The sequence below is a fragment of the Schistocerca cancellata genome, unplaced genomic scaffold (genome assembly GCF_023864275.1).
Source record: "Schistocerca cancellata isolate TAMUIC-IGC-003103 unplaced genomic scaffold, iqSchCanc2.1 HiC_scaffold_818, whole genome shotgun sequence".
NCBI classification, from domain to species: domain Eukaryota; kingdom Metazoa; phylum Arthropoda; class Insecta; order Orthoptera; family Acrididae; genus Schistocerca; species Schistocerca cancellata.
Genome location: NW_026046829.1, coordinates 844,814 through 916,902, shown reverse-complemented (window position 1 = coordinate 916,902; position 72,089 = coordinate 844,814). Strand labels below are relative to the sequence as shown.

The window sequence follows — 72,089 nt, the reverse complement described above, 5'->3', positions numbered from 1 at the left end:
CCTTAAATAGAATAAGAAGCGAAATATTGCAGTCAGTTTCGACCTGGAAGGTTGGTAAATAAAATACCCTTATTCTTATTAATTGAAGCCAAAAAGAGGCGTATTACTGTTAATAATATAATTGAACTATAAAGTTCCAATTAAGGAAATGTAAAGTCAATATGAAAGCTGCTAACTTTTTATATTAGCGGTTAAATTCCGTTAACATTTCTAAAATTTATATAGTTTAAATTAAACATTACATTTTCACTGTGAAAATAATATATGTATATTTATAAATACCTAAAAGTAAAAATACTTCCTTAACATCTTCAGTGTTACGCTCTAATCATAAGCTATTTAAGTAAACGAAAAGTAATACCACCAAAATAAACATTCAAAAAATAAAAGTTAAAAGATAAATCTTAAAATTAGAATCATATCAACCTTGTATATAACCAATTAAATAAATAAATAGTCTATATAAACCTTGACCACCAAATAATTCACCTCAACTATAATCAAATGATTTAGATGAATAATAACCCAATTTTAAAGGAATATATCTAATAAACTTAGTTGAAAGAAAAGGTATAAACCACATAGAACCAGCAATTAAACTTTAAACCCAAATAAGAAATAACCTTCATAACACGAAAAACACCATAACCACCTAACTTTAATAAAACACGAGCAAGAATCATTCTACCTGAAATAGGGGCCTCAACATGAGCCTTAGGAAGCCATAAATGAACCAAAAATATCGGCATCTTAACTAAAAAGGCAAGAATTATAAACACATAAAATATAAAATAATAAGAACCAAAATCTACCAATAAAGGAAAATACAAAGTATTAGAAAAATCATAAACCCTAAATAAAACTAATAATAAAGGCAATCTAGCAACCAGAGTAAAAAAATTTAAATAAACACCAGCCTGTAAACATTCAGGTTGATAACCTCAACCTAAAATCAAAAGAAAAGTAGGAACTAATCTAGCCTAAAAAAATATAAAAAGAAAGAAGACTCAATCTAGCAAAAGAACAATCAAGCATAATCATTACAATTAAGACTATAAAGACAAAAAAATTAGAATGATAAGAACTTAAATAAACTGAACTTCTAGCAGTAATTATTAAAGAACAAATTCAAAAACTAAGCAAAATCAAACTAAAAGAAAAATAATCAATACCAAAATAATATCTAATCATATTAAAATCCGCATATGAATAAACACAAACCATAAAAACAAAACTAGACATAAACATTAAAGAATGAACCAATCATCAACAATTATTAACCAAACAAAGAGGGGGTTTTAAAAAAAATAGTTATAAATAAATACTTTAACGTAAAGATAGACCAAAAGAATTAAAAAATCATTCCCATGAGAACGAATTATTGAAACTAAAATAGAAAGACCTAAAGCACCTTCACAAACAGAAAAAACCAAAAAAATAACAGAAAAAAATAATCATATTCAAACTCAATAAGAAAAACAATAATTAATATAAATAAAGAAAGAACAATATATTCTAATCTCAAAAGAACCATTAATAAATGCTTACGCTTAGAGGAAAAAACATAAACACCAGCAAAATAAATCAATAAAGAAGTAAAGACAGAGAATATAAACATTAGTTTTAATAGTTTAAAAAAACGCCGGTCTTGTAAACCGGAAATAAGTTCAGCCCCCACTTTTAAAACTTCAGAGGTGGAAAAGCTTTCCATCATCGGTCCCCAAAACCGATATTTTAATAAACTAACCCCGGAAATGATCAAAATAATAATTATATCACTATCAAACGTAATAAATATTAATTTTATTAAATTAAGACACCCAATATCAATAATGCTTTTCATTATCCTACAAACTTTTTTAGTCGGGCTAATAACAGGAACAATAATGGAAAGATATTGATTATCATATATTTTATTTTTAACGTTTCGTGGTGGTATATTAGTTCTATTTATTTATATTACGAGAATTGCATCAAACGAAATATTTCAACCTAAATCAATTACGATAATTATTACCTTAACTATATGAGTATTTATTATATTAATATTAATTATTCTAGATATAACAATATTTATAGACTTTTTCAAAAATACTGAAACTATAAATATTGATAATTCAATCAATTATCAAGAAATAACAATATCTTTAGAAAAACTATATAATAGATCAACATTTATTATTACAATAATAATAATAATTTATTTATTTTTGGCACTATTAGCAGTTGTTAAAATCACCAATATTAACCAGGGGCCTATTCGTAAAATAAGATAATTTACTAATGAATAAACCCTTACGATTAAGACATCCTTTAATTAAAATCATTAATAACTCTTTAGTTGATTTACCTGCACCAACAAATATTTCATTTTGATGAAATTTTGGGTCCCTACTAGGACTATGTGTAGTAATTCAAATTGTAACCGGACTATTTTTAGCTATACATTATGCATCAAATATTGAAATAGCGTGTAGTAGTGTAGTTCACATCTGCCGAGACGTAAATAATGGTTGAATTATTCGAACCTTACACGCAAATGGAGCTTCTATATTTTTTATTTGTATTTATTTACATGTAGGACGAGGAATTTACTACGGATACTACATATACATGCACACCTGAATAATTGGTACAGTAATTCTATTCTTACTTATAGCAACCGCATTTATAGGATACGTTTTACCTTGAGTTCAAATATCATTCTGAGGTGCGACAGTAATTACTAATTTATTATCAGCAATTCCATATTTAGGAACAGATTTAGTTCAATGGGTAAGAGGAGGGTTTGCTGTTGATAATGCAACATTAAACCGATTCTTTACATTCCATTTTGTACTACCGTTTATTATTGCTGCCATGGCAGCAATTCATTTATTTTTCCTCCACCAAACAGGGTCTAATAACCCTTTAGGACTAAATGGAGATATTGAAAAAATCCTGTTTCACCCATAGTTTACTTTCAAGGACTCCATTACATTTGTATTAATAACATCATTATTAATTATATTATGCTTGATTAATCCTTACCTTCTAGGGGATCCAGATAATTTTGTACCTGCTAACCCATTAATAACTCCTGTCCATATCCAATCAGAATGATATTTCTTATTTGCATATGCAATTCTACGATCAATCCCTAATAAGCTAGGGGATGTTATTGCACTATTCTTATCAATTAGAATCTTAATAATTTTGCCATTTTATAATAAAACACCATTTCGAGGTATTCAATTCTATCCTATTAATCAAATTTTATTCTGAATTATAGTAGTTGTTGTATGCTTATTAACATGAATTGGTAAACGACCTGTTGAAGAACCTTACATTATAACAGGACAAATCTTAACAATTATCTACTTTACATACTTCTTAATTAATGTACATATTGCAAACGCATGAGATAAACTAATTAAGGAATAATAAGTTAATTAGCTTAGGAAAAGCATATGTTTTGAAAACATAAAACTAGAAGTTTAACTCTTCTATTAACTTTTCTTAAAAAATTTCACTAAATAAATGAAATAAATAAAATCTTTAAACCGACAAAGAAAATAAAAAAATTTAAAAATAAAGGCAAAAAACTTTTTCAAGCTAAGTACATTAACTTATCATAACGAAAACGTGGTAATGTTCCCCGAACTCAAGTAAACCCAAAGGACATTACAGCAAGCTTAATTAAAAAATATAAAAGAATAAAAATCACCACCTAAAAAATTAAAGCTAATAATATTCTTATAAAAACAATTCTTGTATACTCAGCTAAAAAAATTAAAGTAAATCCACCTGCATCATATTCAATATTAAAACCTGAAACTAACTGAGATTCACCTTCGTCAAAGTCAAAAGGAGTACGGTTAGTTTCAGCTAAACAAGAAGCAAAACAAGCTAAAGCTAAAGGAAAAGAAATAATAATAAATCAACAATAAAGCTGGTAATTTATAAAATCAAACATGTTAAAACTACCAATTAAAATAATTAAAGATAATAAAATTAAAGCCAAACTAACTTCATATGAAATTGTTTGAGCAACAGAACGAAGAGAACCTAATTAAATTATTAAATTAAAAACAGGAGAAAAATAATAAAGTTAATTATTAGATATAATAGGAATTGGCTGCTCCTTACAAATTAACTTAATAGCATCACTAAAGGGCTGAGGAATTCCTTCAAAACCTACTTTATTTGGGCCCTTTCGAATTTGGATGTAACCTAAATCCTTATGCTCTAATAAAGTTAAAAAAGCAACACTAATTAAAACACAAATAACTAATAAAAGAAAATTCAAAATAAACATAATTAAATCATAAAGTATCAATACTATTTGTAGAAAAAATCTACATAAATGAATTCTAAATTCAACACATTAATCTGTCAAAATAGTAATTTAATTAATATTAATCAATAAAATAAAAAATATTTTAACGATATGGTCCTTTCATACTAATATGAATCAATAATCTTAGGATAGAAACCGACCTGGCTCACGCCGGTCTGAACTCAGATCATGTAAGAATTTAAAGGTCGAACAGACCTAATCACTGGGCTACTGCACCCAAAATTTTTTTTAATCCAACATCGAGGTCGCAATCTGTGTTGTCGATATGAGCTCTCAATAACAATTACGCTGTCATCCCTAAGGTAACTTAATCTTATGATCATAAATTATGGATCAAAACAACAAACATAAATAAATGATATAATAATGAAGAGTTTATTTATTCTTATTGTCACCCCAACATAACATCATCATTAAATATAGAAAGACAAACAAAAAACTATATAAAAATAAAATGTTAAGCTCTATAAGGTCTTCTCGTCCTAAAGAAAAATTTAAGCCTTTTGACTCAAAAGTTAAATTCAAAAAATTATTAAGAGACAGTTGATTTCTCGTCAAGCCATTCATTCCAGCCACTAATTAAGAGACTAATGATTATGCTACCTTTGCACGGTCAAAATACCGCGGCTCTTTAAAAATCTCCTCAGTGAGCAGGCCAGATCTCAAAGTATTTTCAAGAGGACATGTTTTTGATAAACAGGCGGAAATCAATTTTGCCTAGTTCCTTATAATAAATTCACAAGGTAAAAATTATATACAAATAAATATACTAATTCTATCATTATTACAAATATTTTAAAATTAAATAAATAATCTTAATAAAAAACCTAAAATAATTATAAAATCAAAATAAAAAATAATGAACTAAAACGTAATCTTAAAGATAGCTGGTTTAAAGCTTACTATTATATTTTATAAAACAAATTATAGGTTATTAACTTCAAAGCTTATCCCTTAAAGAATAAATAAGTTAATATTTATACTTAAAAAATTAAATAAAAACAATTAACTTCAAAAAATTAAACTTTTTCTTAAGAAACTAGATATCTTGGGAAACTATTAACATCTCATTTCTATAAATAATTTAATAATAATTATGATACATTAACTATAAATTATTTATAAATCAACCCAAATCGAGACAAGTAAAATAAATACTAAAATTTTGATAAACCCTGATACAAAAGGTACAATAAATAAAATCTACTTTTAAAAATTTAAAATAATATTTCATAAAACAATTACATTACCAATAAACTATAATATAAAAAATCAATTCTACAAAATATACTAAGACAAAATTCGACAAAATTATTTTTATTAAATAATTAAATAAACAAAAAATAAATATAATAAAATAAATAATCAAGATATCCTGATTTGCACAGAAAAATTTTCAGTGTAAATGAAACACTTTACTAATATGTTATATCTTGAAACTCTTACTAGATACACTTTCCAGTACATCTACTATGTTATGACTTATCTCATCTAAATTGAAGCTAAATTAAAACAATAAAATAGAATAATCAATAATGAGAGCGACGGGCAATGTGTACACACCTCAGAGCCAATATCAGTTAAATTAAATAAATTAAATTACTATCAAATCCTCCTTCATTAACAGTATTTCACCATCAAATCCGTTATAAACAAAAATCTATTGTAACCCACCTCCTCTTAACTATAAGCTGCACCTTGACCTGAAATATTTTATAATTATAAATCTTGAGAATTATAACTCTAAAAAGATTCTCTGATAACGGAGATATACAGACAATAAATCAAGTAGAGTTAATCGTGTATTATCAATCACGGGGTAGGTTCCTCTGAATGGAATGAGATACCACCAAATTCATTGGGTTTAAAGACCTTTACTAATAGTACCCTGGTAAATATAACTGACATTTAAAATAATAAGGTATCTAATCCTAGTTTATTATTTAAATTTCACAGATTCATAAAAAGAGCTATAAATAAATTTTAACATTTCACCTTACAAATTTATATTTTAACCCTAAAAATATAAACAACTGTATTAACCAATAATATTCACTTGTATCAATCGTATAACCGCGGCTGCTGGCACGAATTATGCCGATAGTAAATCAATTGCTAAATCCAAAATCACTTGATAATTAAATCAAATTACTGCAAAATAGAACATTTAGTTTAACAAAACTTAGATATAATACAAAGAAAAAGTGAATAAATAAGCAAGAATAAAACTTTTGGAAACAAAATAAGGAATTCAAAAATAAAAGATTCAAATATTTAAAGAAAAAAAAACACAAATAGTGACAAAAAAAAAAAGAAACGCGCCCTCGAATGACCACAACAACTTCTCTATTATATATAAATAAAGACTAATATGGAACGTGTATACCAATAAATGTATTATATTCTTTCTTATTTAATCTTTCTTTTCACTAATAATAAAGAAAGATTAAATAATATAATAAATATATTTTATACAATTATATAAATTAATGTAATATGTTATTAATATAAAATTAACTTTATATTAAGTTAACTTAAATATTAATTAATTAAATAATTTAATTATAGAATATATATATAATTATATTATTATAATTAATACAATTATTTATATTAATATAATATTTTATATTTAATAATATAGATTATATTTATTATATCCAATTATAATAATATTTAATATTAATTTACATATCATTGTATAATTTATAATATAATAATTTCTTTTAAGCCAAAAACATAAGTAGCTATAATCCTTGGTAAATAAATGTTTTAAAATAATCACTTAATAATAATAAAATTATATTATAAGTATTTAAATTTAATTAAATGAAATATATCAATATAAATTATTTATTGTATATAATATATAATATATGCTCAAATTATCCGAACCGAGATAAATTAATTAGAAATAACCAAAATAATACATAAACAATTTTTCAAAAAAATTTTTTAATTTATATATTAAATAAAAAAAAATGAAGTGCCTGATTAAAGGGTTACCTTGATAGGGTAAATCAAGTAAATATAAATTACCTTCATTAACAATTACATAAGACAGAAGTAAACTACCTCCTTTAGTATCAAAAACTAACGTGCATCATACACCTTAATGTAAAAAGGTAAGCTAAACAAGCTAATGGGTTCATACCCCATTTATAGAGGTATCAATCCTCTCCTTTTTAATGCCCAACAACTCTACAAAACTTCTCTTCCTATCAACATTAATGATAGGAACGATCCTGTCCATTTCATCAAACTCCTGATTTGGAGTTTGAGTAGGACTTGAGATCAACTTACTTTCATTTATTCCGCTCCTAACAAGAAATAAAAATATATTAATAAATGAATCATCAATTAAATATTTTATTGTCCAAGCAATAGCATCGACAATACTATTATTTTCAATTTTGCTGATTCAAATAAAATATCCAATAGGATGAGAAATAGAATTTATTCCATCAATAATAATCAGATCTAGCTTATTATTAAAGATCGGGGCTGCACCTTTCCATTTCTGATTTCCAGAAGTAATAGGAGCTTCAAGATGAAATAACTGTTTAACACTAATAACATGACAAAAAATTGCCCCAATAATGGTGTTTTCTTATTGTATTCAATTAAGAACTCTCGTTTGAACAATTGTCATTCTAAGAATTGTTATTGGGGCAATAGGTGGTTTAAATCAAACATCTCTACGACAGCTTCTAGCATATTCCTCAATTAGACATTTAGGGTGAATAATTAGATCTCTAACAGTTAGAGAAAACATCTGAGAACTATACTTTATTATTTACTCTCTATTAAGATTAATTATGGTCTTATTATTTAAGCAAATAAATCTATTTTTTATAAACCAAATTTATGCAGCCAAAAATATAAAAACTGAAATTAAATTCATAATATTTTTATCTCTTCTATCCCTAGGTGGTTTGCCACCATTCCTTGGATTTCTACCAAAATCAATTGTAATACAATCATTAATAGAAAATAACATAACAACTATTATAACCATTATGATTGTATTAACTACAATTACACTTTATTATTATATACGTATTAGATTGTCAGCCCTAATTATGTCATACACAGAAAATTCATGATCTATAAAAATAAAGTCTCAAAAATCAAGAATTATTCTCCCTATAACAGTAATAATTTCAACAATAGAAATAATCTCAACATCAACCTTAATCTCATTATACTAAGGACTTAAGTTAACTAAACTAATAACCTTCAAAGTTATAATTAAAAGAATAATCTTTTAGGCCTTAGTAAAATTTCACACCTCTAAAATTGCAGTCTAGAATCATAATTGAATATAAGGCCTAAACATCATGGTAAGAGAGAAACATCTCATAAGTAGATTTACAGTCTACCACCTTAAATTCAGCCATCTTACCGCAAAAATGATTATTCTCAACAAACCATAAGGATATTGGTACTTTATACTTCTTATTTGGAGCGTGAGCAGGAATAGTAGGAACATCAATAAGAATACTTATTCGTGCTGAACTCGGCCAACCAGGATCTCTAATTGGAGATGACCAAATCTATAATGTTATTATTACAGCACACGCATTTGTAATAATTTTTTTATAGTAATACCTATTATTATTGGTGGATTTGGTAATTGGCTCGTACCATTAATAATTGGTGCACCAGATATGGCATTCCCATGAATAAATAATATAAGTTTTTGATTATTACCGCCTTCACTAACCCTTCTTCTTACATCTTCTATGGTAGATAACAGTGCTGGTACAGGGTGAACAGTTTACCCCCCTCTTGCAGGAGCTATCGCACATGGAGGAGCATCTGTAGACCTGGCTATTTTCTCACTTCACTTAGCAGGTGTATCATCTATTCTTGGTGCAGTAAACTTCATTACAACAGCAATTAATATGCGATCAGAAAGTATAACTCTAGATCAAACACCTTTATTTGTACGATCCGTAGCTATTACAGCTCTTCTCCTCCTTTTGTCGCTACCAGTATTAGCAGGAGCGATTACTAAACTACTAACAGATCGAATCTTAAATACATCATTCTTTGACCCTGCGGGAGGAGGTGACCCAATTCTATATCAACACTTATTTTGATTCTTTGGGCACCCAGAAGTTTACATTTTAATTCTTCCAGGATTTGCAATTATCTCTCACATTGTATGTCAAGAAAGAGGAAAAATTGAATCATTTGGAACACTAGGTATAATTTATGCTATATTATCAATTGGACTAATAGGATTTATTGTATGAGCACACCACATATTTACAGTAGGAATAGACGTTGACACACGAGCTTACTTTACATCAGCAACAATAATTATTGCTGTACCTACAGGAATTAAGGTATTCAGATGATTAGCTACACTATATGGAACTAAATTCAAATTCAATCCACCACTATTATGAGCATTAGGATTTATTTTTCTATTCACAATTGGTGGACTAACAGGGTTAGTATTAGCAAACTCATCACTTGACATCGTATTACACGATACATATTATGTAGTAGCCCAGTTCCATTATGTATTATCTATAGGAGCAGTATTTGCAATCATAGGAGGTGTTATTCAATGATACCCATTATTTACAGGATTAACTATAAATAATACATGATTAAAAATCCAATTTACAATTATATTTATTGGGGTAAACTTAACATTCTTCCCTCAACACTTCCTAGGACTAGCAGGAATACCATGACGATATTCAGATTATCCAGATGCATATACATCATGAAATGTAGTGTCAAGAATTGGATCTACAATTTCTATTGTAGGAATCATTATATTTATTGTAATTATATGAGAAAGAATGGTTACAAACCGAGCAATCATATTTAGAGCTAATATAAGAAAATCAACAGAATGATTACAAAATAACCTGCCTGCAGAACACAGCTACTCAGAACTACCATTAATTTCTAGATTCTAATATGGCAGATTAGTGCAGTAGATTTAAGCTCTACAAATAAAGGTTTGACCTTTTATTAGAAAATTTATTAATGGCAACATGATCAAATTTATCCCTTCAAGATGGAGCTTCCCCATAAATGGAGCAACTATCATTCTTCCATGATCATACTATAGTCGTATTATTATTAATTACAGTAATTGTAGGTTATGCTCTAAGTTATATATTATTTATTGCCTATACAAACTGAAACATACTTCACGGACATTTAATTGAAACAATCTGAACAGCACTGCCAGCAATTACACTAATTTTTATTGCACTCCCATCATTATGACTATTATATTTACTTGATGATTCAGTAGATGCAATAATCACAATTAAAACAATTGGACGACAATGATACTGAAGATATGAATATTCAGACTTTATAGATGTAGAATTTGACACTTATATAACACCAGAACAAGACCTAGAAAATGACGGATTTCGTCTCCTAGATGTAGATAACCGAACAATTCTACCAATAAATACGGAAGTACGAGTATTAACAAGAGCATCAGACGTCCTACACTCATGAGCAGTACCTGCATTAGGGGTTAAAATTGACGCAACGCCAGGTCGACTAAACCAAGGAACATTTACAATAAACCGACCTGGATTGTTCTTTGGACAATGCTCAGAAATCTGTGGAGCGAACCACAGATTCATACCAATTGTAATTGAAAGAATTTCAGTAAACTTATTTATCAAGTGATTATCTAAGATAATCTAAGGAGTTAGTTAAAATATATAACATTAGAGTGGCAATCTAAAATAACTAAACAATTAGTACACCTTGAAATACATCAGATGACTGAAAGTAAGTAATGGTCTCTTAAACCAAAAAATAGTAAATTAACGACTACTTCTGATGGGGAAATTTAATCCAAATCCCTCAAATATCCCCTCTCATATGATTCTCCCTATTCATTATATTTTCGGCTACATTAATTTTATTTAATCAAATAAACTTTTTTTCATTTAAACCAAATCTTATTAAAAGAGCAGAAAAAAGAACAATTGATATAAAAAACTTAAATTGAAAATGATAACAAATTTATTTTCAACATTTGACCCATCAACTAATATCTTCAATTTATCATTAAATTGAACTAGAACATTCTTAGGATTATTATTAATCCCATCAATGTTTTGACTTACACCATCACGAATTAATATTATTTGAAATAAACTAAACTTAACTTTACACAATGAATTTAAAACATTACTAGGACCAAAATCATTTAATGGAACAACATTCATCTTCATTTCAATCTTTATTATAATACTATTTAATAATTTCATAGGATTATTCCCTTACATTTTTACTAGAACAAGACATTTAGCATTAACATTTGCAATTGCTCTACCTATATGATTAAGATTTATGTTATTTGGATGAATTAATCATACCAATCATATATTTACACACCTTGTTCCTCAAGGAACACCACCTGCATTAATATCATTTATAGTATTAATTGAAACAATTAGAAATGTCATTCGACCGGGTACATTAGCAGTACAACTAGCAGCAAATATAATTGCAGTACACTTACTATTAACATTACTAGGAAATACAGGACCATCTACAGCAATAAAATTAATTTCTTTATTAATTATTGGACAAATACTTCTATTAATTCTAGAATCAGCAGTAGCAATAATTCAAGCTTATGTTTTCTCAATTTTAAGAACTTTATACTCTAGAGAAGTATACTAAACCTATGTTAACAACTCATTCAAATCACCCATTCCACTTAGTAGATTATAGACCTTGACCATTAACAGGAGCAATTGGAGCAATAGTTTTAGTATCAGGATTAGCAAAATGATTTCACCTATTTAACATTAACTTATTCATAATTGGATTTGGAATTACCTTACTAACTATAATCCAATGATGACGAGATGTAGTACGAGAAGGAACATACCAAGGACTACATACAGGATTTGTATCAATTGGATTACGATGAGGGATAATTTTATTTATTGCATCAGAAGTACTATTCTTTGTTTCATTTTTCTGAGCATTTTTTAGAAGAAGACTAGCACCTACTATTGAACTAGGAATATTATGACCTCCAATAGGAATCCATTACTTAATACAGCTATTCTTTTAGCATCAGGAGTAACAGTAACATGAGCACATCATAGTTTAATAGAATCTAATCATACTCAAGCATTACAAGGACAATTCTTCACAGTATTTCTAGGACTATACTTCACTATACTTCAAGCATATGAGTATTGAGTAGCACCCTTCACCATTGCAGACGCAGTTTATGGATCAACATTCTTTGTTGCAACAGGATTCCATGGGCTACATGTAATTATCGGAACAATCTTCTTATCAACATGTGTACTTCGACATTCAATAAACCAATTCTCACCAAGACACCACTTTGGATTTGAAGCAGCAGCATGATATTGACACTTTGTAGACGTAGTGTGATTATTCTTATACATCTCTATTTATTGATGAGGTAGATAATTGTTTTTCTAGTATAAATAGTACATTTGACTTCCAATCAAAAAGCTTGATATTAATCAAGAAAAACAATCCTAATTTTATCTACAAGAATTTTTATTAGATTTATTATTCCAATAATTGTTATAATCCTTGCAACAACACTATCAAAAAAATTAATTAATGGCCGAGAAAAAAGATCACCATTTGAGTGTGGATTTGACCCAAAAAGATCAGCACGAATACCCTTCTCACTTCTATTCTTCTTAATTGCAGTAATTTTCTTAATTTTTGACGTAGAAATCGCACTAATCCTTCCAATTGTAATTATTTTTAAAACTTCAGATATTATAATCTGAACAATATCAACAATATTTTTCATTATAGTATTACTAGGACTATACCATGAATGAAATCAAGGAGCCTTACAATGAGCAGAATAAAGGGTTGTAGTTAACTATAACATTTGGGTTGCATTCAGAAAGTATTGATATAATCAATCAACCTTAAATAGAATAAGAAGCGAAATATTGCAGTCAGTTTCGACCTGGAAGGTTGGTAAATAAAATACCCTTATTCTTATTAATTGAAGCCAAAAAGAGGCGTATTACTGTTAATAATATAATTGAACTATAAAGTTCCAACTAAGGAAATGTAAAGTCAATATGAAAGCTGCTAACTTTTTATATTAGCGGTTAAATTCCGTTAACATTTCTAAAATTTATATAGTTTAAATAAAACATTACATTTTCACTGTAAAAATAATGTATGTATATTTATAAATATCTAAAAGTAAAAATACTTCCTTAACATCATCAGTGTTACGCTCTAATCATAAGCTAAAAGAAAGTATACTTAAAGAAAATAAATTTTGAGAAAAATCAAAATTAGAAATAAGATAACCTAAATAAGCACCCAAAACAACTACAGTTATAGTTAAAAACTTTACATATTAGGGCAAAGCAATAACATGAGGAATAGGAAAAATTAATCAAGACAAAAGACAAAACGAAAATCAGCAACAAATAATAAACCAATTATACCAAACGAAATATAATAACCCTTATCATCAAAAGAAAATCTAGAATAAAAATTATTATCACCAGACATTGAATAATAAAAAAGACGAAAAGAATAAGATGCAGTTAAGCCAGTAGAAAAGAAATAAAGAAAAAAATTAAACAATTAATTCATCTTAAACAAACCATTTCAAGAATTAAATCCTTTGAGTAAAAACCAGCTAAAAATGGTATACCACACAAAGACAAACTAGAAACATTAAAACAAACTGAAGTTAAAGGCATAAAATTAACAATAGAACCTATAAAACGAATGTCCTGAGAATCCTTTAAATTATGAATTATTGAACCTGCACTCACAAACAATAAAGCCTTAAATAAAGCATGAGCTAATAAATGAAAAAATGCAAGTTTGGGGTAACCCATATCCAAAATTCTTATTATTAAACCAAGTTGTCTTAAAGTAGAAAGAGCAATAATTTTCTTCAAATCAAATTCAAAATTCGCCCCTAAACCAGCCATAAATATAGTTATACAACCAATTAAAAGCAAAAATCAACCACAATTATAAGTATCTAATATTGGTCTGAAACGAATTAATAAATAAACCCCAGCAGTAACAAGAGTAGAAGAATGAACCAAAGCAGAAACAGGAGTAGGAGCAGCTATAGCAGTAGGAAGCCAAGAAGAAAAGGGAATTTGAGCTCTTTTAGTTATAGCTGCTAAAACAATTAATATAGTAATAAGCTTTATTTCAAAAGAATTAGAAATAAATTCATAATAATAAATGTAATTTCAACCACCAAAATTTTATATTCAAGCAATAGAAATTAAAATAGCATCATCACCAATACGATTAGAAAGTGCAGTTAATATACCCGCACTATAAGATTTCACATTTTTGTAATAAATAACTAAACAATAAGAAACTAAACCTAAACCATCCCATCCTAATAAAATTCTAATCAAATTAGGACTAATAATTAAAAAACCTATAGAAAGAATAAATATTAAAACAATAATAATAAAACGATTTATATTTTTTTCTCCCGATATATAGTCCTCTCTATAATAAATAAACAAAGAAGAAATATACATAACAAAAGACATAAAAATAAGAGACATTCAATCCAAAATTAAAGTCATAACAACCATAGAACCATCAAAATTAAAAAGTTCTCATTCAACAAAAACTCTATAATCAATTATTAAATAATAAATACCCAAAACAAAAATTACAGTTCTAGAAAAAAAAAGAAAAAACTCAAAGAACAAATAGAAAACAAATTCACGGCCTAAGATGAAAAAATTCATATCATTGATTCCACAAAACAACATTTTTAATTAAAATACTTAAGCAACCTAAACAAAAAATACTCCCCCTTTAAACAAAGAATATTTAAAGGTAATCAATGTAAAAGTAAAAGATGATATTCACGAAAATAACCAAGAGAACAAGTATAAACACCAGAATAATAATTACCATGTTCAGAATAAGAATACATGTATAAAGTATAAACAGCTCTAAAAAAAGACAAAAAGATTAAAGCAAAAAATCTAAAAGAAGATCAAGACATAATTCTATTTAATAATCTAAGTTCACCTACCAAATTTAAAGAAGGAGGAGCAGCTATATAAGAAGAGCTCAAAAGGAATCATCATACAGCCATTCTTGGTATCAAATTAATTATACCCTTGTTAATTAATTTTCTTCGTCTACCTAAACGCTCATAAATGATATTAGATAAACAAAATAAACCAGAAGAACACAAACCATGACCAACCATTAAAGAAAGAGAACCTATACAACCCCATCAATTCATAGAAATCAATCCTCCAATAACTATTCTTATATGAGCAACAGAAGAATATGCAATTAAAGACTTTAAATCAACCTGACGAAAACAAATAAATCTAACAATAACCCCACCAGATAAGCCTAAAGACAATCAAAAATAATTAAACTTTAAACCCAAATAAGAAATAACCTTCATAACACGAAAAATACCATAACCACCTAACTTTAATAAAACATCAGCAAGAATCATTCTACCTGAAATAGGGGCCTCAACATGAGCCTTACGAAGCCATAAATGAACCAAAAATATCGGCATCTTAACTAAAAAGGCAAGAATTATAAACACATAAAATATAAAATAATAAGAACCAAAATCAACCAATAAAGGAAAATACAAAGTATTAGAACAATCATAAACCCTAAATATAACTAATAATAAATCAATCTAGCAACCAGAGCATAAAAAATTAAATAAACACCAGCCTGAAAACGTTCAGGTTGATAACCTCAACCTAAAATCAAAAGTAAAGTAGGAACTAATCTACCTTTAAAAAAAATATAAAAAGAAAGAAGACTCAATCTAGCAAAAGAACAATAAAGCATAATCATTAAAATTAAGACTATAAAGACAAAAAAATTAGAATGATAAGAACTTAAATAAACTGAACCTCTAGCAGTAATTATTAAAGAACAAATTCAAAAACTACGCAAAATCAAACTAAAAGAAAAATAATCAATACCAAAATAACATCTAATCATATTCAAATCCGCATATGAATACACACAAACCATAAAAACAAAACTAGACATAAACATTAAAGAATGAACCAATCATCAACAATTATTAACCAAACAAACAAGGATCAAAAAAAGTTATAAATAAATACTTTAACATAAAGATAGACCAAAAGAATTAAAAAAATCATTCCCATGAGAACGAATTATTGAAACTAAAATAGAAAGACCTAAAGCACCTTCACAAACAGAAAAAACCAAAAAAATAACAGGAAAAAATAATCATAATCAAACTCAATAAGAAAAACAATTATTAATATAAATAAAGAAAGAACAATATATTCTAATCTCAAAAGAACCATTAATAAATGCTTACGTTTAGAGGAAAAAACATAAACACCAGCAAAATAAATCAATAAAGAAGTAAAGACAGAGAATATAAACATTAGTTTTAATAGTTTAAAAAAAACGCCGGTCTTGTAAACCGGAAATAAGTTCAGCCCCCACTTTTAAAACTTCAGAGGTGGAAAAGCTTTCCATCATCGGTCCCCAAAACCGATATTTTAATAAACTAACTCCTGAAATGATCAAAAAATAATTATATCACTATCAAACGTAATAAATATTAATTTTATTAAATTAAGACACCCAATATCAATAATGCTTTTCATTATCCTAGAAACTTTTTTAGTCAGGCTAATAACAGGAACAATAATGGAAAGATATTGATTATCATATATTTCATTTTTAACGTTTCTTGGTGGTATATTAGTTCTATTTATTTATATTACGAGAATTGCATCAAACGAAATATTTCAACTTGAAGCAATTACGATAATTATTACCTTAACTATATGAGTATTTGTTATATCAATATTAATTATTCTAGATATAACAATATTTATAGACTTTTTCAAAAATACTGAAACTATAAATATTGATAATTCAATCAATTATCAAGAATTAACAATATCTTTAGAAAAACTATATAATAGACCAACATTTATTATTACAATAATAATAATAATTTATTTATTTTTGGCACTATTAGCAGTTGTTAAAATCACCAATATTAACCAGGGGCCTATTCGTAAAATAAGATAATTTACTAATGAATAAACCCTTACGATTAAGACATCCTTTAATTAAAATCATTAATAACTCTTTAGTTGATTTACCTGCACAACAAATATTTCATTTTGATGAAATTTTGGGTCCCTACTAGGACTATGTTTAGTAATTCAAATTGCAACCGGACTATTTTTAGCTATACATTATACATCAAATATTGAAATAGCGTTTAGTAGTGTAGTTCACATCTGCCGAGACGTAAATAATGATTGAATTATTCGAACCTTACACGCAAATGGAGCTTCTATATTTTTTATTTGTATTTATTTACATGTAGGACGAGGAATTTACTACGGATCCTACATATACATGCACACCTGAATAATTGGTACAGTAATTCTATTCTTAGTTATAGCAACCGCATTTATAGGATATGTTTTACCTTGAGGTCAAATATCATTCTGAGGTGCGACAGTAATAACTAATTTATTATCAGCAATTCCATATTTAGGAACAGATTTAGTTCAATAGGTATGAGGAGGGTTTGCTGTTGATAATGCAACATTAAACCGATTCTTTACATTCCATTTTGTACTACCGTTTATTATTGCTGCACATGGCAGCAATTCATTTATTTTTCCTCCACCAAACAGGTTCTAGAAACCCTTTAGGACTAAATGAGGATATTTAAAAAATCTCGTTTCACCCATACTTTACTTTCAAGGACTCTATTACATTTGTATTAATAACATCATTATTAATTATATTATGCTTGATTAATCCTTACCTTCTAGGGGATCCAGATAATTTTGTACCTGCTAATCCATTAGTAACTCCCGTCCATATCCAACCAGAATGATATTTCTTATTTGCATATGCAATTCTACGATCAATCCCTAATAAGCTAGGGGGTGTTATTGCACTATTCTTATCAATTAGAATCTTAATAATTTTACCATTTTATAATAAAACACCATTTCGAGGTATTCAATTCTATCCTATTAATCAAATTTTATTCTGAATTATAGTAGTTGTTGTATGCTTATTAACATGAATTGGTAAACGACCTGTTGAAGAACCTTACATTATAACAGGACAAATCTTAACAATTATCTACTTTACATACTTCTTAATTAATGTACATATTGCAAATGCATGAGATAAACTAATTAAGGAATAATAAGTTAATTAGCTTAGGAAAAGCATATGTTTTGAAAACATAAAACTAGAAGTTTAACTCTTCTATTAACTTTTCTTAAAAAATTTCACTAAATAAATGAAATAAATGAAATCTTTAAACCGACAAAGAAAATAAAAAATTTTAAAGAGAAAGGCAAAAAACTTTTTCAAGCTAAGTACATTAACTTATCATAACGAAAACGTGGTAATGTTCCCCGAACTCAAATAAACCCAAAGGACATTACAGCAAGCTTAATGAAAAATATAAAAGAATAAAAATCACCACCTCAAAAAATTAAAGCTAATAATATTCTTATAAAAACAATTCTTGTATACTCAGCTAAAAAAATTAAAGTAAATCCACCTGCACCATATTCAATATTAAAACCTGAAACTAACTCAGATTCTCCTTCGGCAAAGTCAAAAGGAGTACGGTTAGTTTCAGCTAAACAAGAAGCAAAACAAGCTAAAGCTAAAGGAAAAGAAATAATAATAAATCAACAATAAAGCTGGTAATTTATAAAATCAAACATATTAAAACTACCAATTAAAATAATTAAAGATAATAAAATTAAAGCCAAACTATCTTCATATGAAATTGTTTGAGCAACAGAACGAAGAGAACCTAATAAAGAATAATTTGAATTAGAAGACCAACCAACAATTATAACAGTATAAACACCTAATCTAGTACAACATAAAAAAAACAAAAATCCATAAGAAAAGAACACATATAAGTCAAGTAAGGGAAAAATTCAAACAGCCAAGGAAATTATTAAATTAAAAACAGGAGAAAAATAATAAAGTTAATTATTAGATATAATAGGAATTGGCTGCTCCTTACAAATTAACTTAATAGCATCACTAAAGGGCTGAGGAATTCCTACAAAACCTACTTTATTTGGGCCCTTTCGAATTTGGATGTAACCTAAAACCTTACGCTCTAATAAAGTTAAAAAAGCAACACTAATTAAAACACAAATAACTAATAAAAGAAAATTCAAAATAAACATAATTAAATCTTAAAGTATCAATACTATTTGTAGAAAAAATCTACATAAATGAATTCTAAATTCAACACATTAATCTGTCAAAATAGTAATTTAATTAATATTAATCAATAAAATAAAAAATATTTTAACCATATGGTCCTTTCGTACTAATATGAATCAATAATCTTAGGATAGAAACCGACCTGGCTCACGCCGGTCTGAACTCAGATCATGTAAGAATTTAAAGGTCGAACAGACCTAATCACTGGGCTACTGCACCCAAAATTTTTCTTAATCCAACATCGAGGTCGCAATCTGCTTTGTCGATATGAGCTCTCAAAAACAATTACGCTGTTATCCCTAAGGTAACCAAATCTTATGATCATAAATTATGGATCAAAACAACAAAAAATAAATAAATGATATAATAATGAAGAGTTTATTTATTCTTCATGTCACCCCAACAAAACATCATCATTAAATACAGAAAGACAAACAAAAAACTATATAAAAATAAAATGTTACCTCTATAGGGTCTTCTCGTCCTAAAGAAAAATTTAAGCCTTTTGACTCAAAAGTTAAATTCAAAAATTTATTAAGAGACAGTTGATTTCTCGTCAAGCCGTTCATTCCAGCCACTAATTAAGAGACTAATGATTATGCTACCTTTGCACGGTCAAAATACCGCGGCTCTTTAAAAATCTGCTCAGTGAGCAGGCCAGACCTCAAAGTATTTTCAAGAGGACATGTTTTTGATAAACAGGCGGAAATCAATTTTGCCTAGTTCCTTATAATAAATTCACAAGGTAAAAATTGTATACAAATAAATATACTAATTCTATCATTATTACAAAAATTTTAAAATTAAATAAATAATAATAATAAAAAACCTAAAATAATTATAAAATCAAAATAAAAAATAATGAACTAAAACGTAATCTTAAAGATAGCTGGTTTAAAGCTTACTATTATATTCTATAAAACAAATTATAGGTTATTAACTTCAAAGCTTATCCCTTAAAGAATAAATAAGTTAATATTTATACTTAAAAAATTAAATAAAAACAATTAACTTCAAAAATTAAATTTTTTCTTAAGAAACTTCATATCTTGGGAAACGATTAACATCTCATTTCTATAAATAATTTAATAATAATTATGATAAATTAACTATAAATTATTTATAAATCAACCCAAATCGAGACAAGTAAAATAAATACTAAAATTTTGATAAACCCTGATACAAAAGGTACAATAAATGAAATCTACTTTTAAAAATTTAAAATAATATTTCATAAATAATTACATTACCAATAAACTATAATCTAAAAAATCAATTCTACAAAATATACTAAGACAAAATTCGACAAAATTATTTTTATTAAATAATTAAATAAACAAAAAATAAATATAATAAAATAAATAATCAAGATATCCTGATTTGCACAGAAAAATTTTCATTGTAAATGAAACACTTTACTAATAAGTTATATCTTGAAACTCTTACTAGATACACTTTCCAGTACATCTACTATGTTACGAATTATCTCATCTAAATTGAAGCTAAATTAAAACAATAAAATAGAATAATCAATAATGAGAGCGACGGGCGATGTGTACACACCTCAGAGCCAATATCAGTTAACTTAAATAAATTAAATTACTATCAAATCCTCCTTCATTAACAGTATTTCACCATCAAATCCGTTATAAACAAAAATCTATTGTAACCCACCTCCTCTTAACTATAAGCTGCACCTTGACCTGAAATATTTTATATTATAAATCTTGAGAATTATAACTCTAAAAAGATTCTCTGATAATGGAGATATACAAACAAATAAATCAAGTAGAGTAAATCGTGTATTATCAATCACGGGGTATGTTCCTCTGAATGGAATGAGATACCGCCAAATTCTTTGGGTTTAAAGTCCTTAACTAATAGTACCCTGGTAAATATAATTAACATTTAAAATAATAGGGTACCTAATCTTAGTTTATTATTTAAATTTCACAGATTCATAAAAAGGGCTATAAATAAATTTTAACATTTCACTTTACAAATTTATATTTTAACCCTAAAAATATAAACAACTGTTTTAACCAATAATATTCACTTGTATCAATCGTATAACCGTGGCTGCTGGCACGAATTATGCCGATACTAAATCAATTGCTAAATCCAAAATCACTTCATATTTAAATCAAATTACTGCAAAATAGAACATTTAGTTTAACAAAACTTACATATAATACAAAGAAAAAGTGAATAAATAAGCAAGAATAAAACTTTTGGAAACAAAATAAGGAATTCAAAAATTTTAAAAATTAAGAAAAAATAAAAGATTCAAATATTTAAAGAAAAAAAAGAAAAAAACACAAATAGTGAAAAAAAAGAAACGCGCCCTCGTATGATCACAATAACTTCTCTATTATATATAAATAAAGATTAATATGGAACATTTATTGGTATACTTGTTTGCCTTAAATAAAGCATGAGCTAATAAATGAAAAAATGCAAGTTTGGGGTAACCCATAGCCAAAATTCTAATTATTAAACCAAGTTGTCTTAAAGTAGAAAGAGCAATAATTTTCTTCAAAGCAAATTCAATATTCGCCCCTAAACCAGCCATAAATATAGTTATACAACTAATTAAAAGCAAAAATCAACCACAATTATAAGTATCTAATATTGGTCTGAAACGAATTAATAAATAAACCCCAGCAGTAACAAGAGTAGAAGAATGAACCAAAGCAGAAACAGGAGTAGGAGCAGCTATAGCAGCAGGAAGCCAAGAAGAAAAGGGAACTTGAGCTCTATTAGTTATAGCTGCTAAAACAATTAATATAGTAATAAGCTTTATTTCAAAAGAATTAGAAATAAAATCATAATAATAAATGTAATTCCAACCACCAAAATTTAATATTCAAGCAATAGAAATTAAAATAGCAACATCACCAATACGATTAGAAAGTGCAGTTAATATACCCACACTATCAGATTTCACATTTTGTAAGTAGGCTGTATATGTTTTCTTGTTTATGTTTTCTTATTGGCAACGTTACGTAGCGCTCTGTATGAAAATCACTGGCTGTGCTGTGTGCAGTATGTGGCTAGTTTGCATTGTTGCCTGCCATTGTTGTCATGAACTGCTATAGCTGAATGTGATCAGCGCGTAGCGTTGCGCAGTTGGAGGTGAGCCGCCAGCAGTGGTGGATGTGGGGAGAGAGATGGCGGAGTTTTGATAATCCGTAAGACTGGATGTCTATTATGAATATTAAGGTAAATACATTGTTTGTTCTCTATTAATATCTTTCATTTGCTAACTTTCTCTATCAGTAGTTAGTGCCTTCCTTAGTTTGAATCTTTTATTTAGCTGGCAGTAGTGGCGCTCGCAGTATTGCAGTAGTTCGAGTAACGGAGATTTTTGTGAGGTAAGTGATTTCTGAAAGGTGTAGTTTAATGTTACTCAGGGCCATTCTTTTGCAGGGATCTTTGATAGTCAGATTGCGTTGCGCTAAAAACATTGTGTGTCAGGTTAAGCACAGTCTTGTATAAATTATTCTAAGGAGACGTTTCATATGTCGACCCTTAGCCTAGGATACCTCACTGGAATCTTCTGATTTTTTCTTGTAGTTTGTGTATGTAGTGTAGCTTTTGTTTATTGCTAGCGCGTAATTGTAGAGAGAATCTTCTTTGTAGTTGCAGTCTTTCATTGTTGTACTGTAAAACAGTTGTGGCATGCATGTAGATTTGCACCAAGTATTTCGCAGCTGCAATTAACTAGATATTATTTTCAGTGCTATATTAATGGGTTCTCTTTTTTTTGCTATTCAAATTGTGCTTTTCTGTGTTATCGTGTGAAATATTGTGACAATAATGGCGTGTGAAAAACGTAACACTCGGCTCCAACTAAATTGAGAGATGACAGTGAAGACGAAAGCAGTGTGTTGGCCCCACCATGTAATGAATTAACTAATATTCAAAGTAGTAATTTGGTAACTGTGCATAGGGAAATGGAGCGGGCGTCAAATAATGGTGTAGACAGTGAAACAGGTTGTGAACAGGGAAGCATTATCGATCGATCGGTCGGCAACAGCTCGCCTCAGGAATCCGAAATGATAGGACACAATTTTGCAAATACTGTAGATTCAGGTTTTGCGTCCTCACCATTTTCTCAAATAAGTCGAGACACATTTTCTGCTTGTCAAAATGTGAATGTTGCTGGTGCAAATGCACTGCCAAAAAGCGTAGAGGAACAGATTCCAGACACTAATGCATTGTTATTACAATTAATGCAACAAATGGGACAAAATCTTCAAAAGTTAGACACAATGGAACAGAATCAGAGACAAACACAGCAAAAGCTGCAAAAGTTAGACGCAATGGAACAGAATCAGAGACAAACACAGCAAAAGCCGCAAAAGTTAGACACAATGGAACAAAATCAGAGACAAACACAGCAAAAGCTGCAAAAGTTAGACACAATGGAACAAAATCTTCGGAAGTTAGACACCACACTTGAACAAAAAGCCTATTTTTTCGCGGCATGAAAATGCATTACAGAATCACGAAGTAGCCATAAAAGAGCTGCAAACCATTGTTCATGAAAATCATGAGACCTTGTGGGCTAAAATTGACTCAGTTGCATCTACCGATTCGGTTACGCAACTGGCAAAACTCAGGAAAACTTAAAGAACACAGTAGATTCGATTTCAACACAAATGGACACTCTGAAACTTGGTTCAGAAAAACACACTGAGGAAATGTGTTCACTATCGGAGAAACTAGCTGAACTTTCGGATCAGGTCACTAACTTATCTACAAAGGTAGATGATGATCTGAATGACACAAGACCCGTAGCCTTCACTGACACAGAAGAGTATGAACAAGTTAGGAAATTCAAACAAAATCAAAATCAAATCAATACACAGTACAAAAGAGAAATCCGGGAAGTACAAGATCAGTTGACACAGGTAATACAAGAATTACGTATTTCAGAGGACACTCGCGCCCCAATACTGGAAGAGGGACATAGAAATACGGAAAAGCCACAATATAATAACACAGAGCATTTCGGTAATTATGAAAGGAATTGGCAAGGTGCACCGAATTTTGAGATGGAACCGCCGACACGACGTAACAATGACCGATATGTGACTCGCCGACATGATGATTTTGACTATAAGCTGTTCATTACTACACGTAAATTCAAAACATTTAAGAATTCTGGCAACGACATTCATCCACAAGCATGGCTCCATCAATTCTCTCATTGTTTTCCTTCCAACTGGTCATTGGAGCACAGATTAGAATTTATGTGTGGCTACTTGGAGAATGAACCAGCTGTAAGAATGCGATCGGTCATTCACGATTGTCACAGTGAAGGAGAATTTTATCATGCCTTCCTCTCAGCGTATTGGTCTCAAGCTACACAAGACCGTGTAAAACATAGCATCATAAAGATGAAACACTTCGAACAATCTGAATTTTCCAGTCTTGTGAAATATTTTGAAGACATGTTGCACAAGAATCAATACCTGTCAAACCCATACAGCCCCTCAGAACTCATCCGCATTTGCTTAATCAAACTGCCCGAACATTTGAGACATATTATTTTAGCAGGACGTTGCAAAGACGACATTGAAGCTTTTCAGGGACTGTTACAAGAATTAGAAATTGACACAGACAGTCGCGGGATGCGAAAGCAGGAAAACAATCACTACAGGTCACATCCGTCACAATTCCGTGACGACAGAAACGATAACTGGACTCGACAAGGCTATTCTCACCACACAAATCGTGACCAAAATAGACACCACCCGTATGAGAACCGTTGGCAGAGTAGTAATAATTACAGGGAAAGATCACCTCTCCGCAATAATGACTATCACAGAGACAATCAGAGAAACAGACAATATGGGAACCAAAATAATTATTATCAAGGGAGACAGAATAACTTTAGACGCAATGGTCCAGTGCGCAGTTACGATTCAGGGAGAAATTCTCCACCACATGACTGACAAGAAAGAAACTATCGAATCTACCGACATGACGACAGACGATATGATCGTAACGACAGACCTGAATTGCATCAGAACTGGCGAGATTTAAACAGAGCAGAGCACTCTCGTCACGATGAATTTGTAGAAGTTAGGTCTCCAAATCCCAATAACGACGCGCGCCAACAAAGAGACAATAGGCAATGACTCACTCCGCTGGCAGCCACAATACGTACTTATGAAACTGACGACGCAGCTGCCGTAGCTAGTAATTACGTAAAAATGGAAGACATTAGGGACATCTTACTCCAGGAACACGACGTAAAACATAACAACATTGCATATCCTGTGATTCACATTACTGTAAATGACGTAAAATTTACGGCAGTACTTGACTCTGGCAGTCCCATTTCAGTAATTAGTGAAACAGCTTTTAGCAAATGCAACAAATCGAACGATTGCCCCACACTTCCGTCACGTAAAATTAAATTACAAGGTGCAATCTTTGGAAAAAGTGTAGATGTACATCAACAAACCAACTTAGAATTCTTTTGTCAAAGCCACAGCTTCTCTATGAACTTTTTTATTGTCCATTATTGTCGACGGAAATTATACTGGGAGTAGACTTTTTGAATGAATACAAAGCAATCTTAAGCTTTCACGATGCTGAAATAAGTTTAGAGAAAGAAGGTAAGTCAATAGCTTTGAAATTTGAAGATTGGCTCTCAAACCATGACGAGGAAATTAATCGGCTTTACCTTCTGTTAGACAACAGTTCGGAATTTTCTACGGAACTAGACACTAACAATCACTCTGCAAGTACTGACAGGGATGATATCGACGGCATGTTTGAAATTAATGAGTTAATTCAGAATAAAATTCAAACAATTGAGAATTGTAATGACACTGATAGGCAGGACCTTTTTGAGATTTTACAAGCACATTCCACAGTTTTTACTCACAAAACAGGAACAATCAAGGGATTTCAATACCAATTTCGTGTTCGTGAGCATTCTAAATTTTGTGTTAGACCATACGTAATTCCGGCGCATTATAGGGACCGTGTTAGAACAGAAATACAATCTATGCTTAATGAGGGCATTATTGAGCCTGCAGTAAGCTCATACAACAACCCATTACATGTTGTTGAGAAGAAAAATGGATCGATCAGGCTTGTTTTAGATTCGAGACAAATCAATACTATCATCATTCCTGAAACAGACAGGCCGCAGACGATGGAAGAACTTCTTCAAAATTTTAATGGTGTAAAAGTGTTGTCTTCCATTGATCTCAGATCCAGCTTTTATCAGATCGAACTTCATCCAGAATGCAGAAAATACACAGCTTTCCTTTGTTTCGGCGTTTGTTATCAGTTTCGGAAACTTCCTTTTGGTTTGAACATTTCTTCGGCAGCATTCATTCACGGGTTAAATTCCATACTACCTGAGTTCTTAAAACGTCACATCACCTTATATGTGGACGATATTCTAATAGCAGAAGCTTCATGGGAACAACATAACCACATCTTCGACAGTTTGTTACGTATTTTTGCAGAATCTGGAATTACAGTTAACTTGGAAAAGTCTGAATTCGGTAGGTCAAAGGTGAAGTTTTTGGGACATATTATTTCTTCTGAAGGCATTCAGCCGGATCCTGAAAAGTTAGAAGCAATCAGAGCCATTCCTGTTCCATCCACAAAAAGACAAGTCCGCAGTTTTCTAGGTCTCGTAAATTTTTACCGTCGTTTTCTGAATATGCAAATTCTTGTTACACCAAAACTTTGTTCTCTCACTGGAAAAAATACTATTTGGAACTGGGACGAACAACCATAGTTGGAATTCAATTCTTTGAAAGAAGTGTTACTTCACGCGCCAATACTAGCTCATCCAGATCTGTCACAAGATTTCTGCCTTAGCACGGATTCTTCTAAAGTCGGTCTTGGTGCCCATTTATTTCAAGAAGCCATAGAAAATGACACTACCATTCAGAAAACCATTGCTTTTGCTAGCCGAGTGCTAACAAAATCTGAAAAAAATTATTCCATTACTGAATTAGAAGCTTTAGCTATCGTTTGGGCATTTAACAAATTCCGTTTCTTTCTTTCTGGTAAGCACGTAAAAGTATACAGTGATCATCATGCATTACAATTTCTTATGTCTTCAAAATTAAATCATGACAGGCTAAAACGTTGGGCATTGTTTCTGCAAGAATTCCGCTTCACAATAGTCTACATTCCCGGCAAGGAGAACATTGTTGCGGACGCGCTGTCACGCGCACCGGCTGGACTTGAGAAAAGTAACACAGAAGGCAACCTCGAGAAAAATTTCAGTATTCTTTACATTCAGAAAGTCGCCTTTGAGAACTTCATCACCACATCTTTAAAGGACATTGCTCATGAACAAGATAAAGATCCAATTTGGAAAGACATCAAAAGTAAATGGCATGAAAAGACACACACTCAGATTCGGCATTATTACCTGGTTAGAAACAACATACTCTTCAAACGCTGCACTGTTGATGACAAGCTATGGGTACTTTGCATTCCAGACGATTTTGTTAATAAGCTCATTTGGTACATTCATTTCAACTACGCACATTTTGGTCCACGAAAATGTTATCATATTCTTCGAACGACTTGTTATTTTAACAATATGGAAAAGAGAATTCGAAGAGTCTTGTCTATTTGTAAACTTTGTCAAAAGGCGAAACCATCTACTGTCTCACATCGTGCTCCGCTGTTTCCTATCATTCCTTCTAAATTAAAAGAATTTGCTGCTGTTGATCTCTTGGGACCGCTTGTCAGAACATCTAATGGATTTGCGTACGTTCTAGTCGCTGTTGAACTTACTTCAAAATTTGTTTCTTTCACTCCGTTACGTAAAGCCACTGGACGGTCTGTATCCAACGCCTTTGTTAAAAATTTCTTACGTGAAGTTGGACACGTTAGTAAAGTCATTTCAGATAACGGACCGCAATTCAGATCTGCTGTTTGGTCACGCATGCTTCGGAATCATAAAATCAAACCTGTTTTTATTTCATTGTATTCACCACATTGTAACCCGTCTGAATGGATTATGAAAGAAATCAATAAGCTTTGCAGACTTTATTGTCACAGAAAGCATCAGAATTGGGACAGATATTTACACTTATTTCAAAATGTGCTGAATGAAATGCCTCATGATTCCACTGCTTTACCTCCTACTCTTGTACTGAAGAATGTAGAACCTCCGAACAGAATCAGAGAGCTTGTACCTTTCCCGAATACTCGTAAACTTCGACACAAAGACATAATTGATTTGGCTCTTAAAAATATAAAATCTGCAGCAGACAAAAGGAGAAAACTAAACGGTAAAGCAAATGCAAAGAAATTATGTATTGGTCAGAAAGTTCTCATTAAAGCTCATTCATTGTCACATAAGAAGAAACACTTGAGTCACAAATTCTTTCTAGTTTACAATGGACCTTACAGAATCCGACGTATACCACATCAATTGCGTTGAAGTTGAAACTCTGCGTACTAGGAAGAGTAAAGGTTTACACCACATTTCTCATGTAAAACCATTTATTGACAGATAATCTGCTTTTTAACTTAGTCTTTGCAATTTTCACTTCACGCTACTTGTACAATTTGTCACACTGAGAAACTGTTAACATGCAACTATGTTTTAAAGCTAACTAACCATCCAGTCAAGAACATAGGTAACTTAGACAAGTAATTGTGAATGCATTGTTATTGCGAATAGACGACATAGTGTTGTTATTTATACATTCCTCCTTGTTAGTTGCACGATTACGTAATGAATATACGGCTTACATACTTAGAACATATACCAGCACTGCTAATGAAATTTTCATGCAACATTTTGGTTTGCTTGAGAGTGGATTCTGGATTTGAGGTGCTTTCTGTGAAATGCCAGATGACACAGTGGTTAGTTTATGTGACAGCTACACGATTTTATCACGACGCTGCTAATGCGTGACAATTTACAATGTTGCTTTTGCGGTGTATCTGTTTTATATCTGCACAGTTTTTTCTGAATTCTACTATAAAGTGAGACATGTTTTAGTGGTGACTTTTGTGCTATTGCTACAAGGAGACAGCCTTTTCCGTAGGACAACAATACGTTACAGCACAGTACTTTCCTCATCTCGGCAATAAGCGTAATAACTAAGTTATCTATACGCAAAGCATTTCACTCTTCTGTATCATGAGGTAAGTACATTGACTTCTGCAGAACTTAGCTTTCGGAGGACAATAACTACGACACTTCCCAGACATTATCTTACAGCAAGACGCATATTTAGCGCTACAGGACACGTATTTGAGGGATTAATTTTGTACTTAAAACATTTATTTTTAAAGATTTTTGAATTACAAAGAAAGTTTTTCGTGATACATTTCATTCCATTGCTGTAATCTGTAACACCTGAGGGTATAATTACAATAATCCTCAGGGGGGTACATGCCTACTTTGTGTACTATGTGTTTGGCAAGCACAAGGAGCCCTAGCTAATATGGTATTTGCTTATACAACTTTACACATCGGTACCATATTTCTCTAACACACAAATTACACAGCTATCTGATCATTTAACTGAGAGAGACAAACTTTTTATTACGTCAGTGACACATGTTTACGCAATTACAGAGTTGAATTACTTCACACTTAAGAAATTGTATTTTGTCTGTACTGTGTGAACTCTTCATATTTTTTCGGAACCATTGTGATACAATGAGAGCTTTGAATGATGTATTTGGTATGAGATCATGATTTTTAAAGTACGTTTGAGGTAGATGACACTACTGAAATGAGCAGAGAATTTTGTTAGGTTTTGAAATTATTGGAGGAAGCTACGACGATTTTGAGATTTGACTGAGGTGTTATGATGTTATTATTACGACGACGATGTGTATTATGCTGCTGAGGTATGTTTATGATTAATAGGTTGATGCTATATGAGTTATTTGATTATGCTACTTATCTGTTATGATGCAATATTGAAGAAGTGTCGACGAATAAGGTAAGGAGTAATGAATAGTGGTTAGGGACGCAGACTTGTGAAAAAGGATGTTGGAAACAAAGAATCGTACTTTAAGAGTTATGAAATGTGTGTGTAAATGCGTGAATGTATCACAATGCCTGCGAAAATTTTTTGGACACTGTTATATTCATAGGATTTTGTTTCTACACATTTGTAACACAAATTCTTGACCTGTGAAATATTTTTATATGAGACTGTCACTGTAGCGGAAACTGGTGTCGTAAATATTTCCGTAAGAAAGTTAAGTGACCACCTGCACGTGCGTCGTGGGCACACAGCTGTGTCAGACACCCAGAGAACAAGCCTTTCCAGAGGCACAGGTGGAAGAGAAGGACAAAGGGAGGCCATTAAACTCGCTGTTGACATTCCTTTGTAGAGGGCATCGCTAATGCGACACGCTCGTTACTTGAAAACATATGATTTTTGTAATGCGTTGTGGGCACACAGCTGTGTCAAACACCTGGAGAACAAGCCATTAGGGTGTGCCTTTCATCGCTAATGCGACACCCTCGTTACTTGATTACTCGCACTTTGTGCTAATTACTGAAATGCTTATGAATTGATGGGAAATATTCGTACATCTGCACACCTGATTATGACAAGTGTCTTTCTCCGAGAGTTGAGTGCTACTGACTTACGAAATGCCACATGACTATTGAATGATATTTTTATGCTTTGCTTTTCATAGTTGCTTATTTCATTTGATGTCTGGTTTCCAGCTGTGTTGCAGAATTGCTTTTATAAAATGAAATGCATTTGCTAATGTGAACACTTTCTGTCAACAGATCTATTAAATAATTATTTTATGATCCATATTCTTTAAAAAAGGAGCACTTGGAAAGGAAAGAACAATAAGAAGGAACTAGTAACAGTAACACATAATTTTCTTTTCAAGTACATGGTAATATTTTTTTTTACAATAAGTTATTGTGGTGCACCACTTTAATTACATAGACATTAAGATGTGAATATGCATTTCCCTTGTCTGCATTATTGTCTTTAGAGTAATGTTTTTTTATGCTTGAGCTATGTCATGTTTAGATATAAGTTATTTCTGCTGCTGTTTGCCAGGCATAGTGCTGCTAAATTTAACTTTGTATTACTCTGTTAAGCTTTTCTTGTTGCTGCACATATTAGTTGTAATTTTGCATTTTATCTGTTAATTTAGATTTACTGCTGCTTGCTTTGCAAATTGGCATTTTTTTCCCTTGTGGTTTGTGTTAATTTGTTATGTTCTGCTGCATTGCCTCGTCCCATAGTTTAGCATCTGAGCTCAGTAGATTTACGTTAGCTTAAGAGGGGGTAGCCTATAAGACAATGAGTTATGATGAATTGGAAGAAATGCATTGAGAAGCTATACGAAAAAGGTTTGGCAAAAAAAAGGGTAGTGTACAGTGGAGAAAAACTATTTTTGACAGAGGATGTGAACTGAATACAGAAAGCAGGCTTAGATAGGACTTTTTGAGAATAATGATGAACGAAGGGAGATCTCCATGCAAAATACTGCAGTAAAACAAACCCTGTCCTTTCCTTTTGTGTCATCCCTCTATATGTTTGTGTACCCTTGTGTATTTGTGTTTTTCCTGTCTTTATATGTTTATCTGATAAGACTTATGTTATAGAATTTTTCTAATACTCAGCTACATTCACTATGATGAGGAATACTGTTATCCTCAAATATACTTTGCATTAATAATATGGTATTTTCTTTGTAAAGATGTTAGACATTATTTATTCTGTTTTGTTTTAATGCTCATGTGTGAAGTTGATGTTTCGCAAGTTATTCTGATCTTTTATGTATTTACTTATGTCATAATTCCTGTAACACTGATGTATATGTTTATTTCTATTCTTTTGTAAAGCCCCTATTACTACAAATGTTATCTGTATTGTTATGTTTTTAATGATGTATTTTGTATCTTTGTAATTGTATTCTTATGTTATATAATTGTAATTGACGCCAGTTAATCAAATTAAGTAACTTGTAAGTTACATTTCACTGCACACGTTTCTGTTGGTCATAGTATATGGACGAGAAGTAGGGACTGATAGTGTTTGCACGTGTGTTAATAATTCAGCAAGGGACTGGATAACAGCATTGCTGGTTCTAAGGACAATTAGAAAAAAAGAAAAACTTTGTGAGTGGACAAGTGGTGGTTTATGGACTTGCTATATTCTCCGCAAGACTCTTCGATGGTGAATGTGCACCTGCACAGTCGCAACAGATGGCTGCTGGCCGTCTCCACAAGGACTGCAGTGGATCTGCACCTCTGGTGGCCCACCAATACCACAATCTCTACAAGGACTACAGTGGGTCTGCATCTTTGATGGCCCACCAATACAATTATTTCTACAAGGACTGCAGTGGGTCTGCACCTCTGGTGGCCCACCAATACCACAATTTCTACCAGGACTACAGTGGGTCTACTCTGTGATGACCTACCTACCAATATTCATCAACTTCGACTGACTCTGCTGTGGGTTTGCTCTGTTGTGGCCCATTACCTGTCAGCATTTCAAGAGTCAGCACTGTCTTTCCGTTGGAAGGACAACACTACTTCTTCAAGACTGCATGGAAATCCACTACTTCTGTGTGCAATTTCTTTTACTAATGAGACTTTGTGAAAAACAAAAACTGTAATTACTATTATGATGAACAATCTGGACTGTCTTTATGGACTGTGAGAAAATTTTAGCTTTTGACCAACATTGTATAAATAAGTGTGTGCATTTGATATCTTTGTTATTGTAATTATGAAAAATTTTTTCAAATCTGTATTGGCCAGTGCCCAACAACATTTGTAAAATTTTTTGTGGGGCGCATGGGGGCTATGTAAGTAGGCTGTATATGTTTTCTTGTTTATGTTTTCTTATTGGCAACGTTACGTAGCGCTCTGTATGAAAATCACTGGCTGTGCTGTGTGCAGTATGTGGCTAGTTTGCATTGTTGCCTGCCATTGTTGTCATGAACTGCTATAGCTGAATGTGAACAGCGCGTAGCGTTGCGCAGTTGGAGGTGAGCCGCCAGCAGTGGTGGATGTGGGGAGAGAGATGGCGGAGTTTTGATAATCTGTAAGACTGGATGTCAATTATGAATATTAAGGTAAATACATTGTTTGTTCTCTATTAATATCTTTCATTTGCTAACTATCTCTATCAGTAGTTAGTGCCTTCCTTAGTTTGAATCTTTTATTTAGCTGGCAGTAGTGGCGCTCGCCGTATTGCAGTAGTTCAAGTAATGGAGATTTTTGTGAGGTAATTGATTTCTGAAAGGTGTAGTTTAATGTTACTCAGGGCCATTCTTTTGCAGGGATCTTTGATAGTCAGATTGCGTTGCGCTAAAAACATTGTGTGTCAGGTTAAGCACAGTCTTGTATAAATTATTCTAAGGGGACGTTTCAATTTTGGTAATAAATAACTAAACAATAAGAAACTAAACCTAAACCATCCCATCCTAATAAAATTCTAATCAAATCAGGACTAATAATTAAAAAACCTATAGAAAGAATAAATATTAAAACAATAATAATAAAACGATTTATATTTTTTTCTCCCAATATATAGTCCTCTCTATAATAAATAACCAAAGAAGAAATATACATAACAAAAGACATAAAAATAAGAGACATTCAATCCAAAATTAAAGTCATAACAACCATAGAACCATTTAAATTAAAAAGTTCTCATTCAACAAAAACTCTATAATCAATTATTAAATAATAAATACCCAAAATAAAAATTACAGTTCTAGAAAAAAATAAAGAAAAAAACTCAAAGAACAAATAGAAAACAAATTCACGGCCTAAGATGAAAAAATTCGTATCATTGATTCCACAAAACAACATTTTTAATTAAAATACTTAAGCAACCTAAACAAAAAAATACTCCCCCTTTAAACAAAGAATATTTAAAGGTAATAAATGTAAAAGTAAAGGATGATATTCACGAAAATAACAAAGATAACAAGTATAAACACCAGAATAATAATTACCATGTTGAGAATAAGAATACATGTATAAAGTATAAACAGCTCTAAAAAAAGACAAAAAAATTAAAGCAAAAAATCTAAAAGAAGATCAAGACATAATTCTATTTAATAATCTAAGTTCACCTACCAAATTTAAAGAAGGAGGAGCAGCTATATTAGAAGAGCTCAAAAGGAATCATCATAAAGCCATTCTTGGTATCAAATTAATTATACCCTTGTTAATTAATAATCTTCGTCTACCTAAACACTCATAAATAATATTAGATAAACAAAATAAACCAGAAGAACACAAACCATGATTAACCATTAAAGAAAGAGAACCTATACAACCCCATCAATTCATAGTCATCAATCCTCCAATAACTATTCTTATATGAGCAACAGAAGAATATGCAATTAAAGACTTTAAATCAACCTGACGAAAAGAAATAAATCTAACAATAACCCCACCAGATAAGCCTAAAGACAATCAAAAATAATTAAACTTTAAACCCAAATAAGAAATAACCTTCATAACACGAAAAATACCATAACCACCTAACTTTAATAAAACACCAGCAAGAATCATTCTACCTGAAATAGGGGCCTCAACATGAGCCTTAGGAAGCCATAAATGAACCAAAAATATCGGCATCTTTGATAAAAACTGAACCTCTAGCAGAAATTATTAAAGAACAAATTCAAAAGCTAAGCAAAATCAAACTAAAAGAAAAATAATCAATACCAAAATAATATCTAATCATATTCAAATCCGCATATGAATAAACACAAACCATAAAAACAAAACTAGACATAGACATTAATGAATGAACCAATCATCAACAATTATTAACCAAACGAAGAGGGATCAAAGAAATAGTTATAAATAAATACTTTAACATAAAGATAGACCAAAAGAATTAAAAAAATCATTCCCATGAGAACGAATTATTGAAACTAAAATAGAAAGACCTAAAGCACCTTCACAAACAGAAAAAACCAAAAAAATAACAGGAAAAAAAATAATCATAATCAAACTCAATAAGAAAAACAATAATTAATATAAATAAAGAAAGAACAATATATTCTAATCTCAAAAGAACCATTAATAAATGCTTATGTTTAGAGGAAAAAACATAAACACCAGCAAAATAAATCAATAAAGAAGTAAAGACAGAGAATATAAACCTTAGTTTTAATAGTTTAAAAAAAACGCTGGTCTTGTAAACCGGAAAAAAGTTCAGCCCCCACCTTTAAAACTTCAGAGATGGAAAAGCTTTCCATCATCGGTCCCCAAAAACCGATATTTTAATAAACTAACCCCTGAAATGATCAAAATAATAATTATATCACTATCAAACGTAATAAATATTAATTTTATTAAATTAAGACACCCAATATCAATAATGCTTTTCATTATCCTACAAACTTTTTTAGTCGGGCTAATAACAGGAACAATAATGGAAAGATATTGATTATCATATATTTTATTTTTAACGTTTCTTGGTGGTATATTAGTTCTATTTATTTATATTACGGGCATTGCATCAAACGAAATATTTCAACCTGAATCAATTACGATAATTATTACCTTAACTATATGAGTATTTATTATATCAATATTAATTATTCTAGATATAACAATATTTATAGACTTTTTCAAAAATGCTGAAACTATAAATATTGATAACTCAATCAATTATCAAGAAATAACAATATTTTTAGAAAAACTATATAATAGACCAACATTTATTATTACAATAATAATAATAATTTATTTATTTTTGGCACTATTAGTAGTTGTTAAAATCACCAACATAAACCAGGGGCCTATTCGTAAAATAAGATAATTTACTAATGAATAAACACTTACGATTAAGACATCCTTTAATTAAAATCATTAATAACTCTTTAGTTGATTTACCTGCACCAACAAATATTTCATTTTGATGAAATTTTGGGTCCCTACTAGGACTATAGTTAGTAATTCAAATTGTAACCGGACTACTTTTAGCTATACATTATACATCAAATATTGAAATAGCGTTTAGTAGTGTAGTTCACATCTGCCGAGACGAAAATAATAGTTGAATTATTAGAACCTTACACGCAAATGGAGCTTCTATATTTTTTATTTGTATTTATTTACATGTAGGACCAGGAATTTACTACGGATCCTACATATACATGCACACCTGAATAATTGGTACAGTAATTCTATTCTTAGTTATAGCAACCGCATTTATAGGATACGTTTTACCTTGAGGTCAAATATCATTCTGAGGTGCGACAGTAATTACTAATTTATTATCAGCAATTCCATATTTAGGAACAGATTTAGTTCAATAGGTATGAGGAGGGTTTGCTGTTGATAATGCAACATTAAACCGATTCTTTACATTCCATTTTGTACTACCGTTTATTATTGCTGCCATGGCAGCAATTCATTTATTTTTCCTCCACCCAACAGGGTCTAATAACCCTTTAGGACTAAATGGAGATACTGAAAAAATCCTTTTTCACACATACTTTACTTTCGAGGACTCTATTACATTTGTATTAATAACATCATTATTAATTATATTATGCTTGATTAATCCTTACCTTCTAGGGGATCCAGATAATTTTGTACCTGCTAACCCATTAGTAACTCCCGTCCATATCCAACCAGAATGATATTTCTTATTTACATATGCAATTCTACGATCAACCCCTAATAAGCTAGGGGGTGTTATTGCACTATTCTTATCAATTAGAATCTTAATAATTTTACCATTTTATAATAAAACACCATTTCGAGGTATTCAATTCTATCCTATTAATCAAATTTTATTCTGAATTATAGTAGTTGTTGTATGCTTATTAACATGAATTGGTAAACGACCTGTTGAAGAACCTTACATTATAACAGGACAAATCTTAACAATTATCTACTTTACATACTTCTTAATTAATGTACATATTGGAAACGCATAAGATAAACTAATTAAGGAATAATAAGTTAATTAGCTTAGGAAAAGCATATGTTTTGAAAACATAAAACTAGAAGTTTAACTCTTCTATTAACTTTTCTTAAAAAATTTCACTAAATAAATGAAATAAATAAAATCTTTAAACTGACAAAGAAAATAAAAAAATTTAAAGGTAAAGGCGAAAAACATTTTCAAGCTAAGTACATTAACTTATCATAACGAAAACGTGGTAATGTTCCCCGAACTCAAATAAACCCAAAGGACATTACAGCAAGCTTAATAAAAAATATAAAAGAATAAAAATCACCACCTAAAAAAATTAAAGCTAATAATATTCTTATAAAAACAATTCTTGTATACTCAGCTAAAAAAATTAAAGTAAATCCACCTACACCGTATTCAATATTAAAACCTGAAACTAACTCAGATTCACCTTCGGCAAAGTCAAAAGGAGTACGGTTAGTTTCAGCTAAACAAGAAGCAAAACAAGCTAAAGCTAAAGGAAAAGAAATAATAATAAATCAACAATAAAGCTGGTAATTTATAAAATCAAACATGTTAAAACTACCAATTAAAATAATTAAAGATAATAAAATTAAAGTAAAACTAACTTCATATGAAATTGTTTGAGCAACAGAACGAAGAGAACCTAATAAAGAATAATTTGAATTAGAAGACCAACCAGCAATTATAACAGTATAAACACCTAATCTAGTACAACATAAAAAAACAAAAATCCATAAGAAAAAGAACACATATAAATCAAGTAAGGGAAAATTACTCAAACAGCCACTAATTAAGAGACTAATTATGCTACTTTTGCACGGTCAAAATACCGCGGCTCTTTAAAAATCTGCTCAGTGAGCAGGCCAGACACCAAAGTATTTTCAAGAAGACATGTTTTTGATAAACAGGCGGAAATCAATTTTGCCTAGTCCCTTATAGTAAATTCACAAGGTAAAAATCATATACAAATAAATATACTAATTCTATCATTATTACAAAAATTTTAAAATTAAATAAATAATCTTAATAAAAAAACTAAAATAATTATAAAATCAAAATAAAAAATAATGAACTAAAACGTAATCTTAAAGATAGCTGCTTTAAAGCTTACTATTATATTTTATAAAACAAATTATAGGTTATTAACTTCAAAGCTTATCCCTTAAAGAATAAATAAATTAATATTTATACTTAAAAAATTAAATAAAAACAATTAACTTCAAAAAATTAAATTTTTTCTTAAGAAACTAGATATCTTGGGAAACGATTAACATCTCATTTCTATAAATAATTTAATAATAATTAGGATACATTAACTGTAAATTATTTATAAATCAACCCAAATCGAGACAAGTAAAATAAATACTAAAATTTGATAAACCTGATACAAAAGTTACAATAAATAACATCTACTTTTAAAAATTTAAAATAATATTTCATAATACAATTACATTACCAATAAACTATAATCTAAAAAATCAATTCTACAAAATATACTATTTTTATTAAATGATTAAATAAACAAAAAATAAATATAATAAAATAAATAATCAAGATATCCTGATTTGCACAGAAAAATTTTCAGTGTAAATGAAACACTTTACTAATAAGTTATATCTTGAAACTCTTACTAGATACACTTTCCAGCACATCTACTATGTTACGACTTATCTCATCTAAATTGAAACTAAAATAAAACAATAAAATAGAATAATCAATAATAAAAGCGACGGGCGATGTGTACACACCTCAGAGCCAATATCACTTTTTAATTATTAGTCCTAATTTGATTAGAATTTTATTAGGATGGGATGGTTTAGGTTTAGTTTCTTATTGTTTAGTTATTTATTACCAAAATGTGAAATCTTATAGTGCGGGTATATTAACTGCACTTTCTAATCGTATTGGTGATGTTGCTATTTTAATTTCTATTGCTTGAATATTAAATTTTGGTGGTTGAATTACATTTATTATTATGATTTTATTTCTAATTCTTTTGAAATAAAGCTTATTACTATATTAATTGTTTTAGCAGCTATAACTAAAAGAGCTCAAATTCCCTTTTCTTCTTGGCTTCCTGCTGCTATAGCTGCTCCTACTCCTGTTTCTGCTTTGGTTCATTCTTCTACTCTTGTTACTGCTGGGGTTTATTTATTAATTCGTTTCAGACCAATATTAGATACTTATAATTGTGGTTGATTTTTGCTTTTAATTGGTTGTATAACTATATTTAGGGCTGGTTTAGGGGCGAATTTTGAATTTGATTTGAAGAAAATTGTTGCTCTTTCTACTTTAAGACAACTTGGTTTAATAATAAGAATTTTGGCTATGGGTTACCCCAAACTTGCATTTTTTCATTTATTAGCTCATGCTTTATTTAAGGCTTTATTGTTTATGTGTGCAGGTTCAATAATTCATAATTGAAAGGATTCTCAGGACATTCGTTTTATAGGTTCTATTGTTAATTTTATGCCTTTAACTTCAGTTTGTTTTAATGTTTCTAGTTTCTCTTTGTGTGATATACCATTTTTAGCTGGCTTTTATTCCAATGATTTAATTCTTGAAATGGTATGTTTAAGATGAATTAATTGTTTAAATTTTTCTCTATTTCTTTTCTACTGGCTTAACTGCTTCTTATTCTTTTCGTCTTTTTTATTATTCAATGTCTGGTGATAATAATTTTTATTCTAGATTTTCTTTTGATGTTAAGGGTTATTATATTTCGTTTGGTATAATTGGTTTATTATTTGTTGCTGTTTTTCGTGGCAGTCTTTTGTCTTGATTAATTTTTCCTATTCCTCATGTTATTGCTTTGCCCTATTATTTAAAGTTTTTAACTATTACTGTAGTTGTTTTGGGTGCTTATTTAGGTTATCTTATTTCTAATTTTGATTTTTCTCAAAATTTATTTTCTTTAAGTATACTTTCTTTTGTCAGATTTGCTGGTTCTATGTGGTTTATACCTTTTCTTTCAACCAAGTTTATTAGATATATTCCTTTAAAATTGGGTTATTATTCATCTAAATCATTTGATTATGGTTGGGGTGAATTATTTGGTGGTCAAGGTTTATATAGACTATTTATTTATTTAATTGGTTATATACAAGGTTGATATGATTCTAATTTTAAGATTTTTCTTTTAACTTTTATTTTTTGAATGTTTATTTTGGTGGTATTATTTTTCGTTTACTTAAATAGCTTATGATTAGAGCGTAACACTGAAGATGTTAAGGAAGTATTTTTACTTTTAGGTATTTATAAATATACATATATTATTTTTACAGTGAAAATGTAATGTTTTATTTAAACTATATAAATTTTAGAAATGTTAACGGAATTTAACCGCTAATATAAAAAGTTAGCAGCTTTCATATTGACTTTACATTTCCTTAATTGGAACTTTATAGTTCAATTATATTATTAACAGTAATACGCCTCTTTTTGGCTTCAATTAATAAGAATAAGGGTATTTTATTTACCAACCTTCCAGGTTGAAACTGACTGCAATATTTCGCTTCTTATTCTATTTAAGGTTGATTGATTATATCAATACTTTTTGAATGCAACCCAAATGTTATAGTTAACTAGAACCCTTTATTCTACTCATTGTAAAGCTCCTTGATTTCATTCATGATATAGTCCTCCTAGTAATACTATAATAAAAAATATTGTTGATATTGTTCAGATTATAATATCTGAAGTTTTAAAAATAATTACAATTGGATGGATTAGTGCTATTTCTACGTCAAAAATTAAGAAAATTACTGCAATTAAGAAGAATCGAATTGAGAAGGGTATTCGTGCTGATCTTTTTGGGTCAAATCCACTCTCAAATGGTGATCTTTTTTCTCGGTCATTAATTAATTTTTTGATAGTGTTGTTGCAAGGATTATAACAATTATTGGAATAATAAATCTAATAAAAATTCTTGTAGATAAAATTAGGATTGTTTTTCTTGATTAATATCAAGCTTTTTGATTGGAAGTCAAATGTACTATTTATACTAGAAAAACAATTATCTACCTCATCAATAAATAGAGATGTATAAGAATAATCACACTACGTCTACAAAGTGTCAATATCATGCTGCTGCTTCAAATCCAAGGTGGTGTCTTGGTGAGAATTGGTTTATTGAATGTCGAAGTAGACATGTTGATAAGAAGATTGTACCGATAATTACATGTAGCCCATGGAATCCTGTTGCAACAAATAATGTTGATCCATAACCTGCGTCTGCAATGGTGAAGGGTGCTTCTCAATACTCATATGCTTGAAGTATAGTGAAGTATAGTCCTGATAATACTGTGAAGAATAGTCCTTGTAATGCTTGAGTATGATTAGATTCTATTAAACTATGATGTGCTCATGTTACTGTTACTCCTGATGCTAAATCAGTAGCTGTATTAAGTAATGGTATTTGTATAGGATTAAATGGTTGGATTCCTATTGCTGCCATGGCAGCAATAATAAACAGTAGTACAAAATGGAATGTAAAGAATCGGTTTAATGTTGCATTATCAACAGCAAACCCTCCTCATACCCATTGAACCAAATCTGTTCCAAAATATGGAATTGCTGATAATAAATTAGTAATTACTGTCGCACCTCAGAATGATATTTGACCTCAAGGTAAAACGTATCCTATAAATGTGGTTGCTATAACTAAGAATAGACTTACTGTACCAATTATTCAGGTGTGCATGTATATGTAGGATCCGTAGTAAATTCCTCGTCCTACATGTAAATAAGTACAAATAAAAAATATAGAAGCTCCATATGCGTGGAAGGTTCGAATAATATATTTCCTATAATTAAATTATTTATTTAATTAATATTTAAGTTAACTTAATATAAAGTTAATTTTATATTAATAACATATTACATTAATTTACATAATTGTATAAAATATATTTATTATATTATTTAATCTTTCTTTATTATTAGTGAAAAGAAAGATTAAATAAGAAAGAATATAATACATTTATTGGTATACATGTTCATATTAATCTTTATTTATATATAATAGAGAACTTGTTGTGGTCATTCGAGGGCGCGTTTCTTTTTTTTTGTCACTATTTATGTTTTTTTCCTTTTTTTTCTTTAAATATTTGACTCTTTTATTTTTTCTTAATTTTCAAAATTTTTGAATTTCTTATTTTGTTTCCAAAAGTTTTATTCTTGCCTATTTATTCACTTTTTCTTTGTATTATATGTAAGTTTTGTTAAACTAAATGTTCTATTTTGCAGTAATTTGATTTAATTATCAAGTGATTTTTGATTAACAATTGATTAGTATCGGCATAATTCGTGCCAGCAGCTGCGGTTATACAATTGATACAAGTGATTATTATTGGTTAAAACAGTTGTTTATATTTTTAGGGTTAAAATATAAATTTGTAAGGTGAAATGTTAAAATTTATTTATAGCTCTTTTTATGAATCTGTGAAATTTAAATAATAAACTAGGATTAGATACCCTATTATTTTAAATGTTAATTATATTTACCAGGGTACGATTAGTTAAGGTCTTTAAACCCAAAGAATTTGGCGGTATCTCATTCCAATCAGAGGAACCTACCCCGTGATTGATAATACACGATTTACTCTACTTGATTTATTTGTTTGTATATCTCTGTTATCAGAGAATCTTTTTAGAGTTATAATTCTCAAGATTTATAATTATAAAATATTTCAGGTCAAGGTGCAGCTAATAGTTAAGAGGAGGTGGGTTAGAATAGATTTTTGTTTATAACGGATTTGATGGTGAAATACTGTTAATGAAGGAGGATTTTAAAGTAATTTAATTTATTTAATTCAACTGATATTGGCTCTGAGGTGTGTACACATCGCCCATCGCTCTCATTATTGATTATTCTATTTTATTGTTTTAATTTAGCTTCAATTTAGATGAGATAATTCGTTACATAGTAGATGTACTGGAAAGTGTATCTAGTAAGAGTTTCAAGATATAACTTATTAGTAAAGTGTTTCATTTACACTGAAAATTTTTCTGTGCAAATCAGGATATCTTGATTATTTATTTTATTATAGTTATTTTTTGTTTATTTAATTATTTAATAAAAATAGTTTAGTCGAATTTTGTCTTAGTATATTTTGTAGAATTGATTTTTTAGATTATAGTTTATTGGTAAAGTAATTGTTTTATGAAATATTATTTTAAATTTTTAAAAGTAGATTTTATTTATTGTACCCTTTGTATCAGGGTTTATCAAAATTTTAGTATTTATTTTACTTGTCTCGATTTGGGTTGATTTATAGATAATTTATAGTTAATGTATCATAATTATTATTAAATTATTTATAGAAATGAGATGTTAATCGTTTCCCAAGATATCTAGTTTCTTAAGAAAAAATTTAATTTTTTGAAGTTAATTGTTTTTATTTAATTTTTTAATTATAAACATTAACTTATTTATTCTTTAAGGGATAAGCTATGAAGTTAATAACCTATAATATGATTTATAAAATATAATAGTAAGCTTTAAACCAGCTAACTTTAAGATTACGTTTTAGTTCATTATTTTTTATTTTGATTTTATAATTATTTTAGGTTTTTTATTAAGATTATTTATTTAATTTTAAAATTTTTGTAATAATGATAGAATTAGTATATTTATTTGTATATAATTTTTACCTTGTGAACTTATTATAAGGAACTAGGCAAAATTGATTTCCGCCTGTTTATCAAAAACATGTCCTCTTGAAAATACTTTGAGGTCTGGCCTGCTCACTGAGCAGATTTTTAAAGAGCCGCGGTATTTTACCGTGCAAAGGTAGCATAATCATTAGTCTCTTAATTAGTGGCTGGAATGAATGGCTTGACGAGAAATCAACTGTCTCTTAATAAATTTTTGAATATAACCTTTGAGTCAAAAGGCTTAAATTTTTCTTTAGGACGAGAGGACCCTATAGAGCTTAACATTTTATTTTTATATAGTTTTTTGTTTGTCTTTCTATATTTAATGATGATGTTTTGTTGGGGTGACATGAAGAATAAATAAACTCTTCATTATTAAATCATTTATTTATGTTTGTTGTTTCGATCCATAATTTATGATCATAAGATTAAGTTACCTTAGGGATAACAGAGTAATTGTTTTTGAGAGCTCATATCGACAAAGCAGATTGCGACCTCGATGTTGGATTAAGAAAAATTTTCGGTGCAGTAGCCCAGCGATTAGGTCTGTTCGACCTTTAAATTCTTACATGATCTGAGTTCAGACCGGCGTGAGCCAGGTCGGTTTCTATCCTAAGATTATTGATTCATATTAGTACAAAAGGACCATATGGTTAAAATATTTTTTATTTTATTGATTAATATTAATTAAATCACTATTTTGACAGATTAATGTGTTGAATTTAGAATTCATTTATGTAGATTTTTTCTACAAATAGTATTGATACTTTATGATTTATTTATGTTTATTTTGAATTTTCTTTTATTAGTTATTTGTGTTTTAATTAGTGTTGCTTTTTTAACTTTATTAGAGCATAAGGTTTCAGTTTACATCCAAATTCGAAAGGGCCCAAATAAAGTAGGTTTTGTAGGAATTCCTCAGCCCTTTAGTGATGCTATTAAGTTAATTTGTAAGGAGCAGCCAATTCCTATTATATCTAATTATTTACTTTATTATTTTTCTCCTGTTTTTAATTTAATAATTTCCTTGGCTGTTTGAGTAATTTTCCCTTACTTGATTTATATGTGTTCTTTTTCTTATGGATTTTTGTTTTTTTTATATTGTACTAGATTAGGTGTTTATAGTGTTATAATTGCTGGTTGGTCTTCTAATTCAAATTATTCTTTATTAGGTTCTCTTCGTTCTGTTGCTCAAACAATTTCATATGAAGTTAGTTTGGCTTTAATTTTATTATCTTTAATTATTTTAATTGGTAGTTTTAACATGTTTGATTTTATAAATTACCAGCTTTATTGTTGATTTATTATTATTTCTTTTCCTTTAGCTTTAGCTTGTTTTGCTTCTTGTTTAGCTGAAACTAACCGTACTCCTTTTCACTTTGCCGAAGGTGAATCTGAGTTAGTTTCAGGTTTTAATATTGAATATGGTGCAGGTGGATTTACTTTAATTTTTTTAGCTGAGTATACAAGAATTGTTTTTATAAGAATATTATTAGCTTTAATTTTTTTAGGTGGTGATTTTTATTCTTTTATATTTTTTATTAAGCTTGCTGTAATGTCCTTTGGGTTAATTTAAGTTCGGGGAACATTACCACGTTTTCGTTATGATAAGTTAATGTACTTAGCTTGAAAAAGTTTTTTGCCTTTATCTTTAAATTTTTTTATTTTCTTTGTCGGTTTAAAGATTTTATTTATTTCATTTATGTAGTGAAATTTTTAAAGAAAAGTTAATAGAAGAGCTAAACTTCTAGTTTTATGTTTTCAAAAAATATGCTTTTCCTAAGCTAATTAACTTATTATTCCTTAAATAGTTTATCTCATGCGTTTGCAATATGTACATTAATTAAGAAGTATGTAAAGTAGACAATTGTTAAGACTTGTCCTGTTATAATGTAAGGTTCTTCAACAGGTCGTTTACCAATTCATGTTAATAAGCATACAACAACTACTATAATTCAGAATAAAATTTGATTAATAGGATAGAATTTAATACCTCGAAATGGTGTTTTATTGTGAAATGGTAAAATTATTAAGATTGTAATTGATAAGAATAGTGCAATAAAACCCCCTAGCTTATTAGGGATTGATCGTAGAATTGCATATGCAAATAAGAAATATCATTCTGGTTGGATATGGACGGGAGTTATTAATGGGTTAGCAGGTACAAAATTATCTGGATCCCCTAGAAGGTAAGGATTAATCAAGCATAATATAATTAATAATGATGTTATTAATACAAATGTAATAGTCCTTGAAAGTAAAGTATGGGTGAAACGGGATTTTTTCAATATCTCCATTTAGTCGTAAAGGGTTATTAGACCCTGTTTGGTGGAGGAAAAATAAATGAATTGCTGCCATGGCAGCAATAATAAACGGTAGTACAAAATGGAATGTAAAGAATCGGTTTAATGTTGCATTATCAACAGCAAACCCTCCTCATACCCATTGAACTAAATCTGTTCCTAAATATGGAATTGCTGATAATAAATTAGTAATTACTGTCACACCTCAGAATGATATTTGACCTCAAGGTAAAACGTATCCTATAAATGCGGTTGCTATAACTAAGAATAGAATTACTGTACCAATTATTCAGGTGTGCATGTATATGTAGGATCCATAGTAAATTCCTCGTCCTACATGTAAATAAATACAAATAAAAAATATAGAAGCTACATTTGCGTGTAAGGTTCTAATAATTCAACTATTATTTTCGTCTCGGCAGATGTGAACTACACTACTAAACGCTATTTCAATATTTGATGTATAATGTATAGCTAAAAATAGTCCGGTTACAATTTGAATTACTAAACATAGTCCTAGTAGAGACCCAAAATTTCATCAAAATGAAATATTTGTTGGTGCAGGTAAATCAACTAAAGAGTTATTAATGATTTTAATTAAAGGATGTCTTAATCGTAAGGGTTTATTCATTAGTAAATTATCTTATTTTACGAATAGGCCCCTGGTTAATATTGGTGATTTTAACAACTGCTAATAGTGCCAAAAATAAATAAATTATTATTATTATTGTAATAATAAATGTTAGTCTATTATATAGTTTTTCTAAAGATATTGTTATTTCTTGATAATTGATTGAATTATCAATATTTATAGTTTCAGTATTTTTGAAAAAGTCTATAAATATTGTTATATCTAGACTAATTAATATTGATATAATAAATACTCATATAGTTAAGGTAATAATTATTGTAATTGATTTAGGTTGAAATATTTCGTTTGATGCAATGCCCATAATATAAATAAATAGAACTAATATACCACCAAGAAACGTTAAAAATAAAATATATGATAATCAATATCTTTCCATTATTGTTCCTGTTATTAGCCCGACTAAAAAAGTTTGTAGGATAATGAAAAGCATTATTGATATTGGGTGTCTTAATTTAATAAAATTAATATTTATTACGTTTGATAGTGATATAATTATTATTTTGATCATTTCCGGGGTTAGTTTATTAAAATATCGGTTTTGGGGACCGATGATGGAAAGCTTTTCCACCTCTGAAGTTTTAAAAGTGGGGGCTGAACTTATTTCTGGTTTACAAGACTGTCGTTTTTTTTAAACTATTAAAACTAATGTTTATATTCTCTGTCTTTACTTCTTTATTTATTTATTTTGCTGGTGTTTATGTTTTTTCCTCTAAACATAAGCATTTATTAATGGTTCTTTTGAGATTAGAATATATTGTTCTTTCTTTATTTATTTTAATTATTGTTTTTCTTATTGAGTTTGATTACGATTATTTTTTTCCTGTTATTTTCGTGGTTTTTTCTGTTTGTGAAGGTGCTTTAGGTCTTTCTATTTTAGTTTCAATAATTCGTTCTCATGGGAATGATTTTTTAAATTCTTTTGGTCTATCTTTATGTTAAAGTATTTATTTATAACTATTTTTTTGATCCCTCTTTGTTTGGTTAATAATTGTTGATGATTGGTTCATTCTTTAATGTTTATGTCTAGTTTTGTTTTTATGATTTGTGTTTATTCATATGCGGATTTGAATATGATTAGATATTATTTTGGTATTGATTAGTTTTCTTTTAGTTTGATTTTGCTTAGTTTTTGAATTTGTTCTTTAATAATTACTGCTAGAGGTTCAGTTTATTTAAGTTCTTATCATTCTAATTTTTTTGTCTTTATAGTCTTAGTTTTAATGATTATGCTTTATTGTTCTTTTGCTAGATTCAGTCTTCTTTCCTTTTATATTTTTTTTGAGGCTAGATTAGTTCCTACTTTACTTTTGATTTTAGGTTGAGGTTATCAACCTGAACGTTTACAGGCTGGTGTTTATTTAATTTTTTATACTCTGGTTGCTAGATTGCCTTTATTTTTAGTTTTATTTAGGTTTTATGATTTTTCTAATACTTTGTATTTTCCTTTATTGGTTGATTTTGGATCTTATTATTTTATATTTTATGTGTTTATAATTCTTGCCTTTTTAGTTAAGATGCCGATATTTTTGGTTCATTTATGGCTTCCTAAGGCTCATGTTGAGGCCCCTATTTCAGGTAGAACGATTCTTGCTGGTGTTTTATTAAAGTTAGGTGGTTATGGTGTTTTTCGTGTTATGAAGGTTATTTCTTATTTGGGTTTAAAGTTTAATTATTTTTGATTGTCTTTAGGCTTATCTGGTGTGGTTATTGTTAGATTTATTTGTTTTCGTCAGGTTGATTTAAAGTCTTTAATTGCATATTCTTCTGTTGCTCATATAAGAATAGTTATTGGAGGATTGATGACTATGAATTGATGGGGTTGTATAGGTTCTCATTCTTTAATGGTTGGTCATGGTTTGTGTTCTTCTGGTTTATTTTGTTTATCTAATATTATTTATAAGCATTTAGGTAGACGAAGATTAGTAATTAATAAGGGTATAATTAATTTGATACCAAGAATGGCTTTATGATGATTCCTTTTGAGCTCTTCTAATATAGCTGTTCCTCCGTCTTTAAATTTGGTAGGTGAACTTAGATTATTATATAGAATTATGTCTTGATCTTCTTTTAGATATTTTGCTTTAATTTTTTTCTCTTTTTTTAGAGCTGTTTATACTTTATACATGTATTCTTATTCTCAACATGGTAATTATTATTCTGGTGTTTATACTTGTTCTCTTGGTTATTTTCGTGAATATCATCTTTTACTTTTACATTGATTACCTTTAAATATTCTTTGTTTAAAGGGGGAGTATTTTTTTGTTTAGGTTGCTTAAGTATTTTAATTAAAAATGTTGTTTTGTGGAATCAATGATATGAATTTTTTCATCTTAGGCCATGAATTTGTTAACTATTTGTTCTTTGAGTTTTTTTCTTTATATTTTTCTAGAACTGTAATTTTTATTTTGGGTATTTATTATTTAATAATTGATTATAGAGTTTTTGTTGAATGAGAAATTTTTAATTTAAATGGTTCTATGGTTGTTATGACTTTAATTTTGGATTGAATGTCTCTTATTTTTATTTCTTTTGTTATGTATATTTCTTGTTTGGTTATTTATTATAGAGAGGACTATATATTGGGAGAAAAAAATATAAATCGTTTTATTATTATTGTTTTAATTATTAGTCCTAATTTGATTAGAATTTTATTAGGATGTGATGGTTTAGGTTTAGTTTCTTATTGTTTAGTTATTTATTACCAAAATGTGAAATCTTATAGTGCGGGTATATTAACTGCACTTTCTAATCGTATTGGTGATGTTGCTATTTTAATTTCTATTGCTTGAATATTAAATTTTGGTGGTTGAAATTACATTTATTATTATGATTTTATTTCTAATTCTTTTGAAATAAAGCTTATCACTATTTTAATTGTTTTAGCAGCTATAACTAAAAGAGCTCAAATTCCCTTCTCTTCTTGGCTTGCTGCTGCTATAGCTGCTCCTACTCCTGTTTCTGCTTTGGTTCATTCTTCTACTCTTGTTACTGCTGGGGTTTATTTATTAATTCGTTTCAGACCAACATTGGATACTTATAATTGTGGTTGATTTTTGCTTTTAATTGGTTGTATAACTATATTTATGGCTGGTTTAGGGGCGAATTTTGAATTTGATTTGAAGAAAATTGTTGCTCTTTCTACTTTAAGACAACTTGGTTTAATAATAAGAATTTTGGCTATGGGTTACCCCAAACTTGCATTTTTTCATTTATTAGCTCATGCTTTATTTAAGGCTTTATTGTTTATGTGTGCAGGTTCAATAATTCATAATTTAAAGGATTCTCAGGACATTCGTTTTATAGGTTCTATTGTTAATTTTATGCCTTTAACTTCAGTTTGTTTTAATGTTTCTAGTATGTCTTTGTGTGGTATACCATTTTTAGCTGGCTTTTATTCAAAGGATTTAATTCTTGAAATGGTTTGTTTAAGATGAATTAGTTGTTTAATTTTTTTTCTTTATTGCTTTTCTACTGGCTTAACTGCTTCTTATTCTTTTCGTCTTTTTTATTATTCAATATCTGGTGATAATAATTTTTATTCTAGATTTTCTTTTGATGATAAGGGTTATTATATTTCGTTTGGTATAATTGGTTTATTATTTGTAGCTGTTTTTCGTGGCAGTCTTTTGTCTTGATTAATTTTTCCTATTCCTCATGTTATTGCTTTGCCCTATTATGTATAGTTTTTAACTATTACTGTAGTTGTTTTGGGTGCTTATTTAGGTTATCTTATTTCTAATTTTGATTTTTCTCAAAATTTATTTTCTTTAAGTATACTTTCTTTTGTCAGATTTGCTGGTTCTATGTGGTTTATACCTTTTCTTTCAACTAAGTTTATTAGATATATTCCTTTATAATTGGGTTATTATTCATCTAAATCACTTGATTATGGTTGAAGTGAATTATTTGGTGGTCAAGGTTTATATAGACTATTTATTTATTTAATTGGTTATATACAAGGTTGATATGATTCTAATTTTAAGATTTATCTTTTAACTTTTATTTTTTGAATGTTTACTTTGGTGGTATTATTTTTCGTTTACTGAAATAGCTTATGATTAGAGCGTAACACTGAAGATGTTAAGGAAGTATTTTTACTTTTAGGTATTTATAAATATACATATATTATTTTTACAGTGAAAATGTCATGTTTTATTTAAACTATATAAATTTCAGAAATGTTAACGGAATTTAACCGCTAATATAAAAAGTTAGCAGCTTTCTTATTGACTTTACATTTCCTTAATTGGAACTTTATAGTTCAATTATATTATTAACAGTAATACGCCTCTTTTTGGCTTCAATTAATAAGAATAAGGGTATTTTATTTACCAACCTTCCAGGTCGAAACTGACTGCAATATTTCGCTTCATATTCTATTTAAGGTTGATTGATTATATCAATACTTTTGTAATGCAACCCAAATGTTATAGTTAACTACAACCCTTTATTCTGCTCATTGTAAGGCTGCTTGATTTCATTCATGGTATAGTCCTCCTAGTAATACTATAATAAAAAATATTGTTGATATTGTTCAGATTATAATATCTGAAGTTTTAAAAATAATTACAATTGGAAGGATTAGTGCGATTTCTACGTCAAAAATTAAGAAAATTTCTGCAATTAAGAAGAATCGAAGTGAAAAGGGTATTCATGCTGATCTTTTTGGGTCAAATCCACACTCAAATGGTGATCTTTTTTCTCTGTCATTAATTAATTTTTTTGATAGTGTTGTTGCATGGATTATAACAATTATTGGAATAATAAATCTAATAAAAATTCTTGTAGATAAAATTAGGATTGTTTTTCTTGATTAATATCAAGCTTTTTGATTGGAAGTCAAATGTACTATTTATACTATAAAAACAATTATCTACCTCATCAATAAATAGAGATGTATGAGAATAATCACACTACATCTACAAAGTGTCAATATCATGCTGCTGCTTCAAACCCAAAGTGGTGTCTTGGTGAGAATTTGTTTATTGAATGTCGAAGTAGACATGTTGATAAGAAGATTGTTCCGATAATTACATGTAGCCCATGGAATCCTGTTGCAACAAAGAATGTTGATCCATAAACTGTGTCTGCAATGGTGAAGGGTGCTTCTCAATACTCATATGCTTGAAGTATAGTGAAGTATAGTCCTAGTAATACTGTGAAGAATTGTCCTTGTAATGCTTGAGTATGATTAGATTCTATTAAACTATGATGTGCTCATGTTACTGTTACTCCTGATGCTAAAAGAATAACTGTATTAAGTAATGGAATTTGTATAGGATTAAAAGGTTGGATTCCTATTGGAGGTCATAATATTCCTAGTTCAATAGTAGGTGCTAGTCTTCTTCTAAAAAATGCTCAGAAAAATGAAAAGAAGAATAGTACTTCTGATGCAATAAATAAAATTATCCCTCATCGTAATCCAATTGATACAAATCCTGTATGTAGTCCTTGGTATGTTCCTTCTTGTACTACATCTCGTCATCATTGGATTATAGTTAGTAAGGTAATTCCAAATCCAATTATGAATAATTTAATGTTAAATAGGTGAAATCATTTTGCTAATCCTGATACTAAAACTATTGCTCCAATTGCTCCTGTTAATGGTCAAGGTCTGTAATGTACTAAGTGGAATGGGTGGTTTGAGTGAGTTGTTAACATAGGTTTAGTATACTTCTCTAGAGTATAAAGTTCTAAAAATTGAGAAAACAGAAGCTTGAATTATTGCTACTGCTGATTCTAGAATTAATAGAAGTATTTGTCCAATAATTAATAGTGAGATTAAGTTTATTGCTATAGATGGTCCTGTATTTCCTAGTAATGTTAATAGTAAGTGTCCTGCAATTAAATTTGCTGCTAGTCGTACTGCTAATGTACCCGGTCGAATGACATTTCTAATTTTTTCAATTAATACTATAAATGATATTAATGCAGGCGGTGTTCCTTGAGGAACAAGGTGTGTAAATAAATGATTGGTATGATTAATTCATCCAACTAACATAAATCTTAATCATATAGGTAGAGCAAATGCAAATGTTAATGCTAAATGTCTTGTTCTAGTAAAAATGTAAGGGAATAATCCTATGAAATTATTAAATAGTATTATAATAAAGATTGAAATGAAGATGAATGTTGTTCCATTAAATGATTTTGGTCCTAGTAATGTTTTAAATTCATTGTGTAAGGTTAGGATTAGTTTATTTCAAATAATATTAATTCGTGATGGTGTAAGTCAAAACATTGATGGGATTAATAATAAACCTAAGAATGTTCTAGTTCAATTTAATGATAAATTGAAGATATTAGTTGATGGGTCAAATGTTGAAAATAAATTTGTTATCATTTTCAATTTAAGTTTTTTATATCAATTGTTCTTTTTTCTGCTCTTTTAATAAGATTTGGTTTAAATGAAAAAAAGTTTATTTGATTAAATAAAATTAATGTAGCCGAAAATATAATGAATAGGGAGAATCATATGAGAGGGGATATTTGAGGGATTTGGATTAAATTTCCCCATCAGAAATAGTCGTTAATTTACTATTTTTTGGTTTAAGAGACCATTACTTACTTTCAATCATCTGATGTATTTCAAGGTGTACTAATTGTTTAGTTATTTTAGATTGCCACTCTAATGTTATATATTTTAACTAACTCCTTAGATTATCTTAGATAATCACTTGATAAATAAGTTTACTGAAGTTCTTTCAATTACAATTGGTATGAATCTGTGGTTCGCTCCACAGATTTCTGAGGATTGTCCAAAGAACAATCCAGGTCGGTTTATTGTAAATGTTCCTTGGTTTAGTCGACCTGGCGTTGCGTCAATTTTAACCCCTAATGCAGGTACTGCTCATGAGTGTAGAACGTCTGATGCTCTTGTTAATACTCGTACTTCCGTATTTATTGGTAGAATTGTTCGGTTATCTACATCTAGGAGTCGAAATCCGTCATTTTCTAAGTCTTGTTCTGGTGTTATATAAGTGTCAAATTCTGCATCTATAAAGTCTGAATATTCATATCTTCAGTATCATTGTCGTCCAATTGTTTTAATTGTGATTATTGCATCTACTGAATCATCAAGTAAATATAGTAGTCGTAATGATGGGAGTGCAATGAAAATTAGTGTAATTGCTGGCAGTGCTGTTCAGATTGTTTCAATTAAATGTCCGTGAAGTATGTTTCGGTTTGTATAGGCAATAAATAATATATAACTTAGAGCATAACCTACAATTACTGTAATTAATAATAATACGACTACAGTATGATCATGGAAGAATGATAGTTGCTCCATTAATGGGGAAGCTCCATCTTGAAGGGATAAATTTGATCATGTTGCCATTAATAAATTTTCTAATAAAAGGTCAAACCTTTATTTGTAGAGCTTAAATCTACTGCACTAATCTGCCATAATAGAATCTAGAAATTAATGGGAGTTCTGAGTAGCTGTGTTCTGCAGGTGGGTTATTTTGTAGTCATTCTGTTGATCTTCTTATATTAGCTCTAAATATGATTGCTCGGTTTTTAACCATTCTTTCTCATGTAATTACAATTAATATAATGATTCCTACAATAGAAATTGTAGATCCAATTCTTGACACTACATTTCATGATGTTTATGCATCTGGATAATCTGAATATCGTCGTGGTATTCCTGCTAGTCCTAGGAAGTGTTGAGGGAAGAATGTTAAGTTTACCCCAATAAATATAATTGTAAATTGGATTTTAATCATGTATTATTTATAGTTAATCCTGTAAATAATGGGTATCATTGAATAACACCTCCTATGATTGCAAATACTGCTCCTATAGAAAATACATAATGGAAGTGGGCTACTACATAATATGTATCGTGTAATACGATGTCAAGTGATGAGTTTGCTAATACTAACCCTGTTAGTCCACCAATTGTGAATAGAAAAATAAATCCTAAAGCTCATAATAGTGGTGGATTGAATTTGAATTTAGTTCCATATAGTGTAGCTAATCATCTGAATACCTTAATTCCTGTAGGTACAGCAATAATTATTGTTGCTGATGCAAAGTAAGCTCGTGTGTCAATGTCTATTCCTACTGTAAATATGTGGTGTGCTCATACAATAAATCCTATTAGTCCAATTGATAATATAGCATAAATTATACCTAGTGTTCCAAATGATTCAATTTTTCCTCTTTCTTGACATACAATGTGAGAGATAATTCCAAATCCTGGAAGAATTAAAATGTAAACTTCTGGGTGCCCAAAGAATCAAAATAAGTGTTGATATAGAATTGGGTCACCTCCTCCCGCAGGGTCAAAGAATGATGTACTTAAGTTTCGATCTGTTAGTAGTATAGTAATCGCTCCTGCTAATACTGGAAGTGACAAAAGGAGGAGAAGAGCTGTAATAGCTACGGATCATACAAATAAAGGTGTTTGATCTAGAGTTATACTTTCTGATCGTATATTAATTGCTGTTGTTATGAAGTTTACTGCACCAAGAATAGATGATACACCTGCTAAGTGAAGTGACAAAATAGCCAGGTCTACAGATGCTCCTCCATGTGCGATAGCTCCTGCAAGAGGGGGGTAAACTGTTCACCCTGTACCAGCACCGTTATCAACTATAGAAGATGTAAGAAGAAGGGTTAGTGAAGGCGGTAATAATCAAAAACTTATATTATTTATTCGTGGGAATGCCATATCTGGTGCACCAATTATTAATGGTATGAGCCAATTACCAAATCCACCAATTATAATAGGTATTACTATAAAAAAATTATTACAAATGCGTGTGCTGTAATAACAACATTATAGATTTGGTCATCTCCAATTAGAGATCCTGGTTGGCCGAGTTCAGCACGAATAAGTATTCTTATTGATGTTCCTACTATTCCTGCTCATGCTCCAAATAAGAAGTATAAAGTACCAATATCCTTATGGTTTGATGAGAATAATCATTTTTGCGGTAAGATGGCTGAATTTAAGGTGGTAGACTGTAAATCTACTTATGAGATGTTTCTCTCTTATCATGATGTTTAGGCCATATATTCAATTATCATTCTAGACTGTAATTCTAGAGGTGTGAAATTTTACTAAGGCCTAAAGGATTATTCTTTTAATTATAACTTTGAAGGTTATTAGTTTAGTTAACTTAAGTCCTTAGTATAATGAGATTAAGGTTGATGTTGAGATTAATCCTATTGTTGAAATTATTACTGTTATAGGGAGAATAATTCTTGATTTTTGAGACTTTATTTTTATAGATCATGAATTTTCTGTGGATGACATAATTAGGGCTGAGAATCTAATACGTATATAATAATAAATTGTAATTGTAGTTAATACAACCATAATGGTTATAATAGTTGTTATGTTATTTTCTGATAATGATTATATTACAATTCATTTTGGTAGAAATCCAAGGAATGGTGGCAAACCACCTAGGGATAGAAGAGATAAAAATATTATAAATTTAATTTCAGTTTTTATATTTCTGGCTGAATAAATTTGGTTTATAAAAAATAGATTTATTTGCTTAAATAATAAGACCATAATAATCTTAATAGAGAGTAAATAATAAAGTATAGTTCTCAGATGTTTTCTCTAACTGTTAGAGATCTAATTATTCACCCTAAATGTCTAATTGAGGAATATGCTAGAAGTTGTCGTAGAGATGTTTGATTTAAACCACCTATTGCCCCAAAAATAATTCTTAGAATGATAATTGTTCAAACGAAAGTTCTTAATAGAATACAATAAGATAACACCATTATTGGGGCAATTTTTTGTCATGTTATTAGTGTTAAACAGTTATTTCATCTTGAAGCTCCTATTACTTCTGGAAATCAGAAATGGAAAGGTGCAGTCCCGATCATTAATAATAATTTAGATCTGATTATTATTGATGGAATAAATTCTGTTTCTCATCCTATTGGATATTTTATTTGAATCAGTAAAATTGAAAATAATAGTATTGTCGATGCTATTGCTTGGACAATAAAATATTTAATTGATGATTCATTTATTATTTTATTTTTATTTCTTGTTAGGAGCGGAATAAATGAAAGTAAGTTGATCTCAAGTCCTATTCAAACTCCAAATCAGGAGTTTGATGAAATGGACAGGATCGTTCCTATCATTAATGTTGACAGGAAGAGAAGTTTTGTAGAGTTGTTGGTCATTAAAAAGGAGAGGATTGATACCTCTATAAATGGGGTATAAACCCATTAGCTTGTTTAGCTTACCTTTTTACATTAAGGTGTATGATGCACGTTAGTTTTTGATACTAAAGGAGGTAGTTTAATTCTGTCTTATGTAATATTTAATGAAGGTAATTTTTATTTACTTGATTTACCCTATCAAGGTAACCCTTTAATCAGGCACTTCATTTTTTTTATTTCGTATATAAATTAAAATTTTTTTTTGAAAATTTGTTTATGTATTATTTTGGCTATTTCTAATTAATTTATCTCGGTTTGGATAATTTGAGCATATATTATATATTACATACAATAAATAATTTATATTAATATATTACATTTAATTAAATTTAAATACTTATAATGTTATTTTATTATTATTAAGTGATTATTTTATTACTTTTATTTACCTAGGATTATAGCTACTTATGTTTTAGCTTAAAAGAAATTATTATATTATAAATTATATAATAATATGTAAATTAATATTAAATATTACTATAATTGGATATAATAAATATAATCTATATTATTAAATATAAAATATTATATTAATATAAATAATTATCTAAATTATAATAATATAATTATATGTATTTTCTATAATTAAATTATTTAATTAATTAATATTTAAGTTAACTTAATATAAAGTTAATTTTATATTAATAACTTATTACATTAATTTACATAATTGTATAAAATATATTTATCATATTATTTAATCTTTCTTTATTATTAGTGAAAAGAAAGATTAAATAAGAAAGAATATAATACATTTATTGGTATACATGTTCCATATTAATCTTTATTTATATATAACAGAGAATTTGTTGTGGTCATTCGAGGGCGCGTTTCTTTTTTTTTGTCACTATTTGTGTTTTTTTCTTTTTTTTTTTTAATTTTTAAATCTTTTATTTTTTCTTAATTAAAAAAATTTTTGAATTTCTTATTTTGTTTCCAAAAGTTATATTCTTACGTATTTATTCACTTTTTCTTTGTATTATATGTAAGTTTTGTTAAACTAAATGTTTTATTTTGCAGTAATTTGATTAAATTATCAAGTGATTTTGGATTTAGCAATTGATTTAGTATCGGAATAATTCGTGCCAGCAGCCGCGGTTATACGATTGATACAAGTGAATATAATTGGTTAAAACAGTTGTTTATATTTTTAGGGTTAAAATATAAATTTGTAAGGTGAATTGTTAAAATTTATTTATAGCTATTTTTATGATTCTGTGAAATTTAAATAATAAACTAGGATTAGATACCCTATTATTTTAAATGTTAATTATATTTACCAAGTTACTATTAGTTAAGGTCTTTAAACCCAAAGAATTTGGCGGTATCTCATTCCATTCTGCGGAACCAACCCCGTGATTGATAATACATGATTTACTCTATTTGATTTATTTGTTTGTATATCTCCATTATCAGAGAATCTTTTTAGAGTTATAATTCTCAAGATTTATAATTATAAAATATTTCAGGTCAAGGTGCAGCTTATAGTTAAGAGGAGGTGGGTTACAATAGATATTTGTTTATAACGGATTTGATGGTGAAATACTGCTAATGAAGGAGGATTTGATAGTAATTTAATTTATTTAATTTAACTGATATTGGCTCTGAGGTGTGTACACATCGCCCGGCGCTCTCATTATTGATTATTCTATTTTATTGTTTTAATTTAGCTTCAATTTAGATGAGATAAGTCGTAACATAGTAGATGTACTGGAAAGTGTATCTAGTAAGAGTTTCAAGATATAACTTATTAGTAAAGTGTTTCATTTACACTGAAAATTTTTCTGTGCAAATCAGGGTATCTTGATTATTTATTTCATTATATTTATTTTTTGTTTATTTAATTATTTAATAAAAATAATTTTGTCGAATTTTGTCTTAGTATATAATGTAGAATTGATTTTTTAGATTATAGTTTATTGGTAATGTAATTGTTTTATGAAATATTATTTTAAATTTTTAAAAGTAGATTTTATTTATTGTACCTTTTGTATCGGGGTTTATAAAATTTTGTATTTATTTTACTTGTCTCGATTTGGGTTGATTTATAAATAATTTATAGTTAATGTATCCTAATTATTATTAAATTATTTATAGAAATGAGATGTTAATCGTTTCCCAAGATATGAAGTTTCTTAAGAAAAAATTTAATTTTTGAAGTTAATTGTTTTTATTTAATTTTTTAAGTATGAATATTAACTTATTTATTCTTTAAGGGATAAGCTTTGAAGTTAATAACCTATAATTTGTTTTATAAAATATAATAGTAAGCTTTAAACCAGCTATCTTTAAGATTACGTTTTAATTCATTATTTTTTATTTTGATTTTATAATTATTTTAGGTTTTTTATTAAGATTATTTATTTAATTTTAAAATATTTGTAATAATGATAGAATTAGTATATTTATTTGTATATAATTTTTACCTTGTGAACTTATTATAAGGAACTAGGCAAAATTGATTTCCGCCTGTTTATCAAAAACATGTCCTCTTGAAAATACTTTGAGGTCTGGCCTGCTCACTGAGCAGATTTTTAAAGAGCCGCGGTATTTTGACCTTGCAAAGGTAGCATAATCATTAGTCTCTTAATTAGTAGCTGGAATGAATGGCTTGACGAGAAATCAACTGTCTCTTAATAAATTTTTGAATTTAACTTTTGAGTCAAAAGGCTTAAATTTTTCTTTAGGACAAGAAGACCCTATAGAGCTTCACATTTTATTTTTATATAGTTTTTTGTCTTTCTATATTTAATGATGATGTTTTGTTGGGGTGACATGAAGAATAAATAAACTCTTCATTATTATATCATTTATTTATGTTTGTTGTTTCGATCCATAATTTATGATCATAAGATTAAGTAACTTAGGGATAACAGCGTAATTGTTTTTGAGAGCTCATATCGACAAAGCAGATTGCGACCTCGATGTTGGATAAGGAAAATTTTGGGTGCAGTAGCCCAGTGATTAGGTCTGTTCGACCTTTAAATTCTTACATGATCTGAGTTCACACCGGCGTGAGCCAGGTCTGTTTCTATCCTAAGATTATTGATTCATATTAGTATGAAAGGACCATATGGTCGAAATATTTTTTATTTTATTGATTAATATTAATTAAATTACTATTTTGACAGATTAATGTGTTGAATTTAGAATTCATTTATGTAGATTTTTTTCTACAAATAGTATTGATACTTTATGATTTATTTATGTTTATTTTGAATTTTCTTTTATTAGTTATTTGTGTTTTAATTAATGTTGCTTTTTTAACTTTATTGGAGTGTAAGGTTTTAGGTTACATCCAAATTCGAAAGGGCCCAAATAAAGTAGGTTTTGTAGGAATTCCTCAGCCCTTTAGTGATGCTATTAAGTTAATTTGTAAGGAGCAGCCAATTCCTATTATATCTAATTATTTACTTTATTATTTTTCTCCTGTTTTTAATTTAATAATTTCCTTGGCTGTTTGAGTAATTTTCCCTTACTTGACTTATATGTGTTCTTTTTCTTATGGATTTTTGTTTTTTTTATGTTGTACTAGATTACGTGTTTATACTGTTATAATTGCTGGTTGGTCTTCTAATTCAAATTATTCTTTATTAGGTTCTCTTCGTTCTGTTGCTCAAACAATTTCATATGAAGTTAGTTTGGCTTTAATTTTATTATCTTTAATTATTTTAATTGGTAGTTTTAACATGTTTGATTTTATAAATTACCAGCTTTATTGTTGATTTATTATTATTTCTTTTCCTTTAGCTTTAGCTTGTTTTGCTTCTTGTTTAGCTGAAACTAACGGTACTCCTTTTGACTTTGCCGAAGGTGAATCTGAGTTAGTTTCAGGTTTTAATATTGAATATGGTGCAGGTGGCTTTACTTTAATTTTTTTAGCTGAGAATACAAGAATTGTTTTTATAAGAATATTATTAGCTTTAATTTTTTTAGGTGGTGATTTTTATTCTATTATATTTTTTATTAAGCTTGCTGTAATGTCCTTTGGGTTTATTTGAGTTCGGGGAACATTACCACGTTTTCGTTATGATAAGTTAATGTACTTGGCTTGAAAAAGTTTTTTGCCTTTATCTTTAAATTTTTTTATTTTCTTTGTCGGTTTAAAGATTTTATTTATTTCATTTATGTAGTGAAATTTTTTAAGAAAAGTTAATAGAAGAGTTAAACTTCTAGTTTTATGTTTTCAAAACATATGCTTTTCCCAAGCTAATTAACTTATTATTCCTTAATTAGTTTAACTCATGCGTTTGCAATATGTACATTAATTAAGAAGATAATTGTTAAGATTTGTCCTGTTATAATGTAAGGTTCTTCAACAGGTCGTTTACCAATTCATGTTAATAAGCATACAACTACTATAATTCAGAATAAAATTTTATTAATAGGATAGAATTGAATACCTCGAAATGGTGTTTTATTATAAAATGGTAAAATTATTAACATTCTAATTGATAAGAATAGTGCAATAACACCCCCTAGCTTATTAGGGATTGATCGTAGAATTGCATATGCAAATAAGAAATATCATTCTGGTTGGATATGGACGGGAGTTACTAATGGGTTTGCAGGTACAAAATCCCCTAGAAGGTTAGGATTAATCAAACATAATATAATTAATAATGATGTTATTAATACAAATGTAATAGAGTCCTTGAAAGTAAAGAATGGGTGAAACGGGATTTTTTAAGAGCTGTTTATACTTTATACATGTAATCTTATTCTCAACATGGTAATTATTATTCTGGTGTTTATACATGTTCTCTTGGTTATTTTCGTGAATATCATCTTTTACTTTTACATTGATTATCTTTAAATATTCTTTGTTTAAAGGGGGAGTATTATTTTGTTTAGGTTGCTTAAGTATTTTAATTAAAAATGTTGTTTTGTGGAATCAATGATATGAATTTCTTTCATCTTAGCCCGTTAATTTGTTTTCTATTTGTTCTTTGAGTTTTTTTCTTTATTTTCTTCTAGAACTGTAATTTTTATTTTGGGCATTTATTAGTTAATAATTGATTATTGAGTTTTTGTTGAATGAGAACTTTTTAATTTAAATGGTTCTATGGTTGTTATGACTTTAATTTTGGATTGAATGTCTCTTATTTTTATGTCTGTTGTTAAGTATATTTCTGGTTTGGTTATTTATTATAGAGGGAACTATATATTGGGAGAAAAAAATATAAATCGTTTTATTATTATTGTTTTAATTATTAGTCCTAATTTGATTAGAATTTTATTAGGATGGGATGGTTTAGGTTTAGTTTCTTATTGTTTAGTTATTTATTACCAAAATGTGAAATCTTATAGTGCGGGTATATTAACTGCACTTTCTAATAATATTGGTGATGTTGCTATTTTAATTTCTATTGCTTGAATATTAAATTTTGGTGGTTGAAATTACATTTATTATTATGATTTTATTTCTAATTCTTTTGAAATAAAGCTTATCACTATATTAATTGTTTTAGCAGCTATAACTAAAAGAGCTCAAATTCCCTTCTCTTCTTGGCTTGCTGCTGCTATAGCTGCTCCTACTCCTGTTTCTGCTTTGGTTCATTCTTCTACTCTTGTTACTGCTGGGGTTTATTTATTAATTCGTTTCAGACCAATATTGGATACTTATAATTGTGGTTGATTTTTGCTTTTAATTGGTTGTATAACTATATTTATGGCTAGTTTAGGGGCGAATTTTGAATTTGATTTGAAGAAAATTGTTGCTCTTTCTACTTTAAGACAACTTGGTTTAATAATAAGAATTTTGGCTATGGGTTACCCCAAACTTGCATTTTTTCATTTATTAGCTCATGCTTTATTTAAGGCTTTATTGTTTATGTGTGCAGGTTCAATAATTCGTAATTTAAAGGATTCTCAGGACATTCGTTTTATAGGTTCTATTGTTAATTTTATGCCTTTAACTTCAGTTTGTTTTAATGTTTCTAGTTTGTTTTTTTGTGGTATACCAGTTTTAGCTGGTTTTTATTCAAAGGATTTAATTCTTGAAATGGTTTGTTTAAGATGAATTAATTGTTTAATTTTTTTTCTTTATTGCTTTTCTACTGGCTTAACTGCTTCTTATTCTTTTCGTCTTTTTTATTATTCAATGTCTGGTGATAATAATTTTTATTCTAGATTTTCTTTTGATGATAAGGGTTATTATATTTCGTTTGGTATAATTGGTTTATTATTTGTTGCTGTTTTTCGTGGCAGGCTTTTGTCTTGATTAATTTTTCCTATTCCTCATGTTATTGCTTTGCCCTATTATGTATAGTTTTTAACTATTACTGTAGTTGTTTTGGGTGCTTATTTAGGTTATCTTATTTCTAATTTTGATTTTTCACAAAATTTATTTTCTTTAAGTATACTTTCTTTTGTCAGATTTGCTGGTTCTATGTGGTTTATACCATTTCTTTCAACTAAGTTTGTTACATCTATTCCTTTAAAATTTGGTTATTATTCATCTAAATCATTTGATTATGGTTGGGGTGAATTATTTGGTGTTCAAGGTTTATATAGACTATTTATTTATTTAATTGGTTATATACAAGGTTGGTATGATTCTAATTTTAAGATTTATCTTTTAACTTTTATTTTTTGAATGTTTATTTTGGTGGTATTATTTTTCGTTTACTTAAATAGCTTATGATTAGAGCGTAACACTGAAGATGTTAAGGAAGTATTTTTACTTTTAGGTATTTATAAATATACATATATTATTTTTACAGTGAAAATGTAATGTTTTATTTAAACTATATAAATTTTAGAAATTTAAACGGAATTTAACCGCTAATATAAAAAGGTAGCAGCTTTCATATTGACTTTACATTTTCTTAATTGGAACATTATAGTTCAGTTATATTATTAACAGTAATAGGCCTTTTTTAGGCTTCAATTAATAAGAATAAGGGTATTTTATTTACCAACCTTCCAGGTCGAAACTGACTGCAGTATTTCGCTTCTTATTCTATTTAAGGTTGTTTGATTATATCTATACTTTTTGAATGCAACCCAAATGTTATAGTTAACTACTATATACAATGGAAACTAAAATAGAAAGACCTAAAGCACCTTCACAAACAGAAAAAAACAAAAAAATAATAGGAAAATATAATCATAACCAAACTCAATAAGAAAAACAATAATTAATATAAATAAAGAAAGAACAATATATTCTAATCTCAAAAGAACCATTAATAAATGCTTACGTTTAGAGGAAAGAACATAAACACCAGCAAAATAAATCAATAAAGAAGTAAAGACAGAGAATATAAACATTAGTTTTAATAGTTTAAAAAAAACGCCGGTCTTGTAGACCGGAAATAAGTTCAGCCCCCACTTTTAAAACTTCAGAGGTGGAAAAGCTTTCCATCATCGGTCCCCAAAACCGATATTTTAATAAACTAACCCCTGAAATGATCAAAGTAATAATTATATCACCATCAAACGTAATAAATATGAATTTTATTAAATTAAGACACCCAATATCAATAATGCTTTTCATTATCCTACAAACCTTTTTAGTCGGGCTAATAACAGGAACAATAATGGAAAGATATTGATTATCATATATTTTATTTTTAACGTTTCTTGGTGGTATATTAGTTCTAATTATTTATATTACGAGAATTGCATCAAACGAAATATTTCAACCTAAATCAATTACGATAATTATTACCTTAACTATATGAGTATTTATTACATCAATATTAATTATTCTAGATATAACAATATTTATAGACTTTTTCAAAAATACTGAAACTATAAATATTGATAACTCAATCAATTATTAAGAAATAACAATATCTTTAGAAAAACTATATAATAGACCAACCTTTATTATTACAATAATAATAATAATTTATTTATTGTTGGCACTATTAGCAGTTGTTAAAATCACCAATATTAACCAGGGGCCTATTCGTAAAATAAGATAATTTACTAATGTATAAACCCTTATGATTAAGACATTCTTTAATTAAAATCATTAATAACTCCTTAGTTGATTTACCTGCACCAACAAATATTTCATTTTGATGAAATTTTGGGTCCCTACTAGGACTATGTTTATTAATTCAATTTGTAACCGCACTATTTTTAGCTATACATTATACATCAGATATTGAAATAGCGTTTAGTAGTGTAGTTCACATCTGCCGAGACGTAAATAATGGTTGAATTATTCGAACCTTACACGCAAATGGAGCTTCTATATTTTTTATTTGTATTTATTTACATGTAGGACGAGGAATTTACTACGGATCCTACATATACATGCACACCTGAGTAATTGGTACAGTAATTCTATTCTTAGTTATAGCAACCGCATTTATAGGATACGTTTTACCTTGAGGTCAAATATCATTCTGAGGTGCGACAGTAATTACTAATTTATTATCAGCAATTCCATATTTAGGAACAGATTTAGTTCAATGGGTATGAGGAGGGTTTGCTGGCGATAATGAAACATTAAACCGATTCTTTACATTCCATTTTGTACGACCGTTTATTATTGCTGCCATGGCAGCAATTCATTTATTTTTCCTCCACCAAACAGGGTCTAATAACCCTTTAGGACTAAATGGAGATATTGAAAAAATCCCATTTCACCCATACTTTACTTTCAAGGACTCTATTACATTTGTATTAATAACATCATTATTAATTATATTATGCTTGATTAATCCTTACCTTCTAGGGGATCCAGATAATTTTGTACCTTCTAACCCATTAGTAACTCCCGTCCATATCCAACCAGAATGATATTTCTTATTTGCATATGCAATTCTACGATCAATCCCTAATAAGCTAGGGGGTGTTATTGCACTATTCTTATCAATTAGAATGTTAATAATTTTACCATTTTATAATAAAACACCATTTTGAGGTATTCAATACTATCCTACGAATCAAATTGAACATGAATTGGTAAACGACCTGTTGAAGAATCTTACATTATAACAGGACAAATCTTAACAATTATCTACTTTACTTACTTCTTAATTAATGTACATATTGCAAACGCATGAGTTAAACTAATTAAGGAATAATAAGTTAATTAGCTTGGGAAAAGCATATGTTTTGAAAACATAAAACTAGAAGTTTAACTCTTCTATTAACTTTTCTTAAAAAATTTCACTACATAAATGAAATAAATAAAATCTTTAAACCGACAAAGAAAATAAAAAAATTTAAAGATAAAGGCAAAAAACTTTTTCAAGCCAAGTACATTAACTTATCATAACGAAAACGTGGTAATGTTCCCCGAACTCAAATAAACCCAAAGGACATTACAGCAAGCTTAATAAAAAATATAATAGAATAAAAATCACCACCTAAAAAAATTAAAGCTAATAATATTCTTATAAAAACAATTCTTGTATTCTCAGCTAAAAAAATTAAAGTAAAGCCACCTGCACCATATTCAATATTAAAACCTGAAACTAACTCAGATTCACCTTCGGCAAAGTCAAAAGGAGTACCGTTAGTTTCAGCTAAACAAGAAGCAAAACAAGCTAAAGCTAAAGGAAAAGAAATAATAATAAATCAACAATAAAGCTGGTAATTTATAAAATCAAACATGTTAAAACTACCAATTAAAATAATTAAAGATAATAAAATTAAAGCCAAACTAACTTCATATGAAATTGTTTGAGCAACAGAACGAAGAGAACCTAATAAAGAATAATTTGAATTAGAAGACCAACCAGCAATTATAACAGTATAAACACGTAATCTAGTACAACATAAAAAAAACAAAAATCCATAAGAAAAAGAACACATATAAGTCAAGTAAGGGAAAATTACTCAAACAGCCAAGGAAATTATTAAATTAAAAACAGGAGAAAAATAATAAAGTAAATAATTAGATATAATAGGAATTGGCTGCTCCTTACAAATTAACTTAATAGCATCACTAAAGGGCTGAGGAATTCCTACAAAACCTACTTTATTTGGGCCCTTTCGAATTTGGATGTAACCTAAAACCTTACACTCTAATAAAGTTAAAAAAGCAACACTAATTAAAACACAAATAACTAATAAAAGAAAATTCAAAATAAACATAAATAAATCATAAAGTAACAATACTATTTGTAGAAAAAATCTACATAAATGAATTCTAAATTCAACACATTAATCTGTCAAAATAGTAATTTAATTAATATTAATCAATAAAATAAAAAATATTTTAACCATATGGTCCTTTCGTACTAATATGAATCAATAATCTTAGGATAGAAACCGACCTGGCTCACGCCGGTCTGAACTCAGATCATGTAAGAATTTAAAGGTCGAACAGACCTAATCGCTGGGCTACTGCACCGAAAATTTTTCTTAATCCAACATCGAGGTCGCTATCTGCTTTGTCGATATGAGCTCTCAAAAACAATTACGCTGTTATCCCTAAGGTAACTTAATCTTATGATCATAAATTATGGATCGAAACAACAAACATAAATAAATGATATAATAATGAAGAGTTTACTTATTCTTCATGTCACCCCAACAAAACATCATCATTAAATATAGAAAGACAAACAAAAAACTTTATAAAAATTAAATGTTAAGCTCTATAGGGTCTTCTCGTCCTAAAGAAAAATTTAAGCCTTTAGACTCAAAAGTTAAATTCAAAAATTTATTAAGAGACAGTTGATTTCTCGTCAAGCTATTCATTCCAGCCACTAATTAAGAGACTAATGATTATGCTACCTATGCACGGTCAAAATACCGTGGCTCTTTAAAAATCTGCTCAGTGAGCAGGCCAGACCTCAAAGTATTTTCAAGAGGACATGTTTTTGATAAACAGGCGGAAATCAATTTTGCCTAGTTCCTTATAGTAATTCACAAGGTAAAAATTATATACAAATAAATATACTAATTCTATCATTATTACAAAAATTTTAAAATTAAATAAATAAGCTTAATAAAAAACCTAAAATAATTATAAAATCAAAATAAAAATAATGAACTAAAACGTAATCTTAAAGATAGCTGGTTTAAAGCTTACTATTATTTTTTATAAAACAAATTATAGGTTATTAACTACAAAGCTTATCCCTTAAAGAATAAATAAGTTAATGTTTATAATTAAAAAATTAAATAAAAACAATTAACTTCAAAAAATTAAATTCTTTCTTAAGAAACTAGATATCTTGGGAAACGATTAACATCTCATTTCTATAAATAATTTAATAATAATTAGGATACATTAACTATAAATTATTTATAAATCAACCAAAATCGAGACAAGTAAAATAAATACTAAAAGTTTGATAAACCCTGATACAAAATGTACAATAAATAAAATCTACTTTTAAAAATTTAAAATAATATTTCATAAAACAATTACATTACCAATAAACTATAATCTAAAAAATCAATTCTACAAAATATACTAAGACAAAATTCGACAAAATTATTTTTATTAAATAATTAAATAAACAAAAAATAAATATAATAAAATAAATAATCAAGATATCCTGATTTGCACAGAAAAATTTTCAGTGTAAATGAAACACTTTACTAATAAGTTATATCTTGAAACTCTTACTAGATACACTTTCCAGTACATCTACTATGTTACGACTTATCTCATCTAAATTGAAGCTAAATTAATACAATAAAATAGAATAATCAATAATGAGAGCGACGGGCGATGTCTACACACACCAGAGCCAATATCAGTTAAATTAAATAAATTAAATTACTATCAAATCCTCCTTCATTAGCAGTATTTCACCATCAAATCCGTTATAAACAAATATCTATTGTAACCCACCTCCTCTTAACTATAAGCTGCACCTTGACCTCAAATATTTTATAATTATAAATCTTGAGAATTATAACTCTAAATAGATTCTCTGATAACGGAGATATACAAACAAATAAATCAAGTAGAGTAAATCATGTATTATCAATCACGGGGTAGGTTCCTCTGATTGGAATGAGATACTGCCAAATTCTTTGGGTTTAAAGACCTTAACTAATAGTACCCTGGTAAATATAATTAACTTTTAAAATAATAGGGTATCTAATCCTAGTTTATTATTTAAATTTCACAGATTCATATAAAGAGCTATAAATAAATTTTAACATTTCACCTTACAAATTTATATTTTAACCCTAAAAACATAAACAACTGTTTTAACCAATAATATTCACTTGTATCAATCGTATAACCGCGGCTGCTGGCACGAATTATTCCGATACTAAATCAATTGCTAAATCCATAATCACTTGATAATTAAATCAAATTACTGCAAAATAGAACATTTAGTTTGACAGAACTTACATATAATACAAAGAAAAAGTGAATAAATAAGAAAGAATAAAACTTTTATATCGGTTTTGGGGAACGATGATAGAAAGCTTTTTCACCTCTGAAGTTTTAAAAGGCTTTATTGTTTATGTGTGCAGGTTCAATAATTCACAATTTAAAGGATTCTCAGGACATTCGTTTTATAGGTTCTATTGTTAATTTTATGCCTTTAACTTCAGTTTGTTTTAATTTTTCTTGTTTGTCTTTGTGTGGTATACCATTTTTAGCAGGTTAATTTCAGTTTTTATATTTCTGGCTGAATAAATTTGGTTTATAAAAAATAGATTTATTTGCTTAAATAATAAGACCATAATTAGTCTTAATAGTGAGTAAATAATAAAGTATAATTCTCAGATGTTTTCTCTAACTGTTAGAGATCTAATTATTCACCCTAAATGTCTAATTGAGGAATATGCTAGAAGTTGTCATAGAGACGTTTGATTTAAACCACCTATTGCCCCAATAATAATTCTTAGAATGATAATTGTTCAAACGAAAATTCTTAGTTGAATACAGTAAGATAACACCATTATTGGGGCAATTTTTTGTCAAGTTATTAGTGTTAAACAGTTATTTCATCTTGAAGCTCCTATTACTTCTGGAAATCAGAAATGAAAGGGTGCAGCCCCGATCTTTAATAATTATCTAGATCTGATTATTATTGATGGAATAAGTTCTGTTTCTCATCCTATTGGATATTTTATTTGAATCAGCAAAATTGAAAATAATAGTATTGTCGATGCTATTGCTTGGACAATAAAATATTTAATTGATGATTCATTTATTATTATATTTTTATTTCTTGTTAGGAGCGGAATAAATGAAAGTAAGTTGATCTCAAGTCCTATTCAAACTCCAAATCAGGAGTTTGATGAAATGGACAGGATCGTTCATATCATTAATGTTGATAGGAAGAGAAGTTTTGTAGAGTTGTTGGTCATTAAAAAGGAGAGGATTGATACCTCTATAAATGGGATATGAACCCATTAGCTTGTTTAGCTTACCTATTTACATTAAGGTGTATGATGCACGTTAGTTTTTGATACTAAACGAGGTAGTTTAATTCTGTCTTATGTAATGTTTAATGACGGTAATTTTTATTTACTTGATATCCCCTATCAAGGTAACCCTTTAATCAGGCACTTCATTTATATTTAATATATAAATTAAAAATATTTTTTAAAAATTTGTTTATGTATCATTTTCGTTATTTCTAATTAATTTATCTCGGTTCGGATAGTTTGAGTATATATTATATATAATAAAAAATTTATATTAATATAATACATTTAATTAAATTTAAATACCTATAATATTATTTTATTATTATTAAATGATTATTTTAATACATTTATTCACCTAGGATTATAGCTACTTATGTTTTTAGCTTAAAATAGGTTATTATATTATAAATTATATAGTAATATGTAAATTAATATTAAATATTATTATAATTGGATATAATAAATAAATTGATATTATTAAATATAAAATATTATATTAATATAAATAATTATATTAATTATAACAATATAATTATATATTTTTTCTATAATTACATTTTTTAATTAATTAATAATTTGTTTAACTTAATATAAAGTTAATTTTATAATAATAACATATTACATTAATTTACATAATTGTATAAAATTTATTTATTATATTATTTAATCTTTCTTTATTTATAGTGAAAAGAAAGATTAAATAAGAGAGAATATAATACATTTATTGGTATACATGTTCCATATTAATATTTATTTATATATAATAGAGAAGTTGTTGTGGTCATTCGAGGGTGCGTTTCTTTTTTTTGTCACTATTTGTGTTTTTTTCTTTTTTTTTCTTTAAATATTTGAATCTTTTATTTTTTCTTAATTTTATAAATTTTTGAATTTCTTATTTTGTTTTCAAAAGTTTTATTCTTGCTTATATTATGTAAGTTTTGTTAAACTAAATGTTCTATTTTGCAGTAATTTGATTTAATTATCAAGTGATTTTGGATTTAGCAATTGATTGAGTATCGACATGATTCGTGCCAGCAGCCGCGGTTATACGATTGATACAAGTGAATATTATTGGTTAAAACAGTTGTTTATATTTTTAGGGTTAAAATATAAATTTGTAAGGTGAAATGTTAAAATTGAACAATTATCATTCTAAGAATTATTATTGGGGCAATAGGTGGTTTAAATCAAATGTCTCTACGACAACTTCTAGCATATTCCTCAATTAGACATTTAGGGTGATTAATTAGATCTCTAACAGTTAGAGAAAACATCTGAGAATTATACTTTATTATTTACTCACTATTAAGATTAATTATGGTCTTATTATTTAAGCAAATAAATCTATTTTTTATAAACCAAATTTATTCAGCCAGAAATATAAAATCTGAAATTAAATT

The 72,089-nt window shown here is 28.5% G+C and overlaps 2 long non-coding RNA genes across 2 annotated transcripts; both read right to left on the bottom strand.

Annotated features, from left to right (window-relative positions):
- Positions 1-4,876: 4,876 nt before the first annotated feature.
- On the bottom strand, positions 4,877-20,867 carry LOC126143520 (uncharacterized). Its single transcript, XR_007529743.1, has 2 exons — positions 20,233-20,867; positions 4,877-4,942 (listed from the first exon to the last, which is right to left on the bottom strand). It is a non-coding gene; the product is annotated as an uncharacterized LOC126143520 (long non-coding RNA).
- Positions 20,868-43,728: 22,861 nt separating this feature from the next.
- On the bottom strand, positions 43,729-60,389 carry LOC126143523 (uncharacterized). Its single transcript, XR_007529746.1, has 3 exons — positions 60,233-60,389; positions 44,073-44,651; positions 43,729-43,918 (listed from the first exon to the last, which is right to left on the bottom strand). It is a non-coding gene; the product is annotated as an uncharacterized LOC126143523 (long non-coding RNA).
- Between the last annotated feature and the right edge of the window lie 11,700 nt (positions 60,390-72,089).